The sequence below is a fragment of the Carassius carassius genome, chromosome 11 (genome assembly GCF_963082965.1).
Source record: "Carassius carassius chromosome 11, fCarCar2.1, whole genome shotgun sequence".
In the NCBI taxonomy this organism is placed as follows: domain Eukaryota; kingdom Metazoa; phylum Chordata; class Actinopteri; order Cypriniformes; family Cyprinidae; genus Carassius; species Carassius carassius.
In genome coordinates, this window is record NC_081765.1 from 944,378 (window position 1) to 1,006,263 (window position 61,886).

Consider the following 61,886-nt stretch of genomic DNA (forward strand, 5'->3'; position numbering starts at 1 on the left):
TATGTAATGTATGTGTGTGTGTATAAAGGTATATATTTCATCAGCCTTTACTCCAATTTATGTAATTTATTATAAAACCCTGTCTGTTTACTTAAGTAACAGATATAGGTGTCATGCCATAACATATTTTTAATACGACTGACTTTATATTAAATGTGAATTTAACATTAAAAGTTAATGTGATATAAATATTGCTACTAATCTTTCATTATTCTGAAAGAGAGCAAATAACATTTACATTATTAAAGATCATTTTCACTAACAGTCTAGATTTCAAACACTCTCAGAAACTCCCATTAAATCACTGAAACTGTTAACACTGTGAAATCAATATCTTAATTAAAGATTCGTACACACATCTGCACTTTGTTGTTTCTGACGAGAGAATTCGCCAGAAAGAGGTATTCAGTCAGTGAGCGAGTGAAGGAAGCACCGGCATTTTAGCGATGACTCATCGGAACACCTCTGATTGGCCAATGCTTTAATAAGCTCAACAGAATCATGTGTGATTTGTTATAATGTGCAGTGCTGTAAAAACGCATCTATCTTTGCCTCAGCACCAGCAAACAATCACAGATCTGAATTTAGCAGCTGACTTGCTGAACGTATTCGCACCGGTATGATTGTATTAAAATTAATAAAATCTTAATCGGCTATTTTTTGTCTTTTGGAAGCTGCATTCAACTTGACTCCCCTCTGTTATAAGCCACACACGTACAACAAACTAATGTCACAGTGGTATCGTGTACTGTAATCGAGTGTAGCCCAAGTTATTACCTGTTAAACAGTAGACAGCACACGCGGTGTTCATCTAATAAGGATCTCCATCGCAAGCAAATAATAGCCTTTGCAGATTTGCTTTCAATTCAGTGCAGTTCCAGCCACGTTTTCAACGCCAACGCCCCACTCACTACCGTCGCCAGCATCACTGATTGTGCCTCAGACCATTTTTTTAGCAGGTTGAGGTGATATATTTGATGTGCTCTGCCCCTATCCATTCGAGCTACCTCATAGTTGAGATCACTAACTCGCCGTGTGACCTCGAAGGGTCCTTGCCACTTCGCGAGTAATTTTGAACTAGAAGTAGGGAGTAATACAAGCACTTTATCTCCCGGTGCAAATTGACGTAGCCTAGCCCCCCTGTTGTACAACCGACTTTGTTTGTCTTGTGCCTGTAACAAATTCTCCATTGAAAGCCGTCCCAAAGTGTGAAGTTTTGTTCTCAGGTCCATGACATATTGAATTTCATTTTTGCTATTAGAAGGTCTGTCCTCCCAAGTATCTCTAAGGACGTCTAACACCCCACGGGGCTGACGTCCATAGAGAAGCTTGAAGGGGGAAAACCCCGTGGAGGCTTGCGGGACCTCTCCTACAGTGAACAAGAGGGGTTCTAACCACTTATCCCAATTTTTGGCGTCCTCATGTACGAACTTACGAATCATGGATTTTAACGTGCGGTTAAACCGTTCGACCAGCACATCTGTCTGTGGGTGATAGACACTTGTTTGAATCGATTTAATGCGCACCAACTCGTAAAGCTCGCAAATAGTACGTGACATAAACGCCGTGCCCTGATCGGTGAGGATTTCTTTCGGAATCCCCACCCGGGAGATTAATTGAAACAGTGCGCTTGCCACACTTTTAGCAGAAATAGTGCGGAGAGGCACTGCTTCAGGATATCGCATTGCATAGTCCACCAGAACTAATGCACCACCTGCGCACATTCTCGTGAATGCCCGGCCAAAAGAACCGGGCCATGAGATGGTTTAGTGTAGACGTTTGTCCTAAATGCCCGGCCATTGGATTACAATGAGCCGCCTGGAAAAGCATTTCCCGATGGCTTCTAGGTATCAGTAACTGGGTTGTATCTTGCTTTGTCTGGGCGTCTTGGGTCACTCGATACAACTTATCTTTTAAAATTGAAAAATAAGGATAGGAGAGCGGATGATCAGGACGAAGAAGCTGACCATCGATAGAACAAACCTGATGTAAGGCAAACAGGTCAATTTAGCTCAAAGGGAATCATTTAAGATTTTAAAAGGAATTTGAACAGAATCACTGTTTCACGGCTGATCACTGAGACGCCCTGCGATTCACTGAACGAGCCGTTTAACATCAAATCTGCGCTGGATATTAATATCCAAAGTATAGTGAAAACACTATCAATTAGCACAGTAACAAGATCGGCAGTTTAAGACATTAACTTGTAAGCACAAAACACAAGATACTTCTCTTTTCAATATGAATAAGGCTTTATTAGATAAATCTAAGACATATAAACTAATCTAGCACATAAACGCACGCACTCATACATTCACACAAGTTGCAGAAAGGTCGAAAGTTAGGGAAGGATGAGTTTAAGAGAATGAAAATGTGAAATCCCAAGTTTACAGCAATAAGTTAAATTGCATAGACATGAACAACCATCAATCACTTAATTAACCCTCGCATTGAGTTCCTCAATGAGGTTAGAATTATATTAGATACACCAGTACAAATGTCTGGAGGTAGTACTTGCGTCTCCTGTGTTAAGTTGTCGTTGAAAGGGGGTTTTTCCAGATGTCGTTGATTGGCTGGAAGTTCAGTAGTCGTTGAAGTGACGTCTTGGGAAGCCCGTGGTTGGGTGTGGCTGTAGATGCAGAGTTGTGTGGGCTGGTTGAAGTTGAACGGGCAGTCGAGGTCCGACACGGCGTTACAAAGCTTAACTCAGAACACGAAACTCTCAAACGGAAAAGAAGTAAAGTTTGACGAGACTAGGTGGTGTTTCTTCTCATCGTGGCTAAGTAGCAGCAGGCAGGCCGAAACACGCTGGAACCGCGCTCAAAGAACAGTGATGACTAAAAGTATGGCTAAAAGCTAAAGCTAAGAAGCAAAGCTAAAAGCTAACTAAAAGCAGTCATGACTAATAGCAGAAGCTAAACGCATAGCTAAAAACTAAAAGCAAGATTTTATGGTGTCCTAAGTATTTAAACTGGCCACACCTCAAATGTTGTCTTGACCAATCAGATATTGTCTTGGCTCGGGGGTATCATAAATCATGTTATCTTATCAAGCATGTGGTCCGAATTTTCCCGCTCTTGCAGGGTATAATTTTGGACATGATTCCTATAACAAGAATATTTTAATTATATAATATTTAGAATATTTTAATATTATAAATTTGACAATCTCTTCTCTGAATTGAAATTGTCAATAATTGTTCTAGTGGTGTTAATGTTGAAAGCTGTTCAGTGAAAGGGTTGGTTGGTCATCTTGCTTGGGACTTGTGGCACAGAATGTTTTATGACTTCCTGTTGCCTTACTGATGAATTTGGCTCATGTTTCAGCCACAGCCCTCATCATGCTCAGGGAGGATGTTTCGCTCCAGAGCACTCGGTTCCCCTGAAACAGGCTCCGGAGATTCCGGTTCAGCTTCTCCCAACTGTGCAACCACTACTCTACCCTTCTGTCTTTTCCCCCAAGAGGCATCCGAACATAAATATCCCAATAATTTATTGAATGAGGGCCAATTAGTACCCAAAATGATCGGATGCCAGAGGTGCGGATTAACTTCCACCTCTATTATAGAGCTTTTCTCCCCTGAATTGAATATCCACAGGCAAAATATGATAATTCACCACTTCCCCGTGCACACACCGAACCTTAACCATGCGGCTATTATCCAATGCCCTAGGTTGAATCAGACTTTGATGGATGGAGGATTGGTTACATCCTGAGTCCACCAGAGCCTGATATGTACCCCCCTTGATACTCACTGGTATTTGGTATAGGCCAGCTTGATCGAGGGCAGCCTGTGGCGCGTTGAACTCCCTCCCCTGGGAGGAACCCTGGGTGCAGCTGTTGGCTCCGCCGAGTAACCTGTTCTCCACCTGGGCGCTGGCTTCGACGGGAGCCCTCCACGGGACCTAGGAAGGGGAACAGGTTTGGAGAGAGAGAGGGGGAGAGAGAGAGAGAGAGATGCAGATGGTAAAGGGTCGCCGACCCCTGGGCACGCCACCATCTGGTCCCCCGCCAGCTGGATAGCCTTGTTCAGCGACGTCAGGCGGTGGCACTGGACCCACTGCACAGTCTTCCTTGGCAGCCTGGCCACGAACTGCTCCAGTACTACACGATCGATCACATCCTCAACGTCGCTACTGTCGGCCATCAACCATTTGCAGCAGGAGTCCCGGAGCTGCTGTGCCATCACGAAGGGTCGGCCGGACTCTTCCAGGGTCAGGGTCCTGAACCGTTGGCGATGTTGCTCCGGGGTCCGCCCGACCCGCTGGAGGATGGCACGCTTGAGGTCCTGGTAGACCAGGAGGTTTTGGATTGGCAGTTGGTGGGCGGCTACCTGCGCTTCTCCTGACAGCAGGGGGATAAGCCGCATTGGCCAGTCCCCGGTGGGCCATCCCCGAGCCTCTGCCGATTTCTCAAATAAATCCAGGAAGGCCTCCGGATCATCATGAGGTCCCATCTGGTTGAGCGGCAGAGGAGATGTACTGTCCTTAGATGAGGGGATGGCCCGAACCTCCCGGTCTACCCAGCTCCGGAACAGCTCACGGTCTTCATGCTGGGCTCGGAGGAGCGCCTCGAAGCGTTTATCTTGCTCCTCCTTGATCGTCAGCAGATGTTGGTGTTGCTCTTGGTGAAGACCGTCGAGTGACTGGATGATGTCCGCAAATGGTGTACCTGGCGGGGACTGCATGGCGGCGGCGATCTTCTTCCTTCCCGGGCTTCGGCACCAGTGTGATGAGGTTCAGTTCAATATTGACAAGGAAGGAAGAAGACAGGGGTCGGCTTGCGCTGGGACTCTCGTTTTTTCACGTTTTTTAGTAATAAATAAAAGAGGCGCACTAAGCTCGTTCACCGTGCACATGCACAGCAACAACAAACACTAACTCAGAATTCTCTTTGGTGAATTTTCTCCGCTCCCAGCAGCACACAACGAGGTCCCAGCTCGTCGCTCTCTCTGTCGCGCCCCGCCTTAAATCCAGTCTCTCCACGCCAATTACTGAAATCAGACACGTGTTCATCATTTGCACTTGACCTACTTACGCTCCGCTCTGCTCCGTCCTCTCTCTCCCACTACAGACTCCGCAAAACCACGCCCCCGTCGCCACAATCACTTATTCAAACCTCTTCCAGAGACCTTAGCATTATTGTATATTATAAGAAAAAGTGACATGAATATCCATCATGACATTAATTGTCATCCCTGGGTGGGCAAAAGTAGAATCGCCGCACCTAATTGTGACACTTTACCAATGCATTCAATAAGGAGACAGATACTGTACATTGAGGGAGGATAAACACGTTATACTATTTGTAAGCATGGGTAAATCCCCCCCACTCCCACTCAATCTCTTTGCAATCTCTGCACGCTTAGTAAACAAACTACAGCTAGTCCAAAATGCAGTAGCTAGAGTTCTTACTAGAACCAGGAAGTATGACCATAGTAGCCCGGTCCTATCAACACTGCTCTGGCTCCCTATCAAACATTGTACAGATTTTTAAATATTGCTTATTACTTATAAAGCCCTGAATGATTTTGCAACTTAGTATTTGAATGAGCTCCTTTTACATTATAATCCTCTACGTCCGCTACGTTCTCAAAACTCAGGCAATTTTATAATACCTAGAATATCAAAATCAACTGCGGGCGGCAGATCCTTTTCCTATTTGGCGCCTAAACTCTGGAATAACCTACCTAACATTGTTCGGGAGGCAGACACACTCTTGCAGTTTAAATCTAGATTAAAGACCCATCTCTTTAACCTGGCATACACATAACATACTAATATGCTTTTATTATCCAAATCCGTTAAAGGATTTTTCAGCTGCATTAATTAGGTAAACCGGAACCGGGAACACTTCCCATAACACCCGATGTACTTGCTACATCATTAGAAGAATGGCATCTACGCTAATATTTGTCTGTTTCTCTCTTGTTCCGAGGTCACCGTAGCCACCAGATCCAGTCTGTGTCCAGATCAGAGGGTCACTGCAGTCACCCGGATCCAGTACGTATCCAGACCAGATGGTGGATCAGCACCTAGAAAGGACCTCTACATCCCTGAAAGACAGCGGAGACCAGGACAACTAGAGCCCCAGATACAGATCCCCTGTAAAGACCTTGTTTCAGAGGAGCACCAGGACAAGACCACAGGAAACAGATGATTCTTCTGCACAATCTGACTTTGTTGCAGTCTGGAATTGAACTACTGGTTTCGTCTGGTCAGAGGAGAACTGGCCCCCCAACTGAGCCTGGTTTCTCCCAAGGTTTTTTTCTCCATTCTGTCACCGATGGAGTTTCGGTTCCTTGCCGCTGTCGCCTCTGGCTTGCTTAGTTGGGGTCACTTCTACAGCGATATCGCTGACTTGATCGCAAATAAATGCACAGACACTATTTAACTGAACAGAGATGACATAACTGAATCCAATGATGAACTGCCTTTAACTATCATTTTACATTATTGACACTGTTTTCCTAATGAATGTTGTTCAGTTGCTTTGACGCAATGTATTTTGTTTACAGTTTTTCTCAGTCACTTTAGTACATTTCTCAGATCAGAATTGAAATTCTCAAAACTACCTGTTCAATTCTCACATCATTGTGTCACTTGTGCACATCAAAAAAGCAGTTTCTCATTTCTTTGAACAAGTTGCAAATGCTTTGGTACATCCATGCAAATGATTATGTACAATTCTCTGTTGTTTCCTACATTATCAGTTAGTAATGTCATGTTGCTCAAAATGTATTATATAGTTTTCTATGCAATAGTCTTACCCCCCAAAACATCGGGTCTTTAGTTCATCGTATAAGTCATTAAATGCAAAATGGTTAATCTAGTTGTCATAAACTGCCAAGCACACTTTTTCTTTTTTTTTTTTTTTTTTACACATTATTATTAGACTTTTTGTCAATTTGGCATGAATTGTGCAAGTGAATATTTACTAATGAGGATAATGTAGATGATAAACCAATGATAAACCATTTCTCTGAAATAGCTCAAAGGTTCATCTCATGAATCTTCAGTTGGAAAGCTTATACTGTATAGACAGAGGACAACACAAGAGTTACACATTCTGAAAATGGACATATTTTCATCTTTGTGCCCATATTTCTTTTTCCTTTTCTATATCACATGACATTGTAAAGGTTTTTTTTTTTTTTTTTGGCCAGACCACTAGTAAAAGTGTAACTGGGAATTCTATCCAGTCTCTTTCAATCAATATCCCACATACAGTAATGTGTAAATTTCTACTTTTGAAATGGATATATGGCATACATAAGCATATTGCATACTGTTCAATACAGTAACTGTCATCCAAAATGTTGCCATAGTCTACATCAGAACATCGCTCCAGAGTACACTGTTCTATTGACAACATGACTAAGCAATTTGACTGTCTTATCCGTAAACTATGACACAAGGACTTGTCATTCTGATGGCACTGACATGTTCATTGACACAGATATTTATTTTTGAGAGATGAACTAAGGATTTTGAGCAAGAGACTGGCTTTTGCAGGTAATCAATGGTGTTTTGCTATTTGTACGAGTTGTTTTGAGAAATGCACTTACTGTTTTGCAAATTGTGAGTTTGATTCGACAAATGTACCAAAGCGACTAAGAAAAACTGTAAAGCGCTATATAAATAAAGGTGACTTGACTTGACTTGCCCTCGGAAGGTAGACAGGCCTGAGAACATCTAATAGTGGTCCCATTAAGTTTGTACCATTTATGCTTCACAAAAGCATACATTTTACCCAATAGTAAAAACAGTCCAAAGTCAGGTTATGCTGTAAATCCCATTCCCATAAAAAGGTTATCTTCTTCTATTCTATATCTGCTATATTCTAGAAAAAAACTCCTAATGAAGTCCATTAAATCATAAAGCCCAATAAACAACTGAGACAAATGGCCTTACATTGAGTATATTGAACAGACCTGTTCTTCAAAATAGGTCACTCAAAGAGCTAAAGCTAGCCCCATGCTTCTGCTAACACACACCTCTCCTTGTACTTCATTTACTTGATATATGGCACTTCCTTAAAGTAAAACAGCATGGAGCACGACTGACAGAGGTTGTGCAGGTGGAGACTCAGGTGGACCTGAAGAGCCGCTGAGACCAAGTGACTGAAGATCTTGGAAACAGATGCGTAAACATTTGCATTTATTAAATTATGCAAACACAGAAACACAAAATTCTGGCAGGACTGATTATTGCATATCAGATTCAAAAAATACTTCAAATAACTTCGAGGGTCAAACCTCGAAGTTAAACTCTAAACTCTGAAACTCACAGCTTGTTCAACTAACTCCTGAATGTGAATATATCTATGTGTGGCATCAAGCTAAAGTTGGGTAAGTCAATTAGTTTAAAGAGACAAGTTTAACACACACAAAGAATCACAGTTTTCTTTGAATTACATTTATTTCTCGGATTGGTTTCCAGCAAACTCGCACACTGTACATGTGTTACATACAATAATTTTCAATAAAGACATCTTGAGTAAATCAGCTGACATATTAGACAAATTGCTCTTTATCTGTTTCTGAAATTTGTGTAGTGAGATTTTCTCTTCTAGTGGTGACGATTTGAATCAGGGAAGTGTGAGAAGCAAACATTTCAGCACTAACTAAATCTATGATTAAACCATCATAATACAGTTCTGATGGCCTCAGTCAATTATTGTCTTGCTAAATATACAAGTGAAGCGAATCTGTCTAAAGTCTTCTGAAAGAACAGTCACACATTCATCAGACAGACCAACATCACACAGCTCTTCATTCTGTCCTCCTGACTGGCTGATCAGGATTTTGTGAGAGAAATCAGAGCTGTGATTGGTCAGAGCCTTTGGCAGAATACCCAAAGCATTCGGGGCGTTCTAGAACTACAGCAGTTTTTCATCCCAATCGTCTCTGATGCCAAAACAAATACAATGCAAATAAAATATTATTGAAAATGGTTTTCTTTTTTTGTTCACTATTGGAGGTAGTCAGTACTTGAATATAATATGTATCAAAATCTACATGATGACACACACTGTTATATCTAGGAGTGTGTATTTGCGCATACACATTCACAATAGTTAACTGTCTTTAAGGCTCAGCAAGACTAAAGGGAAGTTTTTTCTAGTTCTCTCCTGTATTATAATGCAAGTAATATAGATGTGAATATGCAAATAACTACTGTACATGAGGGTTCATTTACAACCTATGAGCTGTTTTCGTACTAAACAGACAAACATGCAACAGTGAGATACATGAAACAGGAAACATGGTTCGACGCTGCATGATTGATATATCCCATACAATATAAGACGGTACAAAGCCAAGACATCTAGGAATGAAAGTTCTGGAGCTCTACGAAGATGGCGAGGGCTGGACGGCTGCATGCACACAACTGGAATATCTGGAAAAACGGCATAAAATAAGAATCTGCAGAGCACACTGATGAAAACAGTAGCTTCTTAGCTCATTATGTGTGTATGTGCTGGCTTACATTAAACGATTAACTGGCTGCAGTCTGCTGTTGCATGATGTAGATTTGTGAAGCATCGTCCACCATGCTGCCACAGTGAACATCGCTCCTGAAACAGAAGCAGTGACAGTAAACACTCGATGCAGTTACATGCACGGAAACGCAAGATGATGGGTACTTAAATAAAAAATAAATAAAAAAGACTTCAACAACTTGCAATTCAGCATAAAACCTAAAACCAGTCACTACACATTGTCACAATACATACTGAGTTCACTTACCTGTTATCATTAATATCTGTACTGTTTCCTGAAAAGCATAAAGGAAGAGAACGAAAGGTTTCTACTGATGCAAGCAAACACATACTGTATTCTCCTGATTTTTTAACCTAAGAGTGGATGTGTGTGTGTGTGTGTGTGTGTGTGTGTGTGTGTGGCCATATGAAATGTAAATATGAAATGTGAGGGTTTCGATTGAACTATACACAAAAACTGTCTGTTCATAAAACTGGTCCTTGATTCTGATTGGTTGAGCCATCTTCCAAGCTGTTTGTAAATTACTCTTCAAACAAACAGCTTTGTTTACTTCTGTGTGTTGCTCGGCAACCACTTTGTTGCAACCTCAACTGTTTCTGAGGAACTACATTATCTGGTGGAAGAATACTGTTTTTATTAATATCATTACACTTTTTGCTCTGGTTTATTCTGTGAAACCTTTCTATCCATATGGAATAAGTGTTTTATAAAAGCAATAAGCCCTGTGAAGTCGTGGTTTACTCCACTTGGCGTCGTGCCTAACAGCGCCCCCTAGCTGTTATAAATTCACTGTAAAACGCGGCTCCTTGGAGCTCATTGCTTTACTCTAAACTGCTGGTATCTCTTGTCATGTTATTTATTTGTCTCACAAATAGTTTTACCATTTCCTACACTTTGTTTTCTTCCGGTTATTTACCTATAGTAGCTACTGGACTGGAAGTCTCGCACATTCACAGACAATAGCTTACTTTGGTGTTGAAAAAATAAAATGGTTAAGACAAGCTGGTTCTGGGACTGAAATAATGGCTCTGCATCAGCTCTTTAAACCTGCTGCTCCTGAACGTCAGAGGCCCAAAGACAAGGTACATCTATACCAAAAAAAGATTTTACAATAACAAGATAAACTTTCAAGAAAAAAAGAGAAATACAAGATAAAGCAAACTGACACAAAACAGAACTAGATCCCTCCTTCTAGAAGTTCCTCATCTCTGGTCCTGAGAGCCACTGTCCTGCAGAAATGAGGTCCAGCATGCTTCAAAACTACCAAATTGATATGTAGAAGTTATCTAAACTTTGTTATATCAAAGACACAGTGTTGTGGACAGTGTGTAAGGACTGAATCAAATGACTCTGGGTGTTAAACTAGGTTAGTCATAAATACCTGAATGCATCGTGACTGTGTGTGGGCTGTTTGTGTAGTAACGTGATCAGTTACATCTGAAGCTCAGATCCAGCAACAGTGGACTACTGGTTTTAGTGCAGTGAAAGCTCTCACACACACACACACACACACACACACTTACCGTTCTCCACGTCGAGCGGACAGGAGCTCAGTACGTCTGTGGATCTCACAGTGCTGTATCCGACACTACAACAAACAAACACAGGTGAGAGGAGACAAGAAGCAGACAGGAAGTGGACAGGGAGGACAGACACTCACGTGTTGGTCTTCTGAAGCGCAGCCTGTTCCTCTTGCTGGAAGAGAGCGTTGCTGTAGGACGTGGCAGGTTTGGTCGCACGCGTGGAGGTGTAGCAGAAGCTGCTGGGAGACGAGGCTGACACATGGTGTCCGGCTCTCACTGGTTTAGCTGTCAGCGGTTACACACAACACATTATTATCATCTGTGTTGTCTGCTACTTCCTTGTGGAGTTTTTGTTCAGTGGTGGCTTAAAAGACAAAGTCATCTTCAGTAAACTGTATTGATTTACCTGTACTTGAGTCTATGAAACAAGATCACCGAATACGTGAATTCAATTGAGCAGAATAATGACCACATTTTCTTCTGTAGAGCTGCTTTATAGTAGAAACTGAAGTAATTATAACTGAATTCATTTCGAATTTTGCAAAACTGATGTCATTACTCTAAAGCGTTTTTGGAGCAATATTGTAGAAAATGCCATAAAAATAAATATGACTTATGAATTATATATGAATGTACAGCGCTGTTATGGTAAGGTGTGACACGAACAGAACATGCGCTCGTGACTGAATCTGGGGAGAGGCGGTGTACCGATCAGAGCGGCGTTGGATCGGCGCGGAGGACCGCGCAGGCGCATGGCGTCACGGATGCGCTCCACTTCCTGCTGGTAGCGCCGGCGGTCGTTCATAGCGCCCTGTTTAGCGTCCTTCAGTGCTGTCTCCAGCGCCCGAACACGCTCAGCCGTAGAACGAAGACGCTTCTCCAGCTTCGGAAGCTCACACCGCAGATCTGCATTATCACGTACCAGCTGCGCAAACATTCGTCATTAGCATTAGCATTATCATTGTCAATCATAATAAGACTGCTTCTATCCATATGTTTCCATATGCTCTTTCATTGGAGCTAATGATGTGCTTTTTTCAAACAAAATTTCTTTCTTGATATGAATCTTTTGGTTTCTTAAGAGTATTGGAGCAAGATAAAGAATAAAAGACTGGAAATACCACTCTAATGCCTGAATCTCATCTGCAAAAGGCTAAGCTGTTTGTTAATATAAATACTCTGCTCAGCAGATAAAAAGGTAAATCCATTCTGTCACATTTAATTAAGTTAAGACAGAGTTTACAGCACCGTATACACATCCTCACCTGTTTATGAACCTTTGTAAGCTGATCCAGGTTGTTCTCAAGAAAGGAAATCTTCTGTTTCTGAGTGTTAGACCCCCCACTATCATCAGGTCCAGTTTCTGTACTCTGTGTGAGGAGAACACGTCAGAAAGACACACCGCAGCTGAATATTTGTGAAGCCAGATCTCCATGTTCACGTGTGAACTCACTTTTTTAACCCGAGTCGTGAGGTCTTGAACGAACAGCTTGCGCAGGTTGTGGAGGGTCTGGAGTTCACGGGCCTGAGACGGAGAGAAACAGCTACATAAGACCCCATCAATGAAAACATATTCTGAAAACTGCAGCACGTATGTGAACTAGGTTACTCTATTTCTGGGTTACGGCATTGAATTGAGTTGTTCTTTAAAGACATCCATAAAAAACCTTTCGAAGACAGTTATTAGACACGATTAACCGGTAGAGATGTTGGACTACGGTCTCTATCACGGTTACACATTCATGTGACGTTGCTGTGGTATGTGGTCACAAAAACGTGTCTTTTGCACGCATGTTTTAGCATTGCTGTTTAAAAACAAGTGATTTTAAGCCACTGAAATGCAGTCAGCAGCGAATGAGATCTCGTTTGGCAATATGTGCAAGCTGTCAGAGAGGCGCATGCACAGGAGAGATACTTTTCCACTTCAACCGTTAAATGCACACACTTGTATGAGTCAAAACAACCGTCTTCACAAGTATTCTCGTAAAAACAGAAAACATTCAGCAGTATGTTAAATCTGGGCAGCTTTTAAAGTGACCGCAGTCATTCATGTTTATCAAACAACAAAAGAGAGAAAATCTCTCACTGCTCCAGACTAAATCACTTTTGTAACTTGCCATGGCTTAATGGTTAGAGAGTCGGACTTGTAACCCAAAGGTTGTGTGTTTGAGTCTCAGGTGAGGCAGGAATCGTCACTGTGGGGAGTGAAAGTACAGTGCTGTCTTTATCCCTCAACACCAAGACTGAGGTGAGACCCTTGAACCTCCAGGTGCCACAGCAATATGGCTGACCACTGCTCCAGGTGTGTGTGTGTGTGTGTGTGTGTTTTGGGATAAATGCACAGCAACTTCTGAGTATGTGACACCATACTTGGATACTTAGGAAGTCTTAAATAGAGTTATTTCATCTTTCCGTTTGGATTATGTAGTGCCATGATTTACATCATTTTACATCCATTTTTTTATAAATGCCTACACAGAAAAGTATTACGTTGATAAATAGGTTTACAGTGGAGTTCAGCACACATATATTATCCGCTCTGAAATGACATCATCACATGGTGCAGAGACTGACTGAAGAGGAAGAGACACTCACAACAGTGTCCTCCAGACGCTTGAGATCCTGTTTGGACTGCTCGTTCCTCTCCTGCTGAAACCTGATGAGAAACCTTTGTTAGCACACACTACACACACTATAGCCTCTCTACACTCTCAGTGGAAGGAAACGTACGACAGCTGCTCCAGGCAGGCGCTCTTGGTGTCGTCCTGCCGCTTCAGGTGACTGAGACTGGACCGCACGTGAGCCAGCTCCAGCTCCAGAGCCTGGTTCTTACTGCAAGACACATGGGACAGCGTTAGCAGCTCCTGACTATGCTTAAAGGCTGAGACGTTCATCTACACAGGAAGACTGACTCAGTAAGCTCGTCAATGAGGCGCTGCTTCTCGTTGATTTCATCCCGCAGGCGGCTGAGCTGCGTCTGACGAGACTCTGCGTGTAGAGCTGGACGAGCGGCCTTCTACACAAACACACGCAAATAAACACCTGATCATCATAACCTCGTCACATCTGACCTAATGTCTGCATTACTGACCATTAGTGACTTCTCTGTGCTTGAGATGAACCCATAGTGTATGCAGGACTGTTTATGTATTAAACACTAGATCCATGTTTGTTCTACTCACTTTCCCATCAGTCTCTCTGTCAGCCTTCTCTCCTCCATCCACTTCTGCCATGTGACTCTCTGATATAAACACATATGCATAATCATGAATATAACAGGACTAGAACTCAACCTCAATCTGAAATCTGACGTTCTAGAGGGGTTTTGGTGAAGACCAATCATTTAGAAGAGATACAGAGATACTTCACACACTTCTGAGTTTGAATATAGCTCGAAACTGGAGCAATTCTGAATGTAGAGGAAGTCTTAAAGGCGCAGTATGTCAATAAAATTCGTCATGTAAGGCACATAACAACATCTAGAGTTTCTCAAGAACCAGAATGCATCTAAACTGTGGTTCTTTGGATGTTTGGAAGTCTATGGTGTGTTTGGAGATCCACTACAGGAAAAAGTTCTCTCATAATAATAATCATCAACATCATTTTAAAAGACTCATATTGAATAAGTGTTATGACTGGGCTTCATATAACTCCTGCCCTCTCTAATATAAGGTGTGTAACTCTCACCTGAGTTCTGCAGCATGAAGAATTCTTCACTGAGAGCGTCATAACTATCCTCCAGCTGGCGCTTTCTATGCTCCACGTTCTGCATGTATTCTGTGAGAGAGCGGATCTTTGCCTCGTGCTGCTCGCACACACACACACACACACACACACACACACAGAACACAGCATCACTCCACCTGTAGATCTGGTCCGCGTGAACCTCACTTCATGCGCTAGCTCGCTAGCATCAGACAGATTCATGATGGAGCCGCTAGCACTGTTAAGAATGTTTTAAAGTAGATGTCAGATTCATTTGCACACACACACACACACACCTGAGAGATGAGCAGCTGGCAGGAGGACAGCTCTCGGCTGGTTTCCTCCATCTTGCGATGACACTCCAGCTGCATGTTCTCCAGCTGTCTGCAGCGCTTCACCATCGACTTCACCTCCGACTTGATCTTACTGATGTACAGCCGCGCCACAGTGAACTCCTCCTCGATCGCCCCGCTGATCTCCACCGGCTACACACACACACACACACACACCACTGCAACTACAGGAATCCCATAATGTGCGGCAGATCAAGTGCCTTCAATAATAACACAAGTAAAAAAAAAAAGCAAATACAAAAGCCCTGTCGTTGTCTCTGGTTTCCTACATTAAACAGAGCTCTGCTCATGATGTTTTAATTTTAAGAGTAAATCTCTACATTTTCATTAAATTACATTTTTAAAGATTCAGTTCAGAATGAATTTATTTTAGATCATAAATCCAGAAAAATTTAAACAAGACAGCACAGAATTTCATAAATGAATGAATTCATTCATTCACAGGGCCCTATTATTGTAAAAATGAATTAAAATAAATGTATTAATTTCATTGTTTAGGTATGTTTTTGGATTATTAAAAAAATGATTAAACCATTAAAACAAAACTGACTGATTTTGTAGAGCTCTCTTTTTTAACTTTTAATAAATTTATGTTAAATGTTGTTTCATGATTTCAATTAATTTGAGATGCTTTTTGCTCCAATTTAATATAAAATGGAAACAGAAAAAAAAAAAAAAATCTGAAATTGGGAAAAAATGAAAAAGATTTAAAAGGGCCCTGAAGCAGCAACTTTTCTGTGTGTCCAGCTGTTGGGACTATAATCTCTAATATCTCTGGGCTTACGAGCTTGATTTCTCCGTTGCCGACGATGGCGCTGAACTCGCTGAGGTCCTTCATCAGCCCGTTCAACACGTCAGCGATGCGCTTCCTCTGCTGCGAGCTCACTTCATGCATCTGAGTTAGCTCCGCCTCCAGCTCCATCAGACTGGCCTAGAAAGCAGTGAAGCGGCGGTGAACACAGCTCTGTCCTTCACTGCCTCTATCAGTGTGTAATGTCAGAATACGTCACCATCTTGAGGCTGAGCTGCTCGGCCAGCTGTTTGTTGTGCAGGTTCTTCTCCTCCACCTCCTGACTCTTCTGGTCGTAGTTGACCGCCAGCTCCTCCAGCGCCTGCAGGACCTCCCGTACTTCAGCTTTGGCGCTCTCGCTCTCCGTCTGCAGGCGGCCCAGCTCCGTCTGCACCTTATCACTGTCTCCATGCGAGGACGCCAGCAACTGCAGCGAGATGACCGTCATTAATACAGATTCATTCATTTGTCATTTTTTTCTTATACAGTACATTCCAGAGCTCTTTAGTTGTCAGTTAAACCCATGCATTGGATTTAATTTGAATAACTTTAATGTACTTGAAATGTAGATTTACCACCAGGAAAATACAAGTTATTAATATTAAACAACTCAGATTTTGTCAGTTGAGCAGCTGTATTTAAACTGTTTTTTGGGATGTGCATTTTGAATAAATCATATATTAACAATTGTCATATCACAGCCACTACAGCACAATCTGAATGTGACCTCTGACCTCATCCTGATCCAGTATCTGCTCCTTCAGCTTCTCCACCAGCTGACACTGAAGATTGATTTCATCATCCTACAAAACACACACACACAGTGAGCACAATAAATCATATCTTGTTTTGAATGTAATCCATGATCTGATGATGCACAGTAAGAGTTCATTTGCTGACTTCCTCTGAACGTGTCTGTTTTTCAGTAATAATGTGATGAGTGCATGTTCACCTTATCGTCCAGCTGTCGATAGAGTTTGCGGATCTCCTCCTCATATTTCTGCCGCTCTTCCTCTGAGATCCGCACCACAATAGAGGAGGAGTCAGAGTCTCTCTCTCTCTCCCGCTGGCGCTCGGATGATCTCTCATTATCTAGAGATGCTTCGTCACTGCCCTCCAGCTTCACCACATCAGCGTCTGCCTGCTCCGTCTCTGGAACATTCTCTCCTATCAGAAAAAACACCACGACTGCATCAAATACTCTTGTCAGGGAATCCTCAACATGTTTACAAAATTACCCACCTAAGCCAAATAAGGCAAGCAAACAACCTCAAGCTGGTCCAAGTTGTTTTTTAGGGACTGATATTTGATTGAGGATACCAGATAGGGATGAGGTATCATTACTCAGAACACACAACCTGACATTAGCTCACATACAAAAAAAAGGATAATCTCAAAACTTACATCATGCAGACATTTTATTGATGAATTTTTATAAAGGCCTTGTCCTAAACAGCAGACATCATGTTGACTTGTGAAACTAGGTGGTACCATTCATTACTTTATCAGTATATGCCCTAAAATATTTTAAGTTACATAGCAGTTATTTAATTCTCATTAAAAACACAACTTGACCTAGAAGGTTTAGTCAGTTACAGACCTTAATTATAGAATTTCTCTCTCTCTAACTTTCTTTGATAACAAAAACACTAGACAAAGCACACAACCTTTAATTTCTGCATTTCTGCAGAGTTATAAATTAAAAATGACTCTCAAAATTTGATCATGGCTGCAATCTTACGTATTACTGGTCCTTAGTGATGATTTTGACACTACTGGCCACGATTCCCTTGAATGAGCTTGAAAATTACATTGGTATCAGTGGACTGACAGTCTGGTTTAAATCTTACCTATCTTAACTGTTATCACTTTGTTTTGGTAAATGAAGAAATAGTGTATCAATCACTAGTTAGGTACAGAGTACCACAAGGCTCAGTACTAGGTCCGGTAACACTTTATTTTGAGACATTCTACTAACAATCTGATGATGATGCTGCTATAATGATAATGATCTGCTCTTATCATCTGATCGTGGGTGTATCTCTCTATTAGTTTTATTGGATCTTAGTGCTGCGTTTGACACAATTGACCACAACATTCTTTTGCATAGACTTGAACACTTTGTTGCCATCAGTGGAAGTGCATTAGCATGGTTTAAATCGTATCGACCGCCATCAGTTCGTAGCAGTGAATGAAGATGTATCCTATCGATCACAAGTGCAGTATGGAGTACCTCAAGGCTCAGTACTAGGGCCGCTACTCTTCACGCTTCATATGTTACCCTTGGGAGATATCATCAGGAAACATGGTGTTAGCTTTCACTGTTATGCTGATGATACTCAGCTCTATTTTTCTTTGCAGCCCGGTGAAACACACCAATTTGAAAAACTAATGGATTGCATAGTCGATATAAAAAACTGGATGACGAGTAATTTCTTACTGCTAAATTCTGAAAAAACAGAGGTGTTAATTATAGGACCTAAAAACTCTGCTTGTAATAACCTAGAACACTGTCTAAGACTTGATGGTTGCTCTGTCAATTCTTCGTCATCAGTTAGGAACCTAGGTGTGCTATTCGATCGCAATCTTTCCTTAGAAAGCCACGTTTCTAGCATTTGTAAAACTGCATTTTTCCATCTCAAAAATATATCTAAATTACGGCCTATGCTCTCAATGTCAAATGCAGAAATGTAAATCCATGATTTATGACCTCAAGGTTAGATTATTGTAATGCTTTATTGGGTGGTTGTTCTGCACGCTTAGTAAACAAACTACAGCTAGTCCAAAATGCAGCAGCAAGAGTTCTTACTAGAACCAGGAAGTATGACCATATTAGCCCGGTCCTGTCAACACTGCACTGGCTCCCTATCAAACATCGCATAGATTTTAAAATATTGCTTATTACTTATAAAGCCCTGAATGGTTTAGCACCTCAGTATTTGAATGAGCTCCTTTTACATTATAATCCTCTACGTCCGCTACGTTCTCCAAACTCAGGCAATTTGATAATACCTAGAATATCAAAATCAACTGCGGGCGGCAGATCCTTTTCCTATTTGGCGCCCAAACTCTGGAATAACCTACCTAACATTGTTCGGGAGGCAGACACACTCTTGCAGTTTAAATCTAGATTAAAGACCCATCTCTTTAACCTGGCATACACATAACATACTAATATGCTTTTATTATCCAAATCCGTTAAAGGATTTTTAGGCTGCATTAATTAGGTAAACCGGAACCGGGAACACTTCCCATAACACCCTATGTACTTGCTACATCATTAGAAGAATGGCATCTACGCTAATATTTGTCTGTTTCTCTCTTGTTCCGAGGTCACCGTAGCCACCAGATCCAGTCTGTGTCCAGATCAGTGGGTCACTGCAGTCACCCGGATCCAGTACGTATCCAGACCAGATGCTGGATCAGCACCTAGAAAGGACCTCTACATCCCTGAAAGACAGCGGAGACCAGGACAACTAGAGCCCCAGATACAGATCCCCTGTAAAGACCTTGTCTCAGAGGAGCACCAGGACAAGATCACAGGAAACAGATGATTCTTCTGCACAATCTGACTTTGCTGCAGCCTGGAATTGAACTACTGGTTTCGTCTGGTCAGAGGAGAACTGGCCCCCCAACTGAGCCTGGTTTCTCCCAAGGTTTTTTTCTCCATTCTGTCACCGATGGAGTTTCGGTTCCTTGCCGCTGTCGCCTCTGGCTTGCTTAGTTGGGGACACTTCATCTACAGCGATATCGTTGACTTGATTGCAAATAAATGCACAGACACTATTTAACTGAACAGAGATGACATCACTGAATCCAATGATGAACTGCCTTTAACTATCATTTTTGCATTATTGACACTGTTTTCCTAATGAATGTTGTTCAGTTGCTTTGACGCAATGCATTTTGTTTAAAGCGCTATATAGATAAAGGTGACTTTGACTTTGACTAACAGTAAGTAACTTTGCAACTACATGACAACTAGCAGTTCGTGGAGTGTTAGTAGACTGTCTGCTTAATATCTTCTAACACTTTCTTTGTCAACTTATTCAACTAATCCTAAACCTACCCTAACAGTCTACTCTGAGAGTTAGTAGACATGTAGTTGCAAATTAATGAGAATGAGTTGATATGTAGTTACAAAGTTACTTATAGTTAATAGACTGTCTAAAATGAACTATCGAAATAAAGTTGGTCCTTTGCTTTTTACCTTGTATACGTTTTGCTTAGGAGACATGATCTGGAAACATGGACCAATCTTTCAAGGCCTCATGAAACCCAGCAATTAACTAAACTAATGGACTGCATAGATGATATCAAAAGTTGGATAACTAGTAAAGTTCTAATTATTGAAACAAAAACCGTCTATCTAGAATGAAGACTAAATAACATAAATGTAAAAATACTGACATCTACTGTAGCTTGGAATCAACAATCACATGTTGCAATCATGTAAACTGTGCATGGTATAAAGCACTATATAAATAGTGCAGGCGTGACTCATCAGAGCAGTGCAAAGGCTCACCGTTGCGCCAGCGCCGCAGCTCCAGCTCCAGCATCTGGATGGTGTCCCTCATGCTCTTGTTCTTCTCCTTCTCTTTCTCGTACTTCCTCTTCCACTGCTCTGCTGTCAGCTCCAGGTTAATGGAGGCTGTGTTCTTGATGGTCTTAGCACTACAACACAAACTCAAAAATCAACTCGCCATTGAAATTCCTTTTATACATTTAGTATGAATACTAATGCACAGATGCTGGCTTTAAACTATCGCTCGTTATCAATTTATTGCCCAGCCCTAGTTCAACAGAACTAATCCAGGTTTGGAACAACATGAGGGTGAGTAAATCATGAAAGATTTTCCATTTTTGTGGTGAACCATCCCTTTAAGCAGCTGTCAGATTTATATTCAGTAGCAATAACAGCAAGTTGCTGTTTTTATATTAGTACTAAAGCTGTCAGATTGTTTGAGACAATTTTTCACTAAACAACTGAACTCAAAAAGAAATGCAGTGCAGATGTCTGTTTGAACTAGATGTGGTGTTTTTTTGGATGTGTGTGTGTGTGGAGGAGTACCGCTGTCCAAACATGAGGGTGGATTTGGTCTCAGCGTCGTTGTAGCTGGACGGAGAGCAGCAGATGAACATGGTGGTCCGGCAGTTTCCTCCAAGAGAGTCCTGCAGGATCCTGGTCATCTTACTGTCTCGGTACGGCACGTGAGTCTTCTGCTCACACAAATCAGGGACATTGCATAAGCAAACACCAATATGCAGAGTCACTCATACATGTGGGCATTTGCGAGCACTCACAGTTCCTTCAGCGAGAGCAGAGATGACGTTGCCCAGAGAAGACAGAGACTTATTGATGTTTTTAGCTTCATCCAGAACGGCTCCAGCCGCACCGGTCTTACTGACCTGTGTGTGAAAATACACCATAAACAAGCTTAAACACGACACTTCAGATTAGGGAACACCGTTCACTACGAACTAGATTAGCATTTACATTACTAGCATATTGGCTGTTTCATAGTACTTACAAAGCTCACCATATTTTAAATACCTAAACTTAACAACTAACTAACTATTAATAAGCAGTGAATTAGGAGTGTATTGAGGGAAAACCGGTGCAGCTTAACTAATCATTTCTTACAGATTTTTTCAATCATCTGTCATTCCATTATGCACATCAATAAAAAAAAAAGTATTTCCAAAGAGTTGTGATTTCAACTATGAAATATGAAACATCTGTATGTATGCAGCTTTATGAGCGGCATGCTGTGGATCCCCATTTTGAGCCTCTAGTACTGATTTAAAGTTCATTTCACTTATTACTCAACTGCACATTGGGTGAGTGGAGCTCATGGTTGTGGGTTTATAACTAAGTGTAATTATGAGAATATTGACACATATGTTTCCATTTCTATTATATTTCTCAGTCAAATAATGACATGCAGATATCATTTACATTTAAAAAAGGTGTCCTGTATGAATTAATAAAGAGGTTGTGGTTTTTATGGCATTGCTTTAAGTGTGCTTTGTTCTGTTTTAGCACATTGCTAAGCAGTTGCTAGCCTCTTCTGCACAAAGGCCCAAGTCAAACGAGCTCTATGAGTCCTCCTGGTCTCCTGATATGGCTCTAGATGGGACTTTATCCATTTTTGTTTGCCTGTATCATTTTCTGTCTTCAGTTTTTGGACTGATGTCGTTTGTAACCTAATGTTCTTAAAGATATTTTGTGTTCCAGAGAAGAAAGAAAGTCATGCAGGTTTGATAAAACAACATGAGATAAGACAAGCAAAAGACCTTCTCACTGCCGGCCAGATCCACCAGGTAGAGTTTTCCACAGAGTTTCTGCTCGGTCTCCACGTGCTCCTGCTTGATGTTGATCAGGAAGATGCTGTGACTGCGAGAGCTGTGCTCATTCATATCTGACAACAGAACAGTCCCTCAATCACAGATCATTCTCCAATACGCACCATGCAAGTGTACAATTAGATTTCATCAAAATTCAGCTTTTCATCACAGAAATAAACTGCATTTTAAACTAGACAAGTAAACTTTGTGAACTAACTTTGAAGTTGGCTTGAGAAAACCTATTTGAAGTGGCTTAAACAATTGTAGTTAGAAGCTGTGCAGTTGAAGAAGTTTGGAGTTTAAATAAAGAATAGATAGATAGATAGATAGATAGATAGATAGATAGATAGATAGATAGATAGATAGATAGATAGATAGATAGATAGATAGATAGATAGATAGATAGATAGATAGATAGATAGGAAACAGTAGATAGAGATGACTCGAAGGTGACAGAAGGCGTTCCAGATGAAAGACAAAGAGACGACTCTTAAAGACACTGCAAGAGTAGCTGCTCGTTCCAAATCTGTGATTCTCAAATATTGCAGGTTTATAATGGCACTAATTCAAGTCTCCCAGATGGCTAATCATCCACGTAAGACAAATGCATGAGAAGAGCGGATGATGCAGAGAAAGTGTCATGGTTTGAGGGATGTTTTCTGCAGCAGGACTTGGGCGTCTTATACAGATACATGAATGCAAATGTTCATCATATCCTCCTTCAACAACATGTGGTACCTTCCCTGCGTTCATCTCCCAATCAGCCTCCAATTGTCATGCAAGACAGTGCTCCCTGTCACACTGCAAACCAGATAAAGCTGAAAACACTGAAATGATCAATGGTGGCCCAGAGCCCCGATCTAAACCCATCTGGAAATCTCTGCAAAATCCTTGCCAACAAAGTTGAGAAATGCACTGCGGTCAACGAACTATGAAAGAGATTTGAAGAAGAGTGGGCCGACTGTGGAACCAGTGCTGTCCTGATCGTGTGTATCCCATCATTTACAGTTCAGATTAAGTGAGTTCCTTTTCAAAAAAAGTCAAAATGATTAATTGTTATATTCATTTAAACAATTATTATCAAGCAGTTACTGTATAAATGAAATAACATAAATATATTTTATTTTTTAACTGTTTTTATTTTTATAATGCATCTTCTTGTTGATCCGACATTCACAACTCTTCATGTTTCCTGCGTAAAAACACAGGTTGATTTTCACATTGTTCTGAACAAAACCAGCAGAAAAAGCTAATTCATTCTCTGCCAGCAGGAGGCGCTTTAGAACGACAGGAATACAGTGTACACAATACAGTGATAAAAGTTGATTTAAGACTTTTCAAGGACCCGCAGAAACCCATGATTACACTGTGTTACTGTGATTATAAAATACTGGCCAACACACACCATATTTTGAAACATTTAACCTGAAGTGCTGTGAGTAAATGAAGTTGAGCTGAACAATGTCAAAAGCACTCACTGGTGACCGCGACGTGCCGGTTGGACTTTCCCTCGTCGATGACGTCCATGACCTCTTCAGGACTGGACACGAAGCGCTCGGTGCAGCCCTGACGCCACACAAACACAAAACATTTATTCGGCTTTATTCACATTCTCTCAAAATACACTGCTGGTGGTTGTGAGAAAGCACCTTCACGTAAGGGACCCGGTTCTTGTCCTCGTGCACAGACAGGTTGGTCTTTGTGACTACAGAGGAAAGAAACACAAAGAGGAAAATAAAAACCATCGCAGTGAATTGTGTACGCTGCACTATTATTGTTTTCCACAAACCGTCCAGAAGATCCCGGATTTTCTCCATGTAGATCTCAAAGTAGGACACCTGAGAAAGTCAAAGACTGAGTTTCAGAGCACCGTTCTGATGACTAGAGGATGGATGTGCCTCTCGTTTAGGCCTTTCTGTACCTTGATGTGGAACTCCAGGTTCTCATCCATGGCGAAGATGTGGTTGAAGATGTCCTCTGCGATGCGGGGAATGATGCCCATCTGCTGCGGGTCGTGGAGCTTGCCCTGAAAGTGCCATCACAGTCAAACTGATCCTGGTCTAATCGAGCTGTGCTGCTAATAGTTGCCATGTTGACAGTAAGGTCATTTATTATCTTTGGTGCAGTGCAGAGTCACCACTGGATGACTTAAATTCACTCTGAAGTTACATTTGGATAGAAAGCATGAATCATCTTGTGATTAATGTTTTGAGTGCTTCCAGGGAAACTGGCCAATAATATTTGAAGCTCATTTTAGCACAGGTACAGTGTGTATGGATGATATCAGTCGTCTGATGCATTTGTCATTTACAGGAAATGAAGCACAATGATGTGAAATTGTTAAAAGTGTAAGCGATGTTTCATCTCAAACATTACTGCACCTCCATGGTGTGGGTCTTTCCAGAAGAGGTCTGTCCATAGGCAAAGATGGTGCCGTTGTATCCTCCCAGCACATCTACACATCAGACAAACACAGCTGAACATCACAGGATTAATTTCCTCTGCTACACATCATCCTGACAATAATCAATACCACTAATGTCCAAAACATGCAGCATGACGCCGCTGAATGCATGCGCAGACTCTGACCTTTGACGATCTGCTTGGCGCAGGTGTTGTACACCTGCTCTTGGGTGGTGTTGGTGGGAAACACGTGGTCGAACGCATACGGCTTTCCCTGCACACCCAGAAACCAGCAGAGAGGAAGACAGGAGACATGAAGGAAAATGAAACGTCATGGTTTGGTTTCAAGTCACTAATCACGTCACAGACTGATACAGATGAACATCTCAGCTTTACAGATATCACCTTTAACTTTACATGTCAAAAACACCCTGCCCTACAGCTGTTCCTGTTCATCCATCATCAGCCACTCCCTGCATTCATTCACTCACTCACTCACTCACTCACTCACAAGAGCAATGACTGTTGAGACAGGCCTGCTGCCTCCAGAGGCGCTGACGTCATGCACTCAGCATCACCTCTCTTTGATCTGAATGATGAGTTCTTACCCCGATGATGACGGTGTCGTCCCCCTGGAAGGTGGGCAGGAACCTGTCCCCGCGCAGGATCTCGGCCTGGTTGAGAGGCCGGAAGCGGCAGAGCACTTTGATGTTACACTCGGCGACTGCGTCCGTCATGATGCGGCTGCACGATTTATCGATTATAATCTGATGTTAGATTCGATCGAAGTCACGGCCTGAACTGAAGCGAAGGGCGTCTGCTCGTCGAAACACGCGAAGCTTCAGATGTCTGGACTGAAAGGCTGCTGAAATCCTTGGGTTTGGTGTTGTATTAGGCAGGGGTCCGGTTGTTTTGGAGGCTGCTCGTGTGTTTGTGAGGGATGCTGCTGCTGCTGCTGATGCTGAGCTGTTGTCAGGATGCGGACCGGAGGGAGACAGGGCGTGTCTGCTCGGCTCGTGATGATGGGCGGGGGTCAAAACCGTACACGGAAATTTAACTCTTTTCACTCTTCACTACTTTCATATTTTCTACTTTCATTCGCTGCAGGCATCTCGGTGTTTATTATTAAGATCTTAATCATAATTAATTATAAATAATCCGCTCTGCTGAAGCAGACCGTAGATCCGGTGTCACGTGGTGCCTGTGACTTTCCTCAGCGCTGCTCGGGATGGACCAATCACAGCCGATTGCGGGATAGGATGATTTTCTCATTTTAAAGAGATTGACAGAGCGGATTTTTATTTAATTATATCTCAAGCAGCCAAACTACCAACGATTATAATTTCCATCGTACAAATGTCTCGAGGTCTGAATGCTGTCCAAAGGAGGCTTTGGGTATTTTGCATCCCTTGCCGGAGGACAACAGACTCAAACACAGGGCCAGTCCTGGATGAATGGGTTTCATTCATGCTCCATCCACCAAATATTAGAACTGCTTATTAATTATAGAACATAGTTTTAATCTAGTTACAACTGTAGACCTATAACACATGCAATTACATGAATAAGATAATAAAAATAAATACTTTTCTCAAGAGAGACAGTCATTTATTTATCAGAGTATTTAATTTGTCATTAATTAAAATAGGAATGCATGTGCTTTAAATAGAGTGTACAGGTTTAGATATAAACACACTAGACAGATTGACAGTTACTAGCATTTTCAGATTTCTATGTGTGGTTAAAGTCTCCTGACTTGCCTCATCAAATCAATGATTTATCAGATTGAACAAAAGCAAACCAAATCAAAATACGTTTATAAAGCACAGAGTCTACCAAAAAGAGTGTACCATGCTGTATAACTTCAAAAATAAAACCGAATACATGTTAAGTTGTTCTTGCTGCTTGCTGAGGTGCTTTGAATGGTTATTAGAGACTGGTGTGTTTGAGCTTCTCACTATGAAGCTTTGATTATTACTATAGATCATATTTGGCTGTTCAGTCTGGCTACGGTGCTCCAGCTGGCCATATTTAGTCTGGTACCCAAAACGGTATTAACTAAGGTCTTCTATCAGCCTGAGAGGTTTACAGATGAAACCTGGAAATAGCAGAAACCAGGAGACTAAGTTATGATCGTAAAAAATAACTTTAGTGAATAATCCTAGTTGCGTATGTTTTAATGCTTACTCTGTACGTTGCCCATCCAAACTTCATCTGATCAGCACAAATCCAACAAGTGTTATTATACCAAATCACTGCTCCACAACATCATCCTGTGATGATAAAAACCTGGAATGAAGACAAATATCCCTCGAAACATACACAATCACAATCATAAGAACTAGAGCAAGTATGCAAATATGTCAAGTAATACAAATGATAAAAAGATTACATGATTAAATGAAATAATTAAATTATGAATTAATAAATTCAATAATAAAACAACATAGAATCTTCATTGTGATAATTAATGAAAATTATGTGATTTAAACAAAAATTGAAAACACAGTTATGGTCAGATTTACCAGCTGCTTTTTTTCTCCACAAACACAACACTGTTTTGGCATTTTTAACTCCAGTGTAAAGTTTCCACAGTCAGTGATGGTTTTGGGTCCATGTCATCTGCTGGTGTTGGTCCACTGTGTTTTCTGAGGTCCAAGGTCAACACAGCTGTATACCAGGAAGTTTTAGAGCACTTCATGCTTCCTGCTGCTGACCAACTTTATGGAGATGAAGATTTCATTTTCCAACAGGACTTGGCACGAGCACAGAAAATCTGTGGGGTATTGTGAAGAGGAAGATGTGATATGCCAGACCCAAGAATGCAGAAGAGCTGAAGGCCACTATCAGAGCAACCTGGGCTCCCATAAAAACCTGAGCAGTGCCACAGACTGATCGACTCCATGCCACGCCGCATTGCTGCAGTCATTCAGAATGAATATAATATACAAGTTTCACTTTATTGTGATGGTCAACCAACAGATAACTGACTATAGGTGTCTTTGCAAGTACGTCAGCTTATTCTACCAAACTAGATTCTACCATTCTTGAGCATGCCAATACTGTAATGAGAGTTAGTTGGCATGTAGTTGCAAAGTTGCTTACAGTTTTACATCAAAATAAAATGTAAGATATGAAACTGCATTTTTTTTCAGTAGGAGTATTAATCAATTAATTAAAGCACACATCAATTAATTAACAGGATCTCCACAGAAACATTCAAATAACACTCATCATCTAACCACTCACAAGCTGGAGTAAGATACTGTGCAGATCTTAAACAATGTCAAGATATTATACAGTCCATTATACTGTAAATGAAGTAGATGTAATATGGTGTTCATTGTGTGTTATAAATAATCATACTCTATTTTGGTCTAAATGAGTCTACTCCACCGAACTACTGTTATAAGCATGAGCCCCGTCAGACTGGTCGTGGTGGAGGTGTTGCAACAATATATAGTGATATTCTCAATGTTACCCAGAAAACAGGATACAGGTTTAACTCTTTTGAAATACTTCTGCTAAATGTTACACTGTCAGACATGCAAAAGAAATCTAATGTATCTCTTGCTCTGGCTACTGTGTATAGACCACCAGGGCCGTATACAGAATTCCTAAAAGAATTTGCAGATTTCCTCTCAGACCTTCTAGTTACAGTTGATAAGGCGCTAATCATGGGAGATTTTAATATTCACGTTGATAATGCAAATGATACATTAGGACTTGCGTTTACTGACCTAATAAACTCCTTTGGAGTCAAGCAAAATGTCACCGGGCCCACTCATCGTTTTAATCATACACTAGATCTAATTATATCGCATGGAATCGATCTTACTGCTATAGATATTGTACCCCAATGTGATGATATAACAGACCATTTCCTTGTATCGTGCATGCTGCGTATAACTGATATTAACTATATGTCTCAGCGTTACCGTCTGGGCAGAACTATTGTTCCAGCCACCAAAGACAGATTCGCAAATAACCTGCCTGATCTATCTCAACTGCTATTTGTACCCAAAAATACACATGAATTAGACGAAATTACTGACAACATGGGCACTATTTTCTCTAATACATTAGAAGCTGTTGCCCCCATCAAATTGAAAAAGGTTAGAGAAAAACGTACTGTGCCATGGTATAACAGTAATACTCTCTCAAGAAAATAACTCGTAGTCTTGAACGCAAATGGAGAAAAACTAACTTGGAAGTTTTTAGAATTGCATGGAAAAACAGTATGTCCAGCTATAGACAGGCTCTAAAAACTGCTAGGGCAGAGCATATCCACAAACTCATTGAAAATAGCCAAAACAATCCAAGGTTTTTATTTAGCACAGTGGCTAAATTAACAAATTACCAGACGCCACCTGATTCAAATATTCCACCAACGTTAAATAGTAATGACTTTATGAATTTCTTCACTGATAAAATAGATAACATTAGAAATACAATAGAGAATGTAGATTCTACAGCGTCTAACACTTCAGTTTCATCCATCGCACCCAAAGATAAACTGCAGTGCTTTACAAATATAGGACAGGAAGAGCTAAATAAACTTATCACTGTATCTAAACCAACAACATGTTTATTACATAAACTATCCTGTACCCACTAAATTACTAAAAGAGCTGTTACTTGTAGCCGAAGAACCGCTTCTCAATATCATTAACTCGTCGTTATCTTTAGGTCACGTCCCAAAACCATTCAAGCTGGTGGTTATCAAGCCTCTTATTAAGAAACCAAAACTAGATCCTAGTGTACTGGCAAATTATAGGCCTATTTCAAATCTTCCATTTATGTCTAAAATTTTAGAAAAAGTTGTGTCTGCTCAATTGAGCACCTTCCTGCATAAAAATGATCTGTATGAAGAATTTCAGTCAGGTTTTAGGCCCCACCATAGCACAGAAACTGCACTTGTTAAAATTACAAATGACCTGCTTCTTGCGTCAGATCAAGGCTGCATCTCATTTCTAGTCTTACTTGATCTTAGTGCTGCGTTCGACACCATAGATCATGACATACTCATAGATCGATTACAAAACTATACAGGTATTCAAGGGCAGGCTCTAAGATGGTTTAGATCCTACCTGTCCGATCGCTACCATTTTGTTTACTTAAATGGGGTGTCATCTCATTTATCATCAGTAAAATATGGAGTGCCACAAGGATCCGTCCTAGGTCCCCTTCTATTTTCAATATACATGTTGCCCCTTGGTAATATTATTAGAAAATACGGAATTAGTTTCCACTGTTATGCTGATGATACTCAGCTATATATCTCAACGAGACCAGATGAAACTTCCCAATTATCTAAGCTAACAGAGTGTGTTAAAAATGTAAAAGATTGGATGACAAATAATTTTCTCCAATTAAATTCGGATAAGACAGAGATATTAATTATTGGACCAAAAAACACTACACAGAATCTTGTAGATTACAATCTGCAACTAGACGGATGTACTGTTACTTCCTCTACAGTCAGAAATCTGGGTGTTATATTGGACAGCAATTTGTCTTTTGAAAATCATATTTCCAATGTTTCAAAAACTGCATTCTTCCATCTTAGAAACATTGCCAAGCTACGAAACATGTTGTCTGTTTCTGATGCAGAAAAGCTAGTTCATGCATTCATGACCTCTAGACTGGACTATTGTAATGCACTTCTAGGTGGTTGTCCTGCTTCGTCAATAAACAAGCTACAGGTCGTCCAAAATGCAGCAGCTAGAGTCCTTACCAGGTCAAGAAAATATGATCATATTACCCCAATTTTACAGTCTCTGCACTGGCTACCTATTAAGTTCCGTATCAGTTACAAATTATCATTACTTACCTATAAGGCCCTAAATGGTTTAGCTCCTGCGTACCTAACTAGCCTTCTACCACGCTACAACCCATCACGCACCCTAAGGTCACAAAACGCTGGACTTTTGGTAGTTCCTAGGATAGCAAAGTCCACTAAAGGAGGTAGAGCTTTTTCACATTTGGCTCCCAAACTCTGGAATAGCCTTCCTGATAATGTTCGGGGTTCAGACACACTCTCTCTGTTTAAATCTAGATTAAAAACGCATCTCTTTCGCCAAGCATTCGAATAATGTATCTCTTAAATTGTGAGTGTAGTTGCATCTGCATTTTTATTCTTTAGGTTGGGTTAAACTAATTTTACTTTGTTGGATCAGCAGCTATGCTAATGATGTCTCTATTTGTTTCTCTGTTTCTGCTGGGATCTTCATCCCGTGGTAACTAGGATTTACACAAGCTCCAGTCTGGATCCAGAACACCTGAGAAGAGATGATGCTGACCCTCAGAGGACCCCAGATGATCCTAACCTTGAATCAACAACAGAACTAACAAATATTGCTACATGTGTGACTGCATCATATAATTACTATTAATTAATAATATTGATAGTTCATCATCTAGCTGACTACGTCTTGTATTATTATTATTATTTTTATTTTTCTAAAATCCTGTCAAACGTGCACAAACTACTAGCTACTACTAAATATTGTAGAAACATAATTTTCTGTAAAGTTGCTTTGTAACGATTTATATTGTAAAAAGCGTTATACAAATAAACTTGAACTGAATTGAAGAGAAAGTGTTACCGAATTGTGTATTTGTGAATTGTTTACAAATGTAATTGCAACTTAAAATAAGATGTAAAATAAATTATGTCTTAACAAATGTTTAAAACACAACACAGTAAAATAAAGACTTTTTCTTTTCTTTTTTTTCTTTTTTTACAGATGCTTTTATCAAATACATTTCACATATTTCTTTTTATCAAATAGACTTAAAAATGTATTTAATTTGTTTTTGGTAACTGTGGTAATTTGAAGTTAGACATGATTCATTTAACTCAATGTTACTTATGTGACAGGCAAATTGCAGTGCCTCCTGTGGCTAAACAGTCTAATACAAGAGAGGCAGAGTCAGTTCCAGTTAATACAGGTGAAACCTGAGACCGTTTCCGTCAGGATCCTCCTCAGGCAGCACAGATGGAAAGAATAAAGTCTGCGTTCTTGCCAGGTGAACATACTCCATGTCTCACTGCCGTTGAGAAGAGTGCTGAGGACACTGGCCTGGTACACTTTCATCTTGATGTTGGTGGAGAGCATGCTATTGTTCCACACTCTCTTGGTCAGAAGGGGCCATGGCTACTGATGCCTTGCCGATTCTGGTGTTCAGCTCATTGTCCAAAGAGAGGTTGCTGGAGTTAGGATATGCAAATTCCTCCACTACCTCGATGGTGTGGTCACCAATGGAGATGCAGGTAGCGCTGCTTACATCCTGTGTCAAGGAGAGGACATTAGTGATTGGAAGTTCGGATCATTTTACCGACTCAGACTTTTGAGTCTCGTTCAGCAAAATGAACGATTCTTTTTTCGAGTCATTCCGTTCATTTTAGCAAAATGTAATTGAAATGTTAAGTGTTACTTGCCCAACACATCTTGTGCTTACGCAAAATGTTTATCACACTACAAACAATACAAAACTAAAATGCTATAAGATACAGAAAAGATTAATTCATTTTTCACCTGGGTCTTCAGTCTGTGATTAGCTCACCTCACCTCTTGTCTGACAAGTCTTCGGGTTCAAGTCATTCCTTAATCACGTGACAGCCACATACGCGAAACCAATGCCGTCTGAGCCGGAAAGAGAATTGATAAGTTAATCTTTCGGGTCTTCGAGTCGAGTCGTTCCTTAATCACGTGACAGACCCATACGCTATTTCTGACATTTCTGCCACTGTGTTTTTGTTACTGTTTCTTCAGGATCTGTGGTGTGTTATTATTTTATAAATAAATAAAACCTTAAAATATTGATTAATTTGTCTTTTTGACTGTCTATCAGTAAATAAACACTAGGCTATATAATAATATAATAATCCAAGCCTACAATACAAAATATTTATAGCCTAGTTTGTTCATTTTTAATCCAATTTTGAGTTTGCTGGTATAATAATTGCTTTTCCTAGGCAAACTTGACATTTTGGTCTAATATATGTACAAGAAGATTGCTCAAAAAGAACATAATGACATAAATTAAAAGCAAATAACATTTTGAATCCTAAACAAGTAACACTACAGTTCTATCGTCTAATCTGAAGGGTGAACTCAAAAGACATAAATCATACAACAAGGTAATTTTTGAAGATTAGAATCCACTGTAAAAAAAAATATAAAATAAAAATTCAAAGTGATTTCGCCATCATATGGACAAAATTTAAAGCATAACCAACTCTTTATTACCACATTCAGTGTAATGGAAAAGTATCATCATGACAGAAATTAAAAGCAACCATTTGAAACCAGAAATGAATCTCGTAACTGTAAGAGTAAATAATAATTATAATAAAAAAATAATAATAAGTACTATGCACCCATTTGTAAGGAAGGTTATAAATTAACTAACTCTAGCCAATATTTGCATTGATGAGATTCCTATTTCGGATCATAAGCCTGTTGTGTTGTACAGGATGTTTCTTTTCCTCCAAAAATGTCCAGAGCCATTACGGATCATACACATGATGCTTTTACTGTTGCTTATATGGCTGTAGAGCTACCTTTTATAAATGGCTTTTCTGAAGTGCCTGTAACAGCACCGGATAAAATGGTACAGTCTTTTAATCATGTATGTAGTAAGATTCTTGATGCTGTTGCACCTTTTAAGGTGAAGAGGGAGAAAAGTGAATAAGCGACCATGGCTAAATGAGGTAACACAGGGTTTTAGGCGGGTCTGCAGGCAGGCTGAGTGTACGTAGGTTAAAAATAAATTGCAAATTTTATATGATATTTTTAGGGAATCTTTGAGAAATCATCAAAATGCAGTCAAATCAGAGATATCATCTTATTTCTCAAGGATTGTATCACAAGAGGTGAACAACCCTAAAGTGCTGTTTGTAACCATAGATAAGGTGTTAAACCCGCCTAAAAGTGTACTTGTAAGACCATCTCATGATTTATGCCAGGCTTTTTTGAAGTTTTTTTTTGTGGACAAAGTGGATTTGATCAGATCGAGTATATCAGGAGTAGGGCACACAGTGTTTAATATAATAGAGAGACCTTCTTTCCCAGTTTTGAGTCAGTTTAATTTGGTTTCCTTAGAAAAGTTTGAGGGCATTGTCTTGCATTTAAAATCTACTACATCCATTTATGATGTCGTCCCCACTAAATTGCTAAAAGAGGCAATGCATGTCCTTGGCACTAGCATTCTTTTAATTATCAACAGTAGCCTACAATCTGGCATAGTACCACTTGAGTTCAAGCTGGCCATTAAGCCAGTTTTAAAAAAAGACTAACTTGGATAGTCAGGATCTTAAAGATTTTAGGCCGATATCGAAACTCCCCTTTATGAGTAAGATTTTTAAACTGAAAAATATATAATGGACATTTTCCAATCAGGTTTCAGGAGAAACCATAGGACTGAAACAGCATTAATAAGAGTCGTAAACAGTGTTGTGCATGAACGCGTTCAATTCTCATTCAAATAGGCGTTCATATTTTCGCCGAACGCTGAACTGAACGAATCACTTTTCATACAATGAACGTGAACGAGAGCGGCGCTCACTCTGGCAGGAATGAACAGCACGCGCAGTTCACGTTCACGCTCATTTGAAAAGTCAGGTTTTACCAGGGCTTAATTTGAGCCGGAACATGTTCCGTCACCTCCGACATTGGATCCGACACCTCCTGTGTCACTAAAATTAATTGCCTAAATGAAAAAAAAAATTACTGTTTGTGTAGTGTTCAATGTTTGTGACACATGACTTGCGCGCTTGTTGTACTAGTTGAGATTGCTGTTAGCCTCGATCGTTTCACGCAGGGGAAAAATGTCAAAAAGACAGGAAAGTTTGCTTAACTTTTACAAATACGCTGGACAGTCAGATCCCAAACAAGCAAACATCGTTTCCGCTGATCAAAAAGGAGACCACGGTGGACACAGTAGCCTAGTATCGATATCTCGTTATTTCGACATAATAAGGGGACATTCTAATCTGCATTAAGCCACATTAAGCGTTCTTATAATGGTTTTCTATGGGAGGAAAATGCTTAACCGTTCATATTATGGGCTCATCTGATTTTTTTGTACATAGCATAGCCTATTTGTTAGGATTTTAGTATCATAATTAGGCTAATAAATGCACGCACAATTATCCGTGAACTTGATTTGAACAAATGCCTTTCAACTTGTGTGTGCAAAATTCAGAATTAAACTAATGTGCAGAAATTTGTACAAACAGAGAGTAGGCTATGTAGGCATACTATACTGTTTTAGCCATTAAAAAAAGCGTGTTTAATATTTGTTAAAATATTATAATGATACAAATGAATGTGAACTAGTTCGTTTTTAGATAAGTGAACTTTAAAAAAAAAAAAGAACTATGAACATGAACTAGTTCATTATCATCTGTGCGAACTGAAGTTTGAGCTAGTTCTGTTTAAGTATCAACTGGCACAACACTGGTCGTGAATGACATTTTAATGGGAAGAGACTCTGGGAAATGTTTTGCTTTTATGATGCTTGACCTGAGCGCAGCTTTTGACACTGTTGATCATGGCATTTTATTAGCACGTCTAAGAGATGATGTTGGTATAAATGATGTGGCCTTGAAGTGGTTTGGTTCCTACCTAAGGAACAGAAAATGTTCAGTTAAGATTGGAGATTGTCTTTCTGACACTGTGGATGTTTTGTGGGGGTCCCTCAGGGATCTATTCTTGGTCCAACCTTGTTTTCTCTGTATTTGTTGCCTCTGTGGTCTATTTTTACATGCCACAATAATAATTACCACATCTATGCAGATGATTTGCAATTATATTTTTCTTTGTATAGGCGTGCTGCATGGGACAGCTTCAACATATGCTTAAATGAAGTGAAGGTATGGCTTGCGAATAATCTTCTGCAATTAAATGAGAATAAAACTGAAATTATAGTAAAGTCAAAGTCACCTTTATTTATATAGCGCTTTAAACAAAATACATTGCGTCAAAGCAACTGAACAACATTCATTAGGAAAACAGTGTCAATAATGCAAAATGATAGTTAAAGGCAGTTCATCATTGGATTCAGTTATGTCATCTCTGTTCAGTTAAATAGTGTCTGTGCATTTATTTGCAATCAAGTCAACGATATCGCTGTAGATGAAGTGACCCCAACTAAGCAAGCCAGAGGCGACAGCGGCAAGGAACCGAAACTCCATCGGTGACAGAATGGAGAAAAAAACCTTGGGAGAAACCAGGCTCAGTTGGGGGGCCAGTTCTCCTCTGACCAGACGAAACCAGTAGTTCAATTCCAGGCTGCAGCAAAGTCAGATTGTGCAGAAGAATCATCTGTTTCCTGTGGTCTTGTCCTGGTGCTCCTCTGAGACAAGGTCTTTACAGGGGATCTGTATCTGGGGCTCTAGTTGTCCTGGTCTCCGCTGTCTTTCATGGATGTAGAGGTCCTTTCTTGGTGCTGATCCACCATCTGGTCTGGATATGTACTGGATCCGGGTGACTGCATTGACCCTCTGATCTGGACACAGATTGGATCTGGTGGCCACGGTGACCTCGGAACAAGAGAGAAACAGACAAATATTAGCGTAGATGCCATTCTTCTAATGATGTAGCAAGTACATAGGGTGTTATGGGAAGTGTTTCCGGTTCCGGTTTACCTAATTAATGCAGCCTAAAAATCCTTTAACGGATTTGGATAATAAAAGCATATTAGTATGTTATGTGTATGCCAGGTTAAAGAGATGGGTCTTTAATCTAGATTTAAACTGCAAGAGTGTGTCTGCCTCCCGAACAATGTAAGGTAGGTTATTCCAGAGTTTAGGCGCCAAATAGGAAAAGGATCTGCCACCCACAGTTGATTTTGATATTCTAGGTATTATCAAATTGCCTGAGTTTGGAGAACGAAGCGGACATAGAGGATTATAATGTAAAAGGAGCTCATTCAAATACTGAGGTGCTAAACCATTCAGGGCTTCATAAGTAATAAGCAATATTTTAAAATCTATACGATGTTTGATAGGGAGCCAGTGCAGTGTTGACAGGACCGGGCTAATATGGTCATACTTCCTGGTTCTAGTAAGAACTCTTGCTGCTGCATTTTGGACTAGCTGTAGTTCGTTTACTAAGCGTGCAAAACAACCACCCAATAAAGCATTACAATAATCTATCCTTGAGGTCATAAATGCATGGATTAACATTTCTGCATTTGACATTGAGAGCATAGGCCGTAATTTAGATATATTTTTGAGATGGAAAAATGCAGTTTTACAAATGCTAGAAACATGGCTTTCTAAGGAAAGATTGTGATCAAATAGCACACCTAGGTTCCTAACTGATGACGAAGAATTGACAGAGCAGCCATCAAGTCTTAGACAGTGTTCTAGGTTATTACAAGCGGAGTTTTTAGGTCCTATAATTAACACCTCTGTTTTTTCAGAATTTAGCAGTAAGAAATTACTCGTCATCCAGTTTTTTATATCGACTATGCAATCCATTAGTTTTTCAAATTGGTGTGTTTTACTGGGCCGCGAAGAAATATAGAGCTGAGTATCATCAGCATAACAGTGAAAGCTAACACCATGTTTCCTGGTGATATCTCCCAAGGGTAACATATAAAGCTTGAAGAGTAGCGGCCCTAGTACTGAGCCTTGAGGTACTCCATACTGCACTTGTGATCGATAGGATACATCTTCATTCACTGCTACGAACTGATGACGGTCATATAAGTACGATTTAAACCATGCTAATGCACTTCCACTGATGCCAACAAAGTGTTCAAGTCTATGCAAAAGAATGTTGTGGTCAATTGTGTCAATAGAGAGATACACCCACGATCAGATGATAAGAGCAGATCATTTGTAACTCTTGTAAACAAACAGTCTACGGGAAATCTGTTTGTGAGTGAGGATTTTGCTCCCAATATAAATAGTTACGTTAGGAACCGGGGTGTCATTTTTGACATAGAACTTTGCTTTGACCGATAAGTAAATGCTGTCGTGAAATCATCCTTTTATCAATTAAAAAAGTTGTCCAAGCTGAAATCTATTCTTTCCAGAAAAGATTTAGAATCTGTTGTTCATGCTTTTATTTCTTCGAGGTTGGACTATTGTAATGCCCTATACTTGGGTTTGAATGCATCATGTATAGCTTGCCTTCAGTATGTTCAAAATGCTGCTGTTAGGCTTTTAACTGGCACTAAGAAGAGGGATCACATAACACCTGTGTTAATTTCTTTACACGTGCTATAACTGGTGTTATATAGGATAGAATATAAGGTCCTGATTATTGTGTATAAGGCCTTATCATCAACAGGCTCTTGACTACATCAAAGCTATGATGAGCCCATACAAAACATCTCGCTCTTTGAGAGCAAATGAGCACATGTTGTTGTATGTTCCGCGATCACGGTTGACTTCTTTAATTATGACTTGGACACCTCCCTCTCCAAGATACTTTGAAGGACCTATCTGATAGGTAAGACTCAAACCACCGTCCAAAGATGGCGTCAGGTAGAGCAGGTGCAGCTATAGCTCTCTTAGCATATGGATTAGTTTTAACTTTCCTAAGACCAATTAGTACCAATACATTTTTAAATTGTGTTAAATTTAATCCTCAACATCACTATGGGAAATTACTCCCGAACAACATCGACTTTGGATACGGGAGGCATGTTTTAGCAGTGACTTTTATTTTTCCATCCTTATACTATCGGGTGAAGAAACACTCAAATCCGCCTGCTCGGCTTCGACATAGTGATGCGTTAATTATTATATTCTGTCTACTATTATCCGGAGATATTCATCCGTGTCCCGGTCCTTTTCACACTAAAATGGAACAGGACATTTCCATCATGGCGGATACGATACACACTTCAACTGTCTCACAGGTACGCACTTGTTGTGGCGAGTTATTGCGTGATTACACCCAACCAACTAACCTCCCTTTTTCTGGCGCGGCTGGCGTTGCCGTGTTTGTTCGGGGCGTTGGCGCTGGTGTCGGGGCCGCGGGGTCTGGTGTTGGTCCGGCTGGGCTGTCGCCTGGGGGTGCCTGTCTGTGTTCTGGTCCGTGCTGTGTTGGGGCGGACCGGGAGGATCGCGTCTCGGAGGGTGCTGCTGTGGATGTCGGGCTTGCCCGGGACGTCGCTGCTGATGTGGGGTGTGTGGAGTTCGGGCGGCCCGCTGATGGCCGGTTCTGTGGCCCGCCTTGTGGTCTTCGGGGGCTGCAGGGAGCGGAGTTGGGCTCAGATGCTCCTGTGGGGATCTTTGGCTCGGCGGGGTTGTCGGTGGGCTCGCTCGTGTCGGCTGAGTGCAGGAGTGGAGGAGATGCCGATCCGCGGAGGACTTCTGATCTCATTGATTTGAACTTAACATTAGATAAAATACGTGGAGTCGGGACAAAGATAAAAAGTGTAAATAAGAGAGTTATTAATCCAGCAATCTTAAAAAATAGAAAATGGAAAATATTCCGAACCCTTAATCAATCTAGAATAGTTTGGGATCCTAAAGCTAAAATGAAGGGTCTCTTAGGTGGTCATCTAAACATAAGAAGTATTAGATCGAAAATTGATCAAGTTCATCATCTCTTACTAAACTCAAATTTAGATTTCCTTTGTTTATCAGAGACTTGGCTTAACGAAAATGTTTCTACTGCATTAATTCAGGTGCCTGGTTTTAATGTTTTTAGAAAGGATCGAGAAGGTTCCAAGGGTGGTGGAGTAATGATATATATAAAGGATAGTATTCAGTGTAACGATATCAAGTGGGTGAATTGTGAGGAATTGGAATGTATTGGTTTGAACATTGTCTTATCTCCACAAATGTCGTTTACTCTCATTGTAATCTATCGTCCCCCCTCTTCTAATTGCAGTTTCTATGAAAATTTTGATACTTTACTGAAAGAATGTAATTTCAACAAGGAGGTAATAATTATGGGTGATTTTAACATTAATTGGGAAGATAAATCTACCAGGAAAAATCTTAAGCAGATTACTGACAGTTCTGATCTTAAACAATTAATTAGTGGACCTACACGAATAACTAATTCTTCTAAAAGTCAAATTGATCTGATATTTACTAATAGACCTGAGCGAATTCTGAAATCTTTTAATATGTTAACTGGTCTGTCTGACCATAATATGATTCTGGTAACTAGGAAATTAACTAAGAAGAGGTTTAGCCCATTTGTTAAAAAATGTGAATTCTTTGGGATACCAAAGTATAAACAAGAAAATTTTAAAGGTGCTATTCAGCAGATAGAATGGGGTAATCTATTATTGGGTATTGATTGTGAGGAAGATAGTGAGATTTTTACAAAAAGATTAGGAAATATTATTACTGATTATACCTGTAAATTTAATCATAGAAAGAAAAAGAATATGGTCCCGTGGATAAATGTAGATATTCTGAATGTGATGAAAGACAGGGATCATGCTTTGAAAACCTCACTTAAAACTAAATTGAGTAGTGATAGATATCGATTTACTATGTTGAGGAACTCTGTGGTAAAGAAATTTAAAAAAGCTAAAGCCGATTTCTTTCTCACTATGATAGAAAAAGCAAGAGGCAATCCTAGAATTATTTGGAATCAGTTAAAAAAAAATAACAGGCCAACAAAATAAAGATAAGAAAATTTTAGAACTTAAAGTACAAGGAAAATTAGTAAATAATACAGCTGAAATGGTAGAGATTTTTAATTATCATTTTGTTGATTCCGTGGAAACTATTACTCGTTGTTTTCCGCCTGCGTATACTAATGTCTGTCCATTTACAACAGTGGAGCCTGTTTTTACAATAAGGTCTGTTAGTGACTCTGATGTTATGAGAACAATTAGATCTCTTAAGTCATCTAGAGCAAAAGATAAATATGGTATGGATGCTATTATGCTCAAAGAATCTAGTTGGACTCTAATTAAACCTATCAGTAAAGTTATTAATCTTTCAATTTCACAGGGAAAATTCCCAAGTGTTTGGAAGTCAGCAATTGTTGTTCCAATATTCAAAAGTGGAGACCCCCTTTCTATTGATAATTATAGGCCAATTAGTATATTACCCACCGTTTCTAAAATTATGGAGAAACTAGTTGCAGAACAGATTAGCAGTTATTTGAGTAGTAGTTCATTTTCAATGCATCCAATGCAGTTCGGTTTTAGAGCAAAATATTCCACGGAAACCGCAAATTGTTTTTTTATAGAAAATATTACAACTCTATTAGACAAAGGTGGTGTAGTTGGAGCAGTGTTCCTTGATTTAAAGAAAGCTTTTGACACCGTTAATCATAGAATCCTTATGTCTAAGTTAGCTTGTTTTAATTTCTCATCACATACACTTAATTGGATAGAGTCATATCTATCAGATAGATCTCAATGTGTTAGACTACACAATCACCTATCTAATGATTTAGGTATATCAACTGGTGTTCCGCAAGGATCTATCTTGGGTCCAATGCTTTTTGCTATGTATATAAATGATTTTCATCTTTCATGTCCTGGCACTAATATACAAATGTATGCAGACGATACAGTGATTTATATACATGGTAATAGTCTGACACAAGTTGCAAATGAACTTACGAATTCTATGGTTAATGTGTCGGCATGGCTAAAAGAGAATTGCTTGCAACTAAATGTGTCCAAAACAGTGTGTATGTTTTTCTCTAAGTCTAACAGTATTATTAAAGAGCCGGATGTTTATGTGTCAGGGGTGAGGCTGCAGGTAGTGCCACAATATAAATATCTGGGAATACTGATTGATTCTAAACTTACATTTAAAGCTCACGTAAAAAAGGTTTGCAAGCAGGTTAAGTTTAATCTCTATAATTTTAAGATTACTAGAGATAACATGTCATTAGAAGCAGCTAAGATGTTTATGTACTCTATGGTTCTCTCTCACATGACTTTCTGTTTAACCACTTGGTCTCAGGCGAGTTCAGTGACTTTAAAACCATTGGAGTCCTTATACAAACGTACACTCAAGGTCCTTGATAAGAAATCGGTATATTCTCATCATTGTCCAATACTGGAAAAATATAATTTATTGAGTTGGGAAAACACGATTAAGTATGCAAATGTATGCTTGATGTATAAAATTATTTATGGTTTATCTTCTCCCCCTCTTGGTCAGCTAGTTCGTATTAGAACAACTGATTATCGCTCTACAAGAGGTGCATTAAGACAAGACTGTATCATACCACTTAGACGAAGTAAATTTAGTCAATCTGCTTTTTCTGTTAAAGCTGCAAAAGAATGGAACACTATTCCAACAACTATAAGAGATCTAGACACTTATGCTTTATTTAGGGCTCAATTGAAGAATTGGTTAATCAGTACTCAGATCTGTCATCACTAGAATCTTATATCTGCGTATTAGATATAATATTGCTTAAAATATTATTACATCCTCTTATTGTTTGTATTTTGTTGCATTGTTTTTAATTGATCTTAAATTGTTTAAATAGATTTTTTTATTGTATTGTGTAATTATTAAAATTTCTATTATGTATTCTTAATCATATTTTGTTTAGGTTGACTTGTAACATCTTGTCCAGGGACTACGGATGAAAAATAGCCCTTGGCTAATTCTGGTACATTTACAGGAATGTTTTTATTAATGTACAATGTCCCTGTCAAACTAAATAAATAAATAAATAAATAAATAAATTGAAGTGTGGTTCCTGAGATGCCTTTTGCCAGTAGGGTTGATAGGAGGATCTGGTGGTTAACCATGTCAAAAGCAGCGGACAGATCAAGCAGGATAAGTACTGAAGATTTGGATTCTGCTCTTGCCAGTCTTAGAGCTTCAACAACTGGGAGCAAGGCAGTCTCAGTTGAATGTCCACTTCTGAAGACAGATTGGTTGCTGTCAAGGAGGTTGTTGTGTGTGAGAAATGTAGAGACTTGGTTGAACACAGCTTGTTCAAGTGTTTTTGCAATGAAAGGAAGAAGGGAAACTGGTCTTTAGTTCTCTAAAAGAGATGGGTTGAGGGTGGGTTTCTTAAGTAGTGGAGTTATACGAGCCTGTCTAAATGATGAGGGAAAACACCAGTGTGGAGGGATGTGTTGATGATGTGAGTGAGTGCAGGTACAACTGCAGGAGAAATGGCTTGAAGGCGATGAGTTGTAATAGGATCAAGCGGGCAAGTTGTAGGGTGATTAGAAAAGATGAATTTTGAGACTTCTGCCTCAGAGAGTGAAGAGAATGATGTAAATGAGTGTAAGTTTGCTGGTGATATGAGCTTGACTGATTGTGGTGTGGAAAATTGTGCACTAATGTGTTTAATTTTATTAATGAAAAACGTTGCAAAGTCGTCAGCTATTAGAGATGAAGCAGGAGAGGGAGGAGGAGGACAAAGAAGTGAGGAAAATGTTTTAAAAAGCATGCAAGAGTTAGACGGATTGTTAATTTTGTTATGGTAGTATGTCATTTTAGCAGTGGAGACATTAGCAGAGAAAGAAGATAGGAGTGACTGATACACATTAAGGTCAGTAGTATTTTTGGATTTGCACCACACCCTTTCAGCAGCTCTAAGCTTAGAACGGTGTTCGCGTAGAACATCAGAACATCAAGGGGCAGAAGGGGTGTTACGGGCTGGCCTGGAAGATAAGGGGCAAACAGTGTCTAAACAAGATGTAAGAGTGGAGCAGAAAGTATCAGTAGCACTGTTAGCATCAAACGATGCTAACAGTTTAGGGGAAGGAAGTGAAGATGAAACCATTGCAGATAGCCGGGAGGGTGAAAGTGTGCGTAGGTTACTTCAAAAGATGACATGTGGAGGGATAAGTGATGTGTCAGGGACCATGTTGAGGTTAAGAGTGAGAAGGAAGTGATCTGATGTGTGCAGTGGAGTAACCAGAACATGATCAGTAGAGCAGTGTCGTGTATATATAAGGTCCAGTTGGTTGCCTGATTTGTGAGTAGCAGTAGTTGACACTCGGTTGAGATCAAAAGACGCAAGCAGAGTGTGGAAATCAGCATACAGAGGTTTATCTAGATGGATGTTGAAATCTCCAAACATAACTAGGGGAGTACCATCCTCAGAAAAGGTTGAGAGCAACACATCTAATTCATCCAGAAAGTTACCCAGTGGTCCTGGGGGTCGATAGACAACTACAAAATGTATTTTAGAAGGGTAGGTAACAGTAACTGAATGAGATTCAAAGGAGCTGTTGATACCCAAAGATGGTAAAGGATTAAATTTCCAATCATGAGAGATGAGCAGACCAGTATGTCCACCTCTTCCAGTCAAACGGGGGGAGTGGGAAAATGAGAAATTATTGGAGAGTGCTGCAGATGTAGCAGTGTCTTCTGGTTTGATCCAGGTCTCTGTTAGGGCCATGAGATTAAGCTTTGAATGACTAATAATAGAAGTAATGAAATCGGCTTTGTTTACAGCAGACTGGCAATTCCAGAGACCAATAGAAAAAGAAAGTAGTGTATTAGCAGATATAGGCAACGTGTGCAGGTTGTTAAGATTGCGCTGTCTACATTGTGTGATGTGTGGTTTGCGAGTGGTAGTGATAGTAGGGATCTGGAAACACATAGTAAGATTTGGTTATATACAAAAAAACAACTGAAACAGAAATGAAACAAGGAGAAGGAAAAAGAGATTAGTCAAAAAACAATACTTATATTCCCTGCCAATGTCCCTGCCCGGTGGAGTCGCACGGTAGGGTCGATGGTCTTTACACTCTTCGGTCTTCACACGAGGAGGGCTTAACTAGAGGGCTGCCACGACCGCTGCCGCGGTATACTAATCTTTTTTAAACCCGACAAAACGGAAATTGAATTCAGCTGAACGTACTTTACTGTTTATCACAACAAAGGTCTGAGCAAGCGCACAACACTGACAACGTATGCGATAGAGTACGAGACCAAACTCCTGAGAGAGATCCTCTTTTTAGACTCGCAGTACACACTGCATGAGTCTCAGTGGTTGTCACATCTATCTGTTTCAAATTATTTGTTTTTTCTTTTTTGTTTTTTTGTTTTGTAAAAGATCTTGCTCAGAAATTTGATCAAGGGAACTGGACAGAGAAGACTGGGCATGATATTGTGGTGAATAATATATTGCATAATTACATATTCCAATGAAATATGATTGCCTGTAATCTGTATTTCATATACAAGATGTGACAGAAGACAGCAGCTTTGATCTATCAGTCATGTTTTATGTGTACTAATCTTACCCTATTTTTTTGTTGATTATAGGGCTTGCCACGCCAGATCTGTGGGATTTTTATGCTTATGGTAAAGTGTCCTTTGTGTGTGTGTGTGTGTTTGTGTGTGTGTGTGTGTGTGTGGAAACCATTTGCATGTTTCTGTCAACACTGTAAATAAAATGTTTTCCTTCTTTTCTGTTTCAGTATAAACTTTCCATTGTGACAAGCACAGGGTTTCAATTCCAGGAGGTGAGTTAATTCAAAAATATTTATAAGGATGAAATTAATGATTTAAATGTTTCTTATATATGTATACTTGTTTAGTAAAGTAAAGAGATACATTAAAAACTAAAGACTCTGCTCTTAACTATATTAACTTAATATTACAACCCGAATTCCGGAAAAGTTGGGACGTTTTTTAAATTTTAATAAAATGAAAACTAAAGGAATTTCAAATCACATGAGCCAATATTTTATTCACAATAGAACATAGATAACGTAGCAAATGTTTAAACTGAGAAATTGTACACTTTTATCCACTTAATTAGCTCATTTAAAATTTAATGCCTGCTACAGGTCTCAAAAAAGTTGGCACGGGGGCAACAAATGGCTAAAAAAGCAAGCCGTTTTGAAAAGATTCAGCTGGGAGAACATCTAGTGATTAATTAAGTTAATTGATATCAGGTCTGTAACATGATTAGCTATAAAAGCTTTGTCTTAGAGAAGCAGAGTCTCTCAGAAGTAAAGATGGGCAGAGGCTCTCCAAGCTCTGAAAGACTGCGTAAAAAAATTGTGGAAAACTTTAAAAACAATGTTCCTCAACGTCAAATTGCAAAGGCTTTGCAAATCTCATCATCTACAGTGCATAACATCATCAAAAGATTCAGAGAAACTGGAGAAATCTCTGTGCGTAAGGGACAAGGCCGGAGACCTTTATTGGATGCCCGTGGTCTTCGGGCTCTCAGACGACACTGCATCACTCATCGGCATGATTGTGTCAATGACATTACTAAATGGGCCCAGGAATACTTTCAGAAACCACTGTCGATAAACACAATCCGCCGTGCCATCAGCAGATGCCAACTAAAGCTCTATCATGCAAAAAGGAAGCCATATGTGAACATGGTCCAGAAGCGCCGTCGTGTCCTGTGGGCCAAGGCTCATTTAAAATGGACAATTTCAAAGTGGAATAGTGTTTTATGGTCAGACGAGTCCAAATTTAACATTCTTGTTGGAAATCGCGGACGCCGTGTCCTCCGGGCTAAAGAGGAGGGAGACCTTCAAAGAAACAAATGTTAATGATAAATCCCCTGTTATGTTTGTACTGGCTACTGTATACAGGCCACCAGGGCACCATACAGACTTTATTAAAGAGTTTGGTGATTTTACATCCGAGTTAGTTCTGGCTGCAGATAAAGTTTTTATAGTTGGTGATTTTAATATCCATGTTGATAATGAAAACGATGCATTGGGATCAGCATTTATAGACATTCTGAAACTATAACAGAAACTATGGATTCTCTCTTTTCTAGCACTTTCAATAAAGTTGCTCCTTTACGCTTAAGGAAGGTTAAGGAAAACAGTTTGACACCATGGTATAATGAGCACACTTGCACCCTAAAGAGAGCAGCCCGAAAAATGGAGCGCAGCTGGAGGAAAACAAAACTAGAGGTATTTCGTATTGCTTGGCGGGAAAGTAACATATCCTACAGAAAAGCATTAAAAACTGCTAGATCCGATTACTTTTCTTCTCTTTTAGAAGAAAACAAACATAACCCCAGGTATTTATTCAATACAGTGGCTAAATTAACGAAAAATAAAGCCTCAACAAGTGTTGACATTTCCCAACACCACAGCAGTAATGACTTTATGAACTACTTTACTTCTAAAATCGATACTATTAGAGATAAAATTGCAACCATTCAGCCGTCAGCTACATTATCACATCAGACAGTGCACTATAGACCCCCTGAGGAACAGTTCCACTCATTCTCTACCATAGGAGAGGAAGAATTGTATAAACTTGTTAAATCATCTAAACCAACAACATGTATGTTAGACCCTATACCATCTAAGCTCCTGAAAGAGGTGCTTCCAGAAGTCATAGATCCTCTTCTGACTATTATTAATTCCTCATTGTCATTAGGACATGTCCCCAAAACCTTCAAACTGGCTGTTATTAAGCCTCTCATCAAAAAACCACAACTTGACCCCAAAGAACTAGTTAATTATAGACCAATCTCGAATCTCCCTTTTCTGTCCAAGATACTAGAAAAGGTGGTATCCACACAATTATATTCCTTCTTAGAGAAAAATGGTATATGTGAGGATTTCCAGTCAGGATTTAGACCGTATCATAGTACTGAGACTGCTCTTCTTAGAGTTACAAATGATCTGCTCTTATCATCTGATCATGGGTGTATCTCTCTATTAGTTTTATTGGATCTTAGTGCTGCGTTTGACACAATTGACCACAACATTCTTTTGCATAGACTTGAATACTTTGTTGGCATCAGTGGAAGTGCATTAGCATGGTTTAAATCGTACTTATATGACCGCCATCAGTTCGTAGCAGTGAATGAAGATGTATCCTATCGATCACAAGTGCAGTATGGAGTACCTCAAGGCTCAGTACTAGGGCCGCTACTCTTCACACTTTATATGTTACCCTTGGGAGATATCATCAGGAAACATGGTGTTAGCTTTCACTGTTATGCTGATGATACTCAGCTCTATATTTCTTCGCAGCCTGGTGAAACACACCAATTTGAAAAACTAATGGATTGCATAGTCGATATAAAAAACTGGATGACGAGTAATTTCTTACTGCTAAATTCTGAAAAAACAGAGGTGTTAATTATAGGACCTAAAAACTCTGCTTGTAATAACCTAGAACACTGTCTAAGACTTGATGGTTGCTCTGTCAATTCTTCATCATCAGTTAGGAACCTAGGTGTGCTACTTGATCGCAATCTTTCCTTAGAAAGCCACGTTTCTAGCATTTGTAAAACTGCATTTTTCCATCTCAAAAATATATCTAAATTACGGCCTATGCTCTCAATGTCAAATGCAGAAATGTTAATCCATGCATTTATGACCTCAAGGTTAGATTATTGTAATGCTTTATTGGGTGGTTGTTCTGCACGCTTAGTAAACAAACTACAGCTAGTCCAAAATGCAGCAGCAAGAGTTCTTACTAGAACCAGGAAGTATGACCATATTTGCCCGGTCCTGTCAACACTGCACTGGCTCCCTATCAAGCATCGCATAGATTTTAAAATATTGCTTATTACTTATAAAGCCCTGAATGGTTTAGCACCTCAGTATTTGAATGAGCTCCTTTTACATTATAATCCTCTACGTCCGCTACGTTCTCAAAACTCAGGCAATTTGATAATACCTAGAATATCAAAATCAACTGCAGGCGGCAGATCCTTTTCCTATTTGGCGCCCAAACTCTGGAATAACCTACCTAACATTGTTCGGGAGGCAGACACACTCTTGCAGTTTAAATCTAGATTAAAGACCCATCTCTTTAACCTGGCATACACATAACATACTAATATGCTTTTATTATCCAAATCCGTTAAAGGATTTTTAGGCTGCATTAATTAGGTAAACCGGAACCGGAAACACTTCCCATAACACCCTATGTACTTGCTACATCATTAGAAGAATGGCATCTATGCTAATATTTGTCTGTTTCTCTCTTGTTCCGAGGTCACCGTGGCCACCAGATCCAGTCTGTGTCCAGATCAGAGGGTCACTGCAGTCACCCGGATCCAGTACGTATCCAGACCAGATGGTGGATCAGCACCTAGAAAGGACCTCTACATCCCTGAAAGACAGCGGAGACCAGGACAACTAGAGCCCCAGATACAGATCCCCTGTAAAGACCTTGTCTCAGAGGAGCACCAGGACAAGATCACAGGAAACAGATGATTCTTCTGCACAATCTGACTTTGCTGCAGCCTGGAATTGAACTACTGGTTTCGTCTGGTCAGAGGAGAACTGGCCCCCCAACTGAGCCTGGTTTCTCCCAAGGTTTTTTTCTCCATTCTGTCACCGATGGAGTTTCGGTTCCTTGCCACTGTCGCCTCTGGCTTGCTTAGTTGGGGACACTTCATCTACAGCGATATCGATGACTTGATTGCAAATAAATGCACAGAGATGACATAACTGAATCCAATGATGAACTGCCTTTAACTATCATTTTTGCATTATTGACACTGTTTTCCTAATGAATGTTGTTCAGTTGCTTTGACGCAATGTATTTTGTTTAAAGCGCTATATAAATAAAGGTGACATTGACATTGACATTGACCTTCCAGCATGTTATCAGCGTTCAGTTCAAAAGCCAGCATCTCTGATGGTATGGGGGTGCAAGTGTAGTTATTGTAATTATTTTCCAAAATATGTGGATTAAACTTTAAGGGAATTTTAAACTTATATCATTTGCGTTTATGTAAATGCAACATATATGAATATAAATTATGTGCAATATTAAAATCAGGTTGTAGTAAATTATTAAATAGTCAGTATACAAATGTGGTGTTATAAATTATATTTAAAGGTGTGTCTAATGTTCATGAATATGGGATTCATGTATGTAATAATGTCCAGTTCTACACCACTGCAAACTACAACCTCAAAAACAAAAAAAACAAACTGACATGTAGTTAAATTATACCTCTCTGTCTCTGAGAAGAGTGTGCATTAAAGTGAAGGGAAAAAACACGTCACATAGCTTTACCTGCTGCTCTTCTCTTTTGAATTGTATTTATGCATCATGCAATAGCAGTTTTATTTTTCAAGATGTGGCTTACTGTGATTTAAGACATAATGCAATTCCTGACTAAATCTTAATGTGGTAGCACTTTTTGAAATAATAATATTATTTAGCCTAATAATCTTATTAAAATTTGTGGTAAATAATAACATTATTAATAATTCTGACTTTCTCTTCCACAGAAAAATCTTTATGAAACATTTGAAGAGCACGAAAGAAGAATTGTAGCAGTTTTCACCTAATTCAGGTAACTGAACTGAACAATGAGTCGAGACCTAAAACTGAGGAATCTTATGGATGTTTTACCTTCTGGGAAATGAATTGGCTGTGCAAAATATGCAACTTCAAAACATCAAGAAGATTAGACCTATTAAAACACTATAGATTACAACATGGGCATTTTAGTCGAAACCAGTCCATACCCTGTCTCCATTCTGATTGCCCTTGCACCTTTAGGACATGGGGTGCATTACGGACACATTTGTCCAGGTTTCATCCACAGACAACTAAACCAGGCCAGCTTCTTTCCTTCACATGCATGGTGTGTAATTCTTGCGGTTTCCAAACAGAAAGACAATATTTTGAGCACCTGAGTGTCCACCTTAAAAAGCATGAAACTGTGCCTTGTGCTTTCAAAGATTGTGATTTCAAGACAAACGTATACACAACATTTCACAGTCATAAGAGCAGGAAACATAATCCCCATTCAGTTGAAGATTTTAAGACCTTTGCTTTTCAAGAATACCAAAGCCAAATTGAAGAAGAAAGTGAATCTGAAAGTGAAAACTACCCTGACTCTGTCCTTGAGGAGGATGAAGACTTGAGCAAAACTATTATCAAAAGACTGGGGTTGCTCATCCTTAAATTGGAATGCATTTTCAATTTGTCCAATTCATGCATAAATGAACTACTAGAGGAACTTAATTTCCTTACATCATCTGCATCCGGCCCAGTTATTAAAAACATTATACTGAGCACTTTGAGGAGGCATGGCTGTACTTTTGAAGATTCTGTGATTTCAGAACTGGTGGAAGACCTTTGCCAGCTTAACCCATTCTGTGCAGCTTTAGGGGTGGATGGGCCTTTAAGCACAAACTATAGGAGAGAACAATTTATAAAGGAGCATCTCTCACTTACTGAGCCAGTTGAGTACATACTTGATAGTAGCAGGAAAAGAACCTTCCAGTATGTTCCAATTCTCCCATTATTGTCTCAACTTGTGAGCAGTGGACACATTCAGGACACAATATTACAGAATAGAAGGCCATCTGATGTTTCTTCTGAATACAGATCATTGCATGATGGATCTTTACACAGAGAAAACACATTTTTATCTGGAGATGACCTTACACTCCCACTCATTCTTTACATAGATGACTTTGAAGTATGCAACCCTTTGGGGACGTCCCGCAAGAAGCATAAAGTCACGGGTGTGTATTGGGTGTTTGCAGACATCCCTGCTACCATGCGATCCAATCTTAGTTCCATTTATCTAGCCGTTCTTTGTAAGGCAGATGATGTCACCCAATATGGATACCCAGAAGTGTTGGGGCCACTGCTTAAAGATTTGAAATGCTTGGAAGATAATGGTATTTTTGTGCCAAATCTGGGCAAAGTGGTGAGGGGCACTGTATTTGCTGTAGTAGCAGATAATCTTGCAGCTCACTCAATCGGTGGGTTTGTTGAAAGCTTTTCTTCCTCACACTACTGTCGATTTTGCATTGGAGAGCGTTCACAGATACAGGAACATGAAGTAAGAGCAGGAATGTTTCCTCTGCGGACTGAGTCCAGCCATACCTTGCATGTCGAAGCAGCATCGTCTGACACTTCTGAAGCTCATCATTGTGGAGTAAAAAGACAGTGTCCCATCTCTGACAGATTGAGTTACTTCCATGCCACATCAGGTTATCCACCTGATCCTTTGCATGATTTGCTTGAAGGGATTGTACCTCTGGAACTGGCACTGTGTCTCAATGTGCTTATAAAGAAAAAATACTTTTCTCTTCAGGAGCTTAACTCTTTAATTCGTCGATTTCCCTACAAATGGAATGACAAAGTCAACTGTCCACAAGCTATCCCCCTGAATTTTGCATCACGTAAGAGTGTAGGAGGCAATGCACACGAAAACTGGTGCTTGTTACGGATGCTACCTTTGATAATAGGTGACAAAGTACCAGAAGATGACACAGCGTGGCAGGTTTTGATGACCTTGAAAGATGTTGTTGAGCTTGTCATGGCTCCTGTCCACAACGATGAGACGCTAGGATACATGGAAAGCAAGATCAGTGAACACTGTTATAGGTATTTGGATGTGTTCCCAGAAGAGAGATTGAAACCGAAACATCACTTCCTTGAACATTATCCATTGCTAACAACTGCTTTTGGGCCACTTGTGTTTCTCTGGACCATGCGATTCGAAGCCAAACACAGATTCTTCAAAAGAATTGTGAGGCAGACTGGGTCTTTCAGAAACATTCTCATGACAATGGCAAGAAAACACCAATCAATGATTGCATATCACATCCATGATACTAACATTCCAAAGCCAAAACTCTCTGTGTCCCGAATGACTCAAGTGGCAGTGGAGGTTCTAAAAGACACCATTAAGGAATCATTTTCAAAGAAGTTTCCCAGGACAGCTGTTGTGAACATGACAAACAAAGTCACCATTTTAGGCACTGACTATTGTGCTGGAATGTTGTTGCCTTTTGGATCGACAGGAGGGTTGCCCGACTTTGGAGAAATACTCCAAATAATGGTTGTGCATGAAAATCCTATCTTTGTTCTGAAGTTGCTAAGTGGGTGGTACCATGAGCACCTAAGGAGCTTCAAAATAGAGCCCACAGGAGAGATTGAAGTCCTTCAATATTCGGAATTGAAAGATGCATACCCCTTGGCTGCATATAATACACTAGATGGTCGTATGGTGTCCCTGAAACACTTCATTTGCATAACAGAGTAGGTTTTACACTTTAATTGAATTATTCATGCCTTTTCAATCATGTGTGGGTGTGCCAAGTAAACGTGTCAAATGTTAACAAACTGCTATCTCTTCTTTTTCTTTTAGCTGAATACATACTGCCAAAAAAAATGTCGGTCCAGTTGCGAGTCATCATTGAAGAAAATAATATCCGAAAATTGACGCTTCCATCGGGAATTCCAAATAAAGTAGAAGATCTTGTTTCTAAAATTGTTCAAATATTCGAATTACAAGGGGAATTTGGACTACTCTATGAAGACAAAAGCTTTGGGAACCAATTTTTTACCCTCACTTCATCTGCCGACCTGGAAGACAAGGCCACCGTGAAATTAGTTAGAAAAGAGCCTTTGATCACCCTCGACTTGCTTCCACTAGATGAATCAGAACCATTCTCTACACTGAGTACCTTTGACACCCACAATGTGGATGACGTTGTCACCTCACTTGCAGATGGGGGTGAACCGTCAAGCTCACAACATAATGTTCTTCTCCCTGAGTCATGTCGCTCTGCTCCATGGCCAGTGCCGTTTCAAGTGCCAAAGTTTTCCCGTGACATTGAACTTATCCTTGCAGAGGCAAACAAATCATATCATGCCTCTGGAACGCACTTTCATGATGCAAGTGTTAAATCTGCAGTAATGCAAGACCTTGCTAAAGCTATTTTCTTTTACACTGCCTACCCTTCAAATATACAAATATCCTCAGTGGTGGAAGCCCTTGTTGAGAAGTTTCCATGCTTGAAGGAGCCTGGGTCCTTTGCAGGGATGTATGGCTGGCAGCAACGCCTCAAGTACAAGATGCACAATTTCCGCGCCAAGCTGAAATCACAAAAATATACATATCCAGAATTGGAAGTAAATACATTAAAGAGGAAGCTACCGACCAATGCAGCACCAGCCAAAAATGTGAAAAGACCAAAGAAAGTGGAAGTGAATTATCTCCCTCCACATCCTGTTGGAGAAAACCAAGACACGTTGGAAAAGGAGAGGCTTGAGTTAGTCGATGAAATGAAGAAGAACAACAACACAAAGGTAATTGAAGAAAAAATGTCAAAAACCTTTTCAATTCGAAGACTGGAGGTTGTGACCATCAGCCCAACTGTCAGTCACTTCAGAGAGAGGTGGCCGGGATTATTCAGCAAGGCTCAAGTAAGAGTGTTTGTCATCTCATTTGTCTAATTAAACTTTAGACCTTTATAATTAGTAACTATAACAGGAAATGTTTGTATTTTTATGTTGTTCCTTTACTAGATCAAAGAGGAGTTCCGACGCATCACAACAATTTCTTTGGAAGAGACATTTATGCTGAATCTGGACAGGTACACACCACGTCTTCTGCAGCTGATGCATGCCAAAGGAGGAGCTTTTGGTACCAGGATGCATCCCCTCCTGAACACTGTGAATGAGGTATCATTGTTTTACTCTTTTCACAATTTTTTTAATACACTCCTGTTCCTTTCCTCTAAAACAAAGGTAAACAATATCCTGACTTAGAAGTAATATAAATACTAGAGGAAAGTAATATTTGTAATATTTCAGCTGAGAGACATTATCTGAATCCGGTGCTGCACCCTAAAAGGACTTTAGGCGAGGTAAAGGATTAGTTCACCTTAAAATGAAAATGTCCTAAGAATTTACTCACCCCAATGCCATCCAAGATATCCATGTCTTTCTTTCCTCAGTGGAAGAGAAATTAATTTTTTTGAGGAAAACATTTCTGGATAATGGACTTCAATGGAACCCAACATTTTGCAGTCCAAATTAATGCAGTTTCAAAGGTCTTTGAAGTGCTTCAACGGGCTGTGCACGATCGCAGCTGAGGAAGAGGGTCTTATCTAGCGAAACGATCGGTCATTTTCTAAAAAAATAAAATAAAAAATTACTTACTTTTTAACTACAATTGTTCAGATTAAGCTGATCTCAATGCGCAGGGAACTATGTCATCACTTTGAAAGGTCACGCTCGACGGCGCCTGTGGAAGTACCGCCCCACTGTTTGCGAATGTTACTTCCATCTATGGGTACTTCTGCCGGGACATCGAGCGTGACCTTTCAATGTGATGATGTAGTTCCCTGTGCATTGAGATCAGCTCAGTCCGAACAATTGTAGTTAAAAAGTATGTAATTTATTTAATTTTTTTTTTTGAAAATGACCGATCGTTTCGCTAGAGAAGACCCTCTTCCTCAGCTGCAATCGTGCACAGCCTTTTAAGCACTTCAAAGACCTTTGAAACTACATTGATTTAGACTTCAAAACGTTGGGGTCCATTGAAGTCCATTATTCAAAGAAACATCCAGAAATGTTTTCCTCAAAAAACTTAATTTCTCTTCCACTGAGGAAAGAAAGACATGGATATCTTGGATGGCATTGGGATGAGTAAATTATTAGGAAATTTTCATTTTAAGGTGAACTAATTTTAATGGTAAACATTGTTTTGTATTTAAAGTGGGTCATATATGTAGTCGAAATGTAAAATAATTTTTGAATTTGGTGCCTTCGTGACCGAGAAAACTATAAATAATAATAATATTATTATTATTATAATAATAGCGCATAAGGCTAGCTACTACCAGAGCTTGAAATTCATTTCACATTCACACAAAATGTCTAGTTAGTTGGCGAACTCATATAGTGCATTACTCCTCGTTTGTATTTCTTTCGAAAAGGTGAATTATTGCATGGTACCTGGTAGGGGTGCACGATTCTGAAAATGTCACGATTCGATTCGATATCGATTTTTAGGCTCAAGATTCGATTCAAAATCGATTTTCGATTCAAAAACGATTCTCGATTCAAATAAACGATTCACAGTATGTAAATGTTAGGGGTGGGAATCTTTAGTCACCTCACAATCCGATTCCAGAACGATTCTTTATCTACTCCTCCCCCCTCCCCTCCCTATTAATTAATTAGTTTACATAGGTAATTAAGTATTTTCTTTAAATTACAAATTTAAAAAAAATAATTAAAACAGTTGTATGTTAAGAATTTTAAACTAATATAACTTCAAAACATACAAGTAAGTAGCAAATAATAAAGAGGAGCATAGAAACTTCACAAACAAACAAATAGTGCTTTCAGTAGCCTATAGATTATCTGAACGTTTTCCATTCAAACGAGTGATCTTTACTGTTGTTTTTTACTATGACATCATAGACTGCGGGAGATCTATTAAGCTGAATCCACGCACTGATCTCTTTTGAAATATAAGAAGTAAAGTGGTTTGTCCTGTCCGTTTAATCCCTTAAGACATAACTGGCTGTGTTTACGTTAATTTTGCACGGCCGCAAGCGCGAGCATTCTACACAAACAAAGCGCGCGTCAGCATTTAAAATTTAAAGCAGCCTTCTGTTAGTGAGGTTCATATTTTAAATATACAAGTCCACTGCATTCCTAGCCACATAAATGATGACTTCGTAGAGCATTTGTAAGGAAAATAGCCTACCGAAAGGCGAGACAGCACACTTCAAGTGTAACGTAACATCAAACAAAGCGCGCGTCTCTCACAGCGCATCCTGTGCAATGAAGCCTGTGTGAATGTCCTTGTAATTCGCTTCTACCTTTCCGAATTTCTGAAAGATTATTTTACGGATAGTTTGATTGGTGTATGTATGTGTGTGAGGAATTGGAAGAAAGCATATTAGGGGTGTTTCTAAAGCAAACTCAGCGTCATCGCATATCTGGTTAAAAACTAAGCTCAGAATCGATTCTGAAATTCTCAGAATCAATCCAGAATCGTTGGAGAGAGAATCGCGATTCATTGATGAATCGATTTTTTCTCCCACCCCTAGTACCTGGATGTTCAGTCAGAACATATGCGGTGCGAAACTAGGATAGTTCTCAACATAAACGTCCGTGTCCTCGTCTGATTCAGAGATTTCGTCCAGGAGAAATTGTCATCGTTGAAATTCAAGACCCATCTGGCCAACGAGTGATGTGGATGTTGTCAGATGACTGCATTTTGGTTTGTTTCATAAACTGATCCGGACCAGAGCGATAAGTGTGGTGTGAAAAGGAACCAAAACGCCTGAAAAATGCTACAAAGTATAATTTTTCTCCCTTGGTCCGGACCAAATGAACCGAACTACAGATGTGAAAGCACCCTAAATTCCTGTCTCATTATTATCTGCTTGCATACTTACCATATGTCCATCTGGTTCCGTGTTTCTGTTAATAAAGCTACATTTCACTTACCACCTGTCTGACTCCTGTTCCATCCGTGACAATTCTAAGTCGTGTTTAGCACTAATATCCACTGAAAACACTTGTTTGCTTTTTCTGAACTTGTGCATGTGTTGTCAGATTATTATTTTTTTCTTAATTAGCTTGTCTTGGTCTATTTGCATGTTTTCTTAAATTGTAGCACTTTGACCTGAAATTGAGTTCAAAGGGCCACTGTATTTGTCTCTAAAATGAATCTCCTTTTAGTTACAGAGTGTTGAGAAAAAAAGGGATGCAGTTGTCTGTTGCCTCATTGAGTACCTTGGGGAAAACCAAGAAGAGCTCTTCCAAGACTGCCAGGTATATTATAAAATGACTGATCAATGTTTTGACATTCATTGTCGTAATTTTGACTTTATTCACAAAATATTACGAGTATATTCTCGTAATGTTTCCACATTATATTCGTAACTTTGACTTTATGCTCAAAATATTATGACTTTAATCTTGTATCGCTACTGCTTTATTATCGTAATCTAAGTTGTTTTTTTTTAGGAATGAAATATGATCAATAAGAGAAAAACACTGTTAATAAGTAGATGAGTACTGGACTTGATTGGGAATAGGCTTGCTGCGATAGTCAGTGTTACCGGTGTTCAGCCGCAACACCGGTTACATCACTTTCCCACCGCGACTTTCAAATGAGTGATTTAAAAGTGAGGTGCAAACCCCCCCAATCAGAATGCACAGTTAGATATATATTTATAAGAACATTTCAGCAGGTTCAAGATAATTCATGAGATAATTAGAGCAATAATTAATGTTGATGACAATGTTGACAGTTGATGGTAGCCATTACCTTCCATAGTAGGGAACAAATACAATAGAATTCAATGAGTACCATCAAATGGGTTTAACAGAAGAAAGAAACTCATACAAGTTTGGAACAACTTGAAGGCGAGTAAATGATTACATAATTTTCATTTTGAATGAACTAACCCTACAATACTTATGTGTGAGCATTTATTATGCTTAACTAAATTATGCTTAATATTATTAAAATATATTGAACGGGATGTTGACATTTATTTCCTTTTTAGTTTTTACTTGTATAATTGTTTAATATTAAGCATTTCACATTTTATCTGGAACATTGGCAAGTTAATGTTTGTTCATGAAAGATACAGATAAGGGACATTTAATTATGAAAATCTAAATGTTCACCTATATAATCAGGTAGTAGCAACTCTGTTATCCCTTTGTTCTATGGTGACATTTATTTCCTGAATGTTCCAGGATGACCATCTATTCCAATCCTTACAAGATAATTCCATCTAAAGTAAAGGATTAGATTGGTAATTGTTTTATTATGGGATACTGGGGTCAAGAATTCAAGTATTGCTTTCGATATTTATTTTTTTATTTTTTTTATTTTTTTACCTGTTGAAATTGAAGTGCTGATTTGAAACCCTGCTTTGTCTTGAAATAAATGACGTGACCAAAAAGAAAACTGTTTTGGAACAAAATGTGGTTAATATGCTTAAACTAACTTGAAAAAATTATTTTCTTTTTCTTTTTAACAGGAGGACGAACTTGAGGGCAACACAAACCAAATAATGAAAGTTTTGGTGATTCATAATCCCACAGCCGAGGAGGACCCATCAGATGTGTGGGTTGTTATAGAGGGCAACAAAGTACTGACTGGATGTGGAAACAAAACCACAGCATGCATTCTGTTGATGGGGCTGATGTATGCCCTCAACCTGGAGTACCCCAAAACCCTTAAATACACTTTTGACGTGTTCCAAAAACTTTTTTTGGAACTTGATGCAGCAAAACCACTCAAAAAGGTTCAAAGCCTCAAGTGCAAATTAATGGAATGAGCTGTTGTACTGACACAGACTGTTTCATCCCATGGAGACCTGTTTATAATTAGAAGTTAAGAAGTTGTTAGTGATTTGTTATGTCTTTTGAAGTGAAATGTACCTTATGCATTAAAGGTATAGTTAATCCAAAATGAAAATTATGTAATCATTTACTCACCCTCATGTTGTTCCAAACCTGTATGAGTTTCTCTGTTCTATTGAACACAAAAGATGATATTTTGAACAATGTTGGTAACCAAACAGTGATGGTAGCCATTGACTTCCATAGTAGGAAAAAATACTATGTAAATCAATGAGTACCATCAACTGTTTCATTACCAACATTGTTCAAAATATCATCTTTTGTGTTCAATAGAACAGAGAAACTCATACAGGTTTGGAACAACATGAGGGTGAGTAAATGATTACATAATTTTCATTTTGGATTAACTATACCTTTAATATTTTATTAAATTAAATGTTTTAATCCATAATATTTGGTCAATAAAGAGTAATTTGACCAATAAATTACTGTGTCCCATGTCTGGCCATTTTTAGGTAAATTTAACCATCTCTGAAAAAGTAATGTTTAAATATTTATATTTACTGCTTATTATTAATAATAATTAAGTAGATTAACTGTTTTCTGCTAATAATAGAGTAATTATTACTCAATTTTTATAAGTAATTAGCTGTGTAATGTATTGAGAAATATTAGGTAGATTTTACCTAATTTCGTTTAGTAGAAAGTCAGGTACTCCTTACTCAAAAATATAGGATGAAATCTACCCAAACAAAATGAGTGCAAATTGTTACCTCACTTTTATTGAGTAGATTCTATAGGTTTGTTTTTACAGTGAATGGAGATGCAGGTAGCGCTGCTTACATCCTGTGTCAAGGAGAGGACATTAGTGATTGGAAGTTCGGATCATTTTACCGACTCAGACTTTTGAGTCTCGTTCAGCAAAATGAACGATTCTTTTTTCGAGTCATTCCGTTCATTTTAGCAAAATGTAATTGAAATGTTAAGTGTTACTTGCCCAACACATCTTGTGCTTACGCAAAATGTTTATCACACTACAAACAATACAAAACTAAAATGCTATAAGATACAGAAAAGATTAATTCATTTTTCACCTGGGTCTTCAGTCTGTGATTAGCTCACCTCACCTCTTGTCTGACAAGTCTTCGGGTTCAAGTCATTCCTTAATCACGTGACAGCCACATACGCGAAACCAATGCCGTCTGAGCCGGAATGAGAATTGATAAGTTAATCTTTCGGGTCTTCGAGTCGAGTCGTTCCTTAATCACGTGACAGACCCATACGCTATTTCTGACATTTCTGCCACTGTGTTTTTGTTACTGTTTCTTCAGGATCTGTGGTGTGTTATTATTTTATAAATAAATAAAACCTTAAAATATTGATTAATTTGTCTTTTTGACTGTCTATCAGTAAATAAACACTAGGCTATATAATAATATAATAATCCAAGCCTACAATACAAAATATTTATAGCCTAGTTTGTTCATTTTTAATCCAATTTTGAGTTTGCTGGTATAATAATTGCTTTTCCTAGGCAAACTTGACATTTTGGTCTAATATATGTACAAGAAGATTGCTCAAAAAGAACATAATGACATAAATTAAAAGCAAATAACATTTTGAATCCTAAACAAGTAACACTACAGTTCTATAGTCTAATCTGAAGGGTGAACTCAAAAGACATAAATCATACAACAAGGTAATTTTTGAAGATTAGAATCCACTGTAAAAAAAAATATAAAATAAAAATTCAAAGTGATTTCGCCATCATATGGACAAAATTTAAAGCATAACCAACTCTTTATTACCACATTCAGTGTAATGGAAAAGTATCATCATGACAGAAATTAAAAGCAACCATTTGAAACCAGAAATGAATCTCGTAACTGTAAGAGTAAATAATAATTATAATAAAAAAATAATAATAAGTACTATGCACCCATTTGTAAGGAAGGTTATAAATTAACTAACTCTAGCCAATATTTGCATTGATGAGATTCCTATTTCGGATCATAAGCCTGTTGTGTTGTACAGGATGTTTCTTTTCCTCCAAAAATGTCCAGAGCCATTACGGATCATACACATGATGCTTTTACTGTTGCTTATATGGCTGTAGAGCTACCTTTTATAAATGGCTTTTCTGAAGTGCCTGTAACAGCACCGGATAAAATGGTACAGTCTTTTAATCATGTATGTAGTAAGATTCTTGATGCTGTTGCACCTTTTAAGGTGAAGAGGGAGAAAAGTGAATAAGCGACCATGGCTAAATGAGGTAACACAGGGTTTTAGGCGGGTCTGCAGGCAGGCTGAGTGTACGTAGGTTAAAAATAAATTGCAAATTTTATATGATATTTTTAGGGAATCTTTGAGAAATCATCAAAATGCAGTCAAATCAGAGATATCATCTTATTTCTCAAGGATTGTATCACAAGAGGTGAACAACCCTAAAGTGCTGTTTGTAACCATAGATAAGGTGTTAAACCCGCCTAAAAGTGTACTTGTAAGACCATCTCATGATTTATGCCAGGCTTTTTTGAAGTTTTTTTTTGTGGACAAAGTGGATTTGATCAGATCGAGTATATCAGGCGTAGGGCACACAGTGTTTAATATAATAGAGAGACCTTCTTTCCCAGTTTTGAGTCAGTTTAATTTGGTTTCCTTAGAAAAGTTTGAGGGCATTGTCTTGCATTTAAAATCTACTACATCCATTTATGATGTCGTCCCCACTAAATTGCTAAAAGAGGCAATGCATGTCCTTGGCACTAGCATTCTTTTAATTATCAACAGTAGCCTACAATCTGGCATAGTACCACTTGAGTTTAAGCTGGCCATTAAGCCAGTTTTAAAAAAAGACTAACTTGGATAGTCAGGATCTTAAAGATTTTAGGCCGATATCGAAACTCCCCTTTATGAGTAAGATTTTTAAACTGAAAAATATATAATGGACATTTTCCAATCAGGTTTCAGGAGAAACCATAGGACTGAAACAGCATTAATAAGAGTCGTAAACAGTGTTGTGCATGAACGCGTTCAATTCTCGTTCAAATAGGCGTTCATATTTTCGCCGAACGCTGAACTGAACGAATCACTTTTCATACAATGAACGTGAACGAGAGCGGCGCTCACTCTGGCAGGAATGAACAGCACGCGCAGTTCACGTTCACGCTCATTTGAAAAGTCAGGTTTTACCAGGGCTTAATTTGAGCCGGAACATGTTCCGTCACCTCCGACATTGGATCCGACACCTCCTGTGTCACTAAAATTAATTGCC

At 39.3% G+C, this 61,886-nt stretch overlaps 1 protein-coding gene across 1 annotated transcript; it reads right to left on the reverse strand.

Moving 5' to 3' along the window:
- Nucleotides 1-8,588: 8,588 nt before the first annotated feature.
- On the reverse strand, nucleotides 8,589-25,364 carry LOC132152610 (kinesin heavy chain-like). Its single transcript, XM_059561364.1, has 29 exons — nucleotides 25,236-25,364; nucleotides 24,814-24,901; nucleotides 24,606-24,679; nucleotides 24,146-24,250; nucleotides 24,014-24,062; nucleotides 23,874-23,929; nucleotides 23,703-23,790; nucleotides 22,174-22,298; nucleotides 21,181-21,285; nucleotides 20,948-21,096; nucleotides 20,402-20,550; nucleotides 16,829-17,043; nucleotides 16,611-16,679; nucleotides 16,097-16,303; nucleotides 15,871-16,017; nucleotides 15,030-15,218; nucleotides 14,716-14,833; nucleotides 14,211-14,269; nucleotides 13,941-14,044; nucleotides 13,759-13,860; nucleotides 13,624-13,684; nucleotides 12,482-12,553; nucleotides 12,294-12,398; nucleotides 11,737-11,953; nucleotides 11,166-11,313; nucleotides 11,029-11,093; nucleotides 9,752-9,779; nucleotides 9,492-9,579; nucleotides 8,589-9,401 (listed from the first exon to the last, which is right to left on the reverse strand). Exons 1-28 carry the CDS (start codon nucleotides 25,362-25,364, stop codon nucleotides 9,501-9,503), a joined length of 3,102 nt encoding a protein of 1,033 aa, XP_059417347.1. The 3' UTR covers nucleotides 8,589-9,401; nucleotides 9,492-9,500.
- Between the last annotated feature and the right edge of the window lie 36,522 nt (nucleotides 25,365-61,886).

Bases quoted from the DNA above. Each gene is read 5' to 3' on its own strand.
- LOC132152610 (XM_059561364.1), bottom strand. From the start codon at position 25,364: ATGACGGACGCAGTCGCCGAGTGTAACATCAAAGTGCTCTGCCGCTTC. The intron at 14,834-15,029 runs GTGTGTGTGTGT...GTGTGCGAGCAG, and splicing joins GCCAGCTGCTCATCTCTCAG to CACGAGGCAAAGATCCGCTC. The intron at 13,861-13,940 runs GTCAGTCTTCCT...TGTGTCTTGCAG, and splicing joins CTCATTGACGAGCTTACTGA to TAAGAACCAGGCTCTGGAGC.